Source organism: Hesperophylax consimilis, chromosome 20 (assembly GCF_061612785.1).
Source record: "Hesperophylax consimilis isolate HC1 chromosome 20, BYU_Hcon_1.0, whole genome shotgun sequence".
In the NCBI taxonomy this organism is placed as follows: Eukaryota; Metazoa; Arthropoda; class Insecta; order Trichoptera; family Limnephilidae; genus Hesperophylax; species Hesperophylax consimilis.
Window position 1 is genome coordinate 27,543,312 of NC_142855.1, and position 72,089 is coordinate 27,615,400.

The following is a 72,089-nucleotide window of genomic DNA, read 5'->3' on the forward strand; positions in this document are numbered from 1 at the left end:
AGAGTCGCAAAATTAATGACAATATTACACTATGACGTGCCATAGACAAAAATATTTAACATCAAAGGTGGCACAGACAGAAAAAGATATTATAAAAGGCTCTACACATCGAGATTATAATATGAAAAAGTGAAAGAGTTTAGGCTTGACTGAAGAATAAAACAGGACAATCACAAGATACGACACGCAACAGAATGTATTAAAATATATATAAATATTTTATGGAATGTAGTATTTTGAATATAAAATATATAGTGGACCGTGGAGTGTTAATATTTTTTTATATTTTTAATTTCGCTATTTCACTGTGGATCTGTGTTCTGCTATCATATTTTATTTTTAATATTTTTTATTATTAAAAAATATTTAAATATTTTTTTGTATGTAGTATTTTAGAAAATATAAGTATTTTGAATATAAAATATGTAGTGGACTGTGGAGTGTCAGTATTTTTTATATATTTTTAAAGTCGCTATTTCACTGTTGATCTGTGTTGTGGTATCATATATTTTTTACAGTGATCCAGCTTTACTAATGGTGAGAGAGGATCGCGCCAGGGCCCAAAAGGCAGCAATGGCCCAGTCTGCTTCCTTCCAACTGGAATTTGAATGCAGAAAGTTCCAGAAGCAGGCGGCGCGGATCCTTCTCCCCACTGCGCCACCAAGAAAAACAAAACAAAGTAAGTGAACGTGTTTAAATATGCATGATACAATATTATTTTCCTGAGTGTTCTGCAACAGTGAGAGTGAGTTTGATTAGCGTTGGTTATATGTGCACTGTACACGTGAGGTAGAACTGGAGCTGTCCATGACACTGATGTTGATTTTTTATTTATTTTACCTGGCTATTTAAAGATTCAGTTCACGCGTGAGTGAGAAAAATCCGTTAATGTGATTAATGTAAATATTTTCAGAATTCCATCTCTTTCAGAATTCCATCTCCGGAGAGAAAAGGGTGACCTTTTTCACTAGGGACACCAGCAACATTACCTTCGCCAGTTCCCCCAACATGGTTGACATCTCCCGCTACCTTCACTCCCTTACCTGGGACATCACGGGATGAACCGCGGTGGGGTGGTGATAGCGAGCTGTGGGTGGACGTCCCACTCTACAAAGAAGTGTCTGCGTTTGAAAACGTTGAGTTTATTTTTTTAAACATTCTACCGGGTGCGGACCGTAATTGAAAAATAGACGCATTAAATAAATTTTTGATTTCAGTTGTTTCAGAAACGGACATGGAGGATAGCCGCACGATTGACGTGGACGACGAAGCGAGCGACGTGGACGATGAAGCAAGCGTAGCCTTCCTCTTTCCCTTCCCCACTTACCTTCAGCCTCACAACATCCCCCAATTGGGGATGCCATAGTCTCACTGGCTCCAGACGGGAGCAGTTGGGACTCTTGTGAGGTATTCACTATAAAAAAATATTAAAAAAAGCGACGTCGACCACGGAGTGAGCAACGAGGATACTTTATGCATGTTACCAGAACCATCTCAAATTTTTAGCAATGCACTTCACCCCGCTTTGGCCATAGAACTTAGGAGACAAGACTAGGATGATAGGCAGGCAATGCGATCGATTCTGTCGCCTGATGGTTTTTTGTGTGATAGCATCTCCGATTGGGGGATGTTGTGAGACAGAAGTTATGGAAGGAGAAAGGGGAAGATGAAGTTGATGAAGTACTTGGCTATTCACTTGTGTTTAGTGAACAGATCTTTCCGCATTATTTCCAGGTTCTTTCCGCATATTTACGTCTTATTAAAATGTTGTTACGACAAAGCCCCCAACGGTTAACCCCCAAAGGCTCGATTTCGGGGTCCTTTGGAGAAGGTTTGGTGGAGGTTTAGATATGTATATTTCAATTCTGATCATTGATTCTCGTTTTTCCCTGTATATTGTACACATTACTTGTTTTGTTTTTGTCATTTTATTAATGTTTTTTCAATTTATCTATATATAGTAAAGTGGCTATTTTAGATCTAGTCACTATACATAATGAAACCATTTCAAGCAATGTTCAATTTTGAATGGTGGTCTGTCACCAGGGCGATAGCGAGAGTATCACTCTGGAACGAGGCATAATGATACTATATAGTGATTTTCCTAAATTATATGAAACCAATATAAAATTTAATTATTTTTATTGCAAGTAATAAATAAATAAATTGTTTGTTGCATAATTTATTTCCCTCCCAACTATTTTTTTACAAAATCCAACTTTTATGTATAAAAATCACTAAGATTTTAATAAAATAAAATAAAAATACTTTTTGTTTTAAAACCACGAGTTTTTGATAATTTTTAAAACCGACCGGTTTCGCTTTACTCAAACATTTTCAGGGTACAAATCATTACTTCTTGTGGTTTTAAAACTAAACGTATTTTATTAAATATATCAAACCACAAAGTGATTGCTTTCTACAAACTTTCGATTTTATGTCCGGGTTAAATCTTCCCCTTAGGAAATACTAAACCCTTCCACACACTTTTCCACAAATGATCATCTAGTCAATCAACATTATGCTATTGCATTATATAAGCAAAATAAATACAAAACAATACAAGAACAACACGTCATCTCACCAGAGATCAAATGGGAAAATAATTCACCGAATCCAGATATTTTCATATCAGAGGGTTCGGCTTGGTAAAACTCCTAACAGGGCATATAAATCCTACTGATCCCTCAACATAAATATTTAAAAAATCTTTCGTTATCCCACATGTATTCAAAATGACCGACTTTTGCATCCTTATATATAATTTTTGTTGATAGATCTAATACGCCTACATTTTTAATAAGAGAGCTCTAGGTAGCGGAAATAACAAATGGAAATATTTTTATAGTTTGAGAATGCCAAATTCTTTTAATCTCATTTCCTAGATCTGTGTATTCTCATATTTTTCATTAACAGGTTTTTGAAAATTAAATAAAGATTTTAATTACCGTTCTAAGCTCCTACAAGTTTGACATGAAAGGTTTCATAACCATCATCATAAACATTGCTGGGTTAATTCACCCGATGTGTACTGAGCAAACTCTGTCAAATCACGTATGCTTGAGGAAAAATGTCAAAATAACACGGAATTTAAGCAATTTACAAAGTATTTTCTGAAAGATAAGTAATATGTATTGATATGATATATATCTTATTAAGAACCTTGTTTCATGTTTTACAATCCAATATAAAAACATGGTCATAAAAATTCAGTATTAGAAATCAATTATATAAAAAGCGGCGCGGCGCTTCGATTTTTACATTGTAAAATAGACTGTCCGTATTATACTATTCAATTAGTTAAAAATTGAAATCATTGTTGTTGGTAATTGACGTTATTGTAGACAATGAAATTATCTTTCTAATTTAATACAATTTCAGTGTGTTAAATGTACTAAATGTAGTAATTTAGTTCATTACATTTGGACAGTCCGTGATCAAATTCTTTAAAATATTTTTTTCACCTGCGATTTCTGATATACTGTTTACGATTATAATCAAGTCGTTTGCCATAGACATGTATCTTTCATTATCAAGTATACCACAGACAACATACAGAAATATTTAATGTTGACTCGAAAAAGTAGCTGTCACGGCAGTTTCAAAGTAACAAACACGCAGGATTCGCGCGATTATAAACTTTACGATTTGTTCATAATTTTTCTATAAGTCCTACAAAAATGAAACAAACGGCAAAATACAAGTTAACTCATTGGCTATATAGCACCATAAGAAGTGTGTATTACTCCATGTAAAAATTCTAAGTTATGTTTTTTTTTAATGTGGGCAAAAAATTAAAAAAAATATCGTCTGGATATCTCGAGCAATCGAGGCAAAATTATTTATTTTGCGTGGTCGCTCCATTGGATAGTAAACAGAAGCGATTAACTATGAATATTAATATTTTTCAGAAAATAAATCGCTGATTTTGAGATGTGTATTGACTACACAGCACCGGAACGCGTGAATTTTTTTTAGAACAGTAAGGGAAAAGTTTAGAGTGATGTGCACTACGTGTGATGTTGACAATGTAGATATAGTCACGCATAATCCTACAATTTCATGTCCGATTGTGTTTTGCGTTTGCTGATCAGTTATGGTTAAGACAGCGCTTTGTCAGATGGGACTTTGTGGTCTTGGGTGAAATTTCACTTTTGTTTTAGGCTAATGAATTGAATTTTCGGTAGGTTCCGAAGCAGAATTATATTGTCTATAGTCGCGCCTTTTTTGAAATTTCTTCTATTCTTTGTCGATGGTGTGGTGGGCCGTCACCGATGCCAGGTTGTCTTAAAATTTGCCAGATCTAAGGTTAAAATCATGACCAAACCAATTCTATAGAAGGTCGAGTTGTCAATCTTTAAGAATTAATGCTTTTGTGCAAGGACCCGGGATCTCTGATTTACTTCAACTTATTGTATTGTATATAATATTATTAAATTTTATTTGCTTGGAATATTCTGTCAAAACAATGATATCTTATATGAAACTGATATTTGAAATAAGGGATACATATTCTGACTATCTTGACCTTGAAGTTGACACTTCATATCTGTTGATTAATCGATAATTAAAATGCTTTCGTGTGCTCATAGGATTACGTTACAACTAGGTTTGTTTCAGGTATATATTTTTGTTTGGGCGATTACCAATTATCAAACCCTGCGACAGCGGTGCCATGGATCTAGTAAATCCAGAAACTGTTTCCATCAAAACGGAACCAGGGCCCCAGGAAGAAGGCGAAGGTGAAATGCCGTACACTTATATGGATTTCGACCTCCCAGATGTAAAAAAGGAATGCTTGCGATATGCGGAAAGTACTCAGACAGCCAGTGAGTTTCATTGCCTATGTTAAATAAATTGTAATAGACCGGTCGGTGGCTGAGTTGACATCGCGCTTGGGTCCCACCCAGGCGTAGTGTGTTCAATACCTCGGCTGGCTAAGTCTTCCATCACAACACAAGCAACTTTTTCCGCTTACTGTGGTGATAGTTGGAGATTTTCAAATGTTCTCATGTTATTCGTAACCCGGGAATGTTTTTTTCTTTAATAAAAAAATAAAAATACAAGTCCATTTCGTATTGCCATGGCGACAGAACATTATATGTTTGTTAACGTTGTCCTCTTTAGTGGCAGTTATTTTAGTTTTTACCAGATTTTTTTTATCTTTGCCGGAAACAGCCAAAGTTTTGTGTGAAACGCATAGTTTTTATTATTTTATGTAATGAAATTTGATTAATATTACCTTTCAGGTCGTTTTCTGCGCGATTTCTAATGAATCGATAGCCCAGTTTGTTGCTCTTCTCCAAGCATTTATTCCATATTTTATAAATGATTGGCAACGTAACAAGTATATTGTTTTCCATTGTTTTATTTTATATATATTTCTTATGTTTACAAAAATATGTATTGTTTTGAAGAGTTTATTTGTGATTTGTTTGATGTGACCATACCCTACGATCACAGAAACCGCCAATGCCTACAATGAGTGCTCGATTCCTCAAGTTTCCACCTCATCCTCATTCGTTAAAAATACATATTGATGGAAGAAAACATCATTCTATTGAATTAAAACAACAACTCCATACTGAAGGTACTCAGGAGCAAATGCTTATTCCTTCTGAAGCGGACATTCGGGGTCGTTCGTATTAATTTTCTTAAATTAACCTTGAACTCTCTTCACTTATTTCTCACTTCTGCAGGGTTAATCAATGATTTATTTTATTGTTTCTATTTTAAGCTTTTTTAAAAGAGTTTAACATCGATGATCAATGTACGTACATGTTGTTTTATAGCTTGCATTAATGTGGAGACTATTACCGTCAAGGAGGAACACGGACGCCGAGAAGATAATGATGGGGGATTCTCTTGTATGGAAATTGACATAGACCTGCCGGATGTAAAAAAGGAATGCTTAGAACGCTTTGAAAGAATTGTCCAGTCCGGTAAAAACACTTTTTTTTCTGAAAATTAACAATTCTGCCATCGTATTTTGTTATCAATTTCTGTGCTTTCTTACGCCAAGTGTAGATATTAAGTCGTTTTAAGCCTTTATAATCGTATTTTTTTTTTCGATAGATCTCAAGAAGCATCCTTTGGAAAAACAATTATCTATTCCTCATTGTACCTACTCCCATTCTCATAAGTCGAATTTTAAAAGGCAATTACGCACCCATACTGGAAAAAAACATTTTTCATGTTCTGAGTGCAACTATTCATTTTCTCGAAGGGACACTTTGACGAGACACATGCTGACTCACAGTGGAGAAAAACCTTTTTCATGTTCTGTGTGCAATTATTCATGTTCTCGAAGGGGCAATCTTACGAGCCACGTGCTGACTCATAGTGGAGAAAAACCTTTTTCATGTTCTGAATGCAACCATTCATTTTCTCAAAGGGGCACGCTGAAGAAACACATGCTGACTCACAGTGGAGAAAAACCTTTTTCATGTTCCGACTGCAACTATTCATTTTCTCGGAAGGGCCATCTAAAGAGGCACATGCTGACTCATAGTGGAGAAAAACCTTTTTCGTGTTCTGAGTGCCACTATTTATTTTCTCGGAAGGGCCATCTAAAGAGGCACATGCTGACTCACAGTGGAGAAAAACCTTTTTCATGTTCCGAGTGCAATTATTCTTGTTCTGGAAGTGGCCAACTGAAGTGCCATATGCTGACTCACAGTGGAGAAAAAGCTTTTTCATGTTCCGACTGCAACTATTCATTTTCTCGGAAGGGCCATCTAAAGAGGCACATGCTGACTCATAGTGGAGAAAAATCTTTTTCGTGTTCTGAGTGCCACTATTTATTTTCTCGGAAGGGCCATCTAAAGAGGCACATGCTGACTCACAGTGGAGAAAAACCTTTTTCATGTTCCGAGTGCAATTATTCTTGTTCTGGAAGTGGCCAACTGAAGTGCCATATGCTGACTCACAGTGGCGAAAAAGCTTTTTCATGTTCCGAGTGCAACTATTCATGTTCTCGAAAGGACGCTCTGACAAGCCACATGCTAACTCACAGTGGAGAAAAACCTTTTTCATGTTCCGAGTGCAACAATTTATTTTTTCGAAAGAGCAATCTAAAGAGGCACACGCTGACTCACAGTGGAGAAAAACCTTTTTCATGTTCCGAGTGCAATTATTCATGTTCTCGAAGGGGCAATCTTACGAGCCACATGCTGATTCACATTGGAGAAAAACCTTTTTCATGTTCTGAATGCAACTCTTCATTTTCTCAAAGGGGCACGCTGAAGAAACACATGCTGACTCACAGTGGAGAATAACCTTTTTCATGTTCCGAGTGCAACTATTCATTTTATCGGAAGGGCCATCTAAAGGGGCACATGCTGACTCACAGTTGAGAAAAACCTTTTTTGTGTTCTGAGTGCAATTATTCTTCTTCTGGAAGTGGCCAACTGAAGTATCACATCCTGACTCACAGTGGAGGAAAAGATTTTTCATGTTCCGAGTGCAACTATTCATGTTCTCGAAAGTACGCTCTGACAAGCCACATGCTAACTCACAGTGGAGAAAAACCTTTTTCATGTTCCGAGTGCAATAATTCATGTTCTAGAAAGGGCAATCTTACGAGCCACATGCTGACTCACAGTGGAGAAAAATCTTTTTCATGTTCTGAATGCAACCATTCATTTTCTCAAAGGGGCACGCTGAAAAAAACACATGCTTACTCACAAGGGAGAAAAACCTTTTTCATGTTCTGAGTGCAACTATTTATTTTATCGAAAATGCGATTTTAAGAGGCACATGCTGACTCACAGTGGAGAAAAACCTTTTTCCTGTTCTGAGTGTAATTATTCATGCTCTCGAAGGGGCAATCTTACGAGCCACATGCTGACTCACAGTGGAGAAAAACCTTTTATCATGTTCTGAGTGCACCTATTCATCTTATCTAAGTGGCAGTCTGAAGAGCCACATGCTGACTCACAGTGGAGAAAAACCTTTTTCATATTCCGAGTGCAACAATTTATTTTTTCGAAAGGGCGATCTAACGAGGCACATGCTGACTCATTGTGGAGAAAAAGCTTTTTCATGTTCTGTGTGCAACTATTCATTTTCTCGAAGGGGCACCCTGAAGAACCACATGCTGGCTCACAGTGTAGAAAAACCTTTTTCATGTTGTAAGTGCAACTATTAATTTTGTTAAATGGTCTCTCTGACACAATCTTAAACACCATGGAGTAAAACGAACTACACACGAAATAATTTTCAATCGTTAGTAAAGCTAAGGTTAAGAAGCTTAATTTTATTTAATATTTTTTGGAAGCAGTTCTGACTCACACAGCTCGTTCATCTGAAAACGTTAAAAGTGTATCTCCATTTTGAAGAGAAAGTGAAAATACGGCCAACAAGAACGAAACTATGGATGTGTTGAAGAACCATAATGCCGGCTACAAATGACTGACATTTCGCAAAAAAGATTCTCAATATCCAGACCAAGCTATCCTGGTTTAATAGCCAGAAATGATAAAACTCTTCTACATCGCAATCAATTAGCTGACTCTCGCAGTGAACTCGAGCCGGGGATGTTGAACGATGAAACTGATCTTTCAAACAAATATATTTATTCATCATCAAAGTCTCGTTTAACGACAGCGGATGCACTGTAACCGAAGGTACATAAAACTGAAACATACCCATTATTCTCACTTAATATTATATTTATATTCGTTTTTTAAGACATCTTCTCAAATTAAAGCAAAATGTGTGAATTGTTATTAACATTGTTAATTTAATTTTTGGAATATGGTTATAATATTTCATTTGTGTTTGTTGTCTTAGATTTTTAATGCTTTATTCTTTGTACCTTTCAGATTATTACTGTGACAATAATATACTCCATTATTTTTCGATGATAGCCACGATATAACTATAAATTTTATAACTTATAAGTGCACATATTTCAACTCGATTATATAAACATTATAATTAAGACTATAAAATAGAAGAAGGTCGAGTGGCTCAGTTGTAGCATTGTGAACCATGTCATTTTACTAACTTCTTTATTAATTATAATAAATATAAATTTTAATTTGTTTATTTACATGTTTTTTTGTAATAATCATATTTCCTTAAATAATTATTGATTACAAACACTATATATTCTTCATCTTGAGGTTCACCACTTTTTTAATCACAAGCACTTGCTTCGATAGAAGAAAAACATTTAAAAAATGAAAAGCTGTGAAAAGTAAGTTGACGAAATATTTTAGTTAACATTTTATTAACTGTTTAAAGTATATTGTTTTCAGTATTGCCAACTTTAACTTTCTGGAAAAAAAATCGTACACTACTTAACCAGAAGTGAAATATTACTATCACAAAATCCTTGTTTTGTAATTCAACTAAACACTGCATGTAATTTCCTTACTAAAAAATATTAATCTTATATTCTTGATATTAACCCTAAGTGTCAAAAATTTGGAAAACAATAAATGAAATAATTGATCAAAAAAGAAAGACAAGCAAAATTTTAAAGCTACACATTAACAATAATATGATGAAAGTTTCTGATAACCCAAAACTATGTGCGAATGCTTTCAATATTTTTTTTTCAAATGTCGGAAAAAATCTCGCAAACGAAATAACTAACAACATAGATAATACCATCACATTAGAAATTCCAGTAGCTTCGTCAAATAAAACGGTAAGAACATTCGAAACGATAACTGAACAAGAAACTGGGGTTATAATAGAAAACCTAAAAACTAAGTCCGCACCAGGTTTTGATGGGATCACCGTTGAAATTCTGAAAAAAAATCTTAATTTTTTGAAAAAAACTTTTACACATATCATAAATGATAGTCTTAAAAAGGGAATCTTTCCATATGTATACCAAAAAACTATTATTTCACCGATTTTTAAATCAGGTGATGCTAAAGAAGTTAATAACTACCGACCTATTTCAATATTATCAAATATCTCTAAAATTTTTGAAAAGGTAGCAAAAAAGCAACTTCTAAAATTTATTGAAACTAATAATATATTGAGTGACCAACAATTTGGATTTCGCACAAAAATAACCACACAGGACGTAATTATAGATTTAACAACAAAAATACATCAAGCACTAGACAAAGGCAAAAAATCTCTTGCAATATTCATAGACCTAAAGAAAGCCTTCATCAGCATAAGTCACAAAAAATTACTGAACAAGCTTATCAAAATAGGAATTATAGATAATGCTAAAATGTGGATAGAAAGTTTCCTAAACTCTAGAAATCAAAATGAAAAAATAAATAACACTCTCAGTGAACTCAACACTAGTGACTTTGGAATACCACAAGGCACCATTTTGGGTCCTCTTCTATTCATATTATATGTTAATAATATCTTTAAATTACCATTAACAGGAAAACTCATTTCATATGCAGATGATACTGCAATTATATTTCAAGCGAATTCATTGAATGAACTTGAAATAATTGCTAACAATGATATCAATACGTTAAAAGAATGGTTTGATAAAAACTTATTGACATTAAATATTGAAAAAACAAATTATATAATTTAGTATAAACAAAAAAAACCCTTTTGTTACCTTAAATATTAAAATACATTAAAAAAAAGCATATTAAAAAAATTTACTTGCCAAAACAATTCCTGTTTATGCATAACAAATAAAAATGAAATTAAATATTTAGGTGTAACAATAGATAGTAACCTTAAGTGGAAAACTCACATAAACAATATCATTAATATATTAAGAAAACTCATTTACATATTTATTAGTCTAAGAAAAATACTAAAACAACGGACGGCGAACGAAAACTTGATTCAGGTAGAGGGGAACGGACCCGTGACGGAACCACGGATCTACCGGGGACGGCGTGGAATCCAGGGAAGCCAGGTCATCCTTCACTTAGGGGAGGTATAAATATACACAGATTATTGTACGAAAGATTGCGAAGGTTAAAGATGTGTTCGGTGTTAACCCTTTAAATATTAGGAAACCAAATTCATAGATGTTTAGGACCAAATTTGATCTCCTAATAATTAACGGGTTGAAATTAAACTATGTAACATTTTGTAATAGATTCATTCTGTTGCCGGGATAAAACTGTTGTGAATAAATTTTGACAATACTTTATATATATCACAAAAGTAATTAATCATAACAGACACAAGCAAGCATTACTTAATTAATCGCGGGGCGAAAGGATTAAGTTGTTTTGATTAGCTCATTAAAGATAAGTATGTAGTAGACTGCCTGAGTTATATCGGTGCGAATGCATCGAAAATCATCCAGGGGGTAGGTAGATGGGCAGTACCTACGGTATGTTCTAGTACATTCCCATGCTATTCAATTTGCACCAAAGAACGTTTCCGAACATTTTAGTTACTATCGCTACAATATGTTGCCGAGTACAAATGGGGATCTCCGACCAGACACGTGCTGACTCACTCACATTGGAGAAAAACCGTTTTTATGTGTTTAGTACAACTATTCTAAGGATGTAAGGAATAACGAGGGTTAGGCTGATGTAAGAGTAATGAGTAAGATCTAGAAAGTCACGCTTAGATGGTTTGGGCATGTAGAGCGAATGAACGAAGAAAGGAATGTAAGTAGAATTTATATACAAATGTGAATGGTAGCAGAATTCGGGGACGCCCGAGGAAGACACGACACGACCAAGTGAATCAGGTACCTACTTGAGTCGGGCCATGTCAAGAGTCAGAATTATACAATAATATCTATGAGACGATGTATGAATATGAGTGTGTGGCCAAGACTGAGTTGTTTGGCGGTCCGTCCTCTCTGCTTCCCCCTGCGAAGAAAAATCTTGATGGTTAGTTAGTTAGTTAGTTATGTTTTACGAAACACAGGTTGTGACACAGTGGATAAAAACCGTGTTCATGTTCTGAGTGCAACTATTCATGTTTTTCGAAGGGATGTTGAAACGAAGGTTATTGCCACGTTGGGCGGTATTGAAACGAGATTATAAAGGTAAAGGGCATGAGTACCTCAGGAATGGATGTACCAAAAGTGTATTAAATAAAAGCAAGGAGAAAATGAATCCCAAAATACAACATTTATTTCTACATCTTATAATTAACCTTTAAATAACATGAGAACTCTTTTGATTGATGACAAATAACTCAGGCGTGTGCAACAACCGAAGGTTGAATGCACGATTGGTAATTTAAAAATTGCATTGAGAGCGACAAATGGATGGTGACATTTAATGTAAAACTAACCTGATGATAAGTAATAATGGGCGCCAAGCGATGCGGTAAGCAAAGCTGTTATTTAAATGCAGAACGAAGGATGACCAAAGGTAAAAACACTAACTGCGGCGTCATCCTCGATCGTAAATGGAGTTGGCTCATCGGCGAGGTTCGTGTCTCCCCTCTGTTCACGACATCCCGGAAGCGCAGCCAAATGAATACTGAATTGTCGAGCTGCTTGTCCTGACCGCGAGCCCGTCCCTCGTTGTCGCAGAGTTGCCATAGCTAGCAGCTGTAAATTAGAGATGGGCACTGAATGTTGCTAAAACACTGTAGCGGGCAGGAAATGACTGCTACAATGTTTGACAAAACACATTATGACTCATAGTGGAGAAAAACCATTTTCATGTTCTGAGTGCATGTTCTCAAAAGGGTAATCTGACAAATCACATGCTGACTAACCGTGAAGGTACACCTTTGTCACGGTACGAATGAAACAAATACAATTTCGAAAGGTTTTTTGACACAAGTTGTAATTCACAGAAGAGTGGGGAAAAGAGTTTTCATGATCTTATTGCAATTATTTATAGCCTCAAAAAAGTTTTCTGACGAACAACATGCTGACTTGCAATAAAAAAATTTCGGAAAACATTTGTAATTAAAGATTTCAACCACATAGTTATTCACAAAATTCTCAATGAGATGCACGGTAATGGTAAACATGAAAATAGTAAAAAAGACAGTAATAATATTCTCAATGAGATGCACGGTAATGGTAAACATGAAAAAAGTAAAAAAGACAGTAATAATATTCTCAATGAGATGCACGGTAATGGTAAACATGAAAATAGTAAAAAAGACACTAATTATATTCTCAATGAGATGCACGGTAATGGTAAACATGAAAATAGTAACAAAGACAGTAATAATATTCTCAATGAGATGCACGGTAATGGTAAACATGAAAATAGTAAAAAAGACAGTTATTATATTCTCAATGAGATGCACGGTAAGTGTAAAGATGAAAATAGTAAAAAAGACAGTAATAATATTCTCGGAAGCAGCTCCTACTCTCTCACAGCTCGGACATCTGAGGACGTTAAAAGTTGATCTAAATTTTGAAGAAAAAATAATAATAATGTTGAAGAACAATGGTACCGGCCAATTGGCAGCCGAAATCCAGTCCAAGCTATCCTGAAACGAGCAAACCTTACTACATCGCAAGCAACGAACGATGCATTCGAAAATCATCTCAGATACTCTTTCATAATTACATATTTTATCATGATCCTTTACAGTACATACGCCTTAGGGATCTCATTTTCAATTCAAGTTTAATTTCGTCCTACTCTCAGAAACATACCTCACTATTTTTCATTTATTTCAATTCATTTATTTGATTTCAATTAATTCAATGACTGCGCGATTAAATTTTAGTTAAAAACGATATTTTACCATAATTTAGAAATTGGCATGTTTTACAAAATGTTACATAAAAAAACATTCGAAATACCCAAATCTTATTATGACCACCTATGAGTTTGTTGTAACGGACGATAAGTTGATACAATTTTCTGATAAATGATTGAAATATTATTTATCTGTTGCATTTTCCAAGAAAAAATTGTATCGTTCTCTACAGTGTACATCTATAGGCACTGTGTGTGGTGGAATCTCCCGGAAAGACACTAAAATAACTTTGTAAAAAGCAAAATCATAAGTGAAGATATTTACTTTTGTTGCGCTAACGAACCAATGTATGGTATAAAAGCAATCACGTGGTCATCCCGCTGTGCTGCCATTGGCTGTTTGGTCTGTTAGAGTAATACGCCCGTAACGGAGAGTTAGCATTTCACACATAGGCTAAGATATGGCTTCGATGTTGGATACATTTATATGAAATGTAATTTAACGGCCGGTTTAAAAATGAGGGTCATTTTGGCCAACGTGCGGATGTTGGATAAACACGCTCGAAGTATTGTTTAATTTTGGTGGACTTAAGACAAAAACACATTAAAAATGCATATTGATTTTATTCACTTGTATCGTATAAATTAATGCTTTCTGAGTACAACTGTATACAACTTAATTTCGCCAAAAATGGTCTGTTGCATAAAAACGAACTAGAGCGACGTTTTCACTATCATTTAGAGAATTTCTTCCGGAAAATGTATGTACATAAAACATGCATATTATATTGCGCCCCTGAGGTGATAGCTCACAAAAGCGGCGCTATAAAAATTGTCCAATATTTTTATTATTATTATTTGTAGAAAGTAGAGAAAACTCGATGTTTTTTAATCAAGTCGTAAAAATCTATATTTTCAGGCGCTACATTGCTAACTCTGGCTAAACCTTATGAGTAGAGATGGCAAAATTTAGCATTAATATTCAGATTTTTTAGCATTAACAATTGGAAATTTAGCGTTTTATATCATTTTGAGGCATAATTTAGCGTTTTGTAGCAAAATAGAAAAAAATGTATTTCCTGAATGTTTTTAGCGCATATTGAGTTTTTGGTAAAATATATTATGTTTAACCTTCATTTGCAAGTATTTCCATGTGAAAGATTGTAAAAAATTAATTCTAATATTAAATTAATAAGGAAGGAAACTCTAAGTACGGGTCGAACAAAAACACAACTTAACATCAATAGGCGTAATTTATTTCGCACAATTTGTGTAATGTCAAAAAGCAATTTTAGCCTACAGTACAAAAATATTAAATATTTACACATAAAATAGTAACAAAATTATAAAAAATCGTAATGTAAATATCGATTTTTTGAAAATTCTCACATATTATTTTAATACCCGGTATTTTCGGGAAATTCGTGCCTATTTCGCTAAATAGAATAATTAAGCTGAAATACGGACAAAATCACGTTTTTCGCGTTAATTCGCGAAATAGAAATCACTGGAAACACTTTCAAATGCCTTGAAACGCAAAGAAAACTTATAAATGCCCCATTTTCGAATCATAAATATTTTTTCGCGTTTTTAGTTAAAACGAAATTTTGCCATCTCTACTTATGAGATACATCAAAATAATGTACTACGGAATTGTATATCTTAAAAAGGTCTGGAAGTCCGCGATGGCATGTGTCTATCTCCAAAAGTTAACCCCCAGAACGCCGGGTACAAGTCAGAGAGTAAAAATTAAAGTAAAAACAATCAGATCCTTGTACAAGAAGGAATCAGGATTAGTAATGAAATCTCCCTTTGCCAGATCTGATATCTCAATATAATCGTGTAGGTGGAACCAATGAATGAGAAAACATTATTTTCTAAATGTTTCCAAAGTTAGGTAAAGTCTGCTAGTAGCCATAAAGTAGAAAACGTTTTTTTAAGTAAATTATGGTTTTCTTTATTCAAAATTAAATAAGTGATGACGTTTTAAGTCCAATAATTTTCCCAAAATTGACAGTTGTACAGAGGATAGTTTCTATCTAAATTATTTAAATCGCAATATTTGAAAGCAAAATTAACTAAGTATAATATTTTGTTGTGAATTCAAAAAATATCATTTGTAATAAGACAAAGACAAATACAAAATTAAACTAAATATTAAAATAACAAGTGATTTTTAGCAAAAAATTTAAATGAAAAAAGAAAATTGGTTATCAATAGAAAAAATCAGAAACTTGTAGTGACATTTGAAAATTATCCATTCATTAATTAAAATCAGAAATTAAATTAAAAATTGGTAAACTTTAACAAAATGTGGCCGAGGAGTATTTTGATTTTGGTATGTTTATTGGCATTTCTGGTATCGGTGAGAACATACGATGTGCCAGAAATTGTCAGGTCCTTGGAGCTGGAAGGAGTTCCCTTCGAGAACCTTCCGACACCCGAAGAACAGATGTTTCGCTTGTCAGAGGAGGAATTTCAAGACTATTTCGAGTTTTGGATGCACCTCAAAAGGCAGAGCACGACGGGTTTGCCACACGTTCGAGGTTGGTAGCAATAACGTAATTGATAAGTTGGTTTTTCAGGAGATCCTGAAGAAAATAATTTCACTCAGGGGCTACGTCATCTTTGAGGGTGGTCTGTGGAGGGTCTTTTAATGAAAGGAAAAAGGGGTGGGTAAGAATCTAGGGATCAGTGCGTCCAAGAGTGACGAACATTTAAATCAATCCCCCCCGCTGCGGTGTAAGACAAGGGTCTCCGTGAACCAGCCTCTCCCGATCCCAGGCGCATCCGCCGCCAAGACCTAAACACACCTCGTCAAATCACTAAACGCAACGAACCACTTGGTGTGGACCTACGGCAAAGGTTTAGAGTGATTTGTTTTTGGGGTATTGTGCCGTGTTGCGCTACTTCCTTATTTAGTAATCTTGTAATCTGATTAAACATCTGCCCTTATGATGAACACTGCAATTCTGTCCGAAACGTTGGCTAAATAAGGAGGTAGCGCAACACGCCATAATAACCGGGCACTTTACACCTTATGATAACTAGATGGAGCCCCCGTGGCTGAGTTGATCACTTGACATTATATGTTTATATTTTCCTTCTCAGAAGCTCCACTCCTTCTTTCTTTGAAAGACCCTCCAGACAAAAATATTCTTACCGCATGAGGTAACCCTGTCAAGTGCCCCCACTGTTGAATTTAGCATCCACCTCTGGTCTGGAGCTCCAAAATACCTATAAAAAACCCTTGACTCTGTGCAGAAACGGGCGGTCCGTAGATTAGGTCATAGATTCAAATATCTTAAAAAACGGATCGCAATCTTTAGAGCAAAGGCGTCAAGTAGGCATGCTGACCTCGTTCTACCGGAATTACAATGGAAGATGCTCTGGGGAACTAGCGCTGATGATTACTTCAGCATGCGCGGCCAACACATTGACATTTGTCACATGAGAACGGGTCGCTTCTACGACTCGTTCTTGAGTTCAACAACTTGGCTGTGGAACGATTTGCCTGCTTCTGTGTTTCCTCCCTCCTACAACATGGATCTTTTCAAGAACCACGTTCGCTCCTTCCTCTCCTCCAAAAAACCCTCCACACAGCATCGATGACATAGGCCCTGAGGAATAAATTTCTCTCAGTGTGTTCCTATTTAATTTTTTGTGCCTTTCGAAAACCATAATTTGTTGACGGTTCCAGCCCGATGCTCCGTCCCACTTCATAGCTTCAATCCGTCCCGGCCGCAACCTGCTTACGTCTCCAACGGTTCTCTGCTAACTACCAAAGGCAACGAGTATTTGGTGTTCCCGTACGGTGGTGCAGTCACCGTTGCTTGTCCAGGAAGCTACCTAGTGCACCCCAGTGCCACCGTGCTAATGACGGAGGCGGTGAGACACTCAATCCAACCTAACCAAAATTAATATTACATAATCTAACATAAGCTAAACTATCCTAGCTTCACTTTACCTTAAGATAAGCAAGTCTCCAGCGGTTTCCTGATGCACCCATTGCTAAAGACGGAATACAAACATTCATAAGAATCTCAGAAACCCATGTGAACACTTCTAATATCAGTGAAGCAGTGTATAAACCACTTCGGTGGAACATTCAACACAAAAAACAGTGTTTATTTTTTAAATAAGACATATGATTACCCCACCATGAGATTATTTATAGAATTTAAATCCCCTAATCACTTAAAAAAACATCGCTTTTACAATTTCATAAAGATTCTTTCAACAACAAAAACCAAACACTTTTTTCAAACAGCAACATACCAAATGTGCAAGGTTCTATAACCTCCCCGTGCTGCAAAACCACCACAGCCCAAACATTTTATAAATTTAATGGAGTGAAATGGTTTAACGAATTACCTCTAGATGTAAGATTACAAAAAAAAATGTTGAAATTCAAAAACACAATTAAAAATATAATTCAGCAGTATTCCTTTAATTATTACACTTTTAAAATAATATCATAATTCTCTAAAATAATTTAGATAGACATTTTTTTCTGCTTTCTTCTTTTTTTCTCTCCTCCTTTTTTTCTATTTATTTTTTTACAACAATTGTCTGACGACTGTATTTTATTTTTCTTTGTTTAAAATAATAACATTGTTAAAATGGTAATTGATTACGTTTCCTCACCTTTTAACACGAGCTTTTGCTCAAAGAAAAGGTGTGTTACTTTACTCTTCCTGATATTTAAAAAAAAACAACTTTGTAATATTACATTATAACTGTACCTATTTGTACATTATAACTGTACCTATTTAAAACAATAAAAAAATAAATAAAATAGAATAAAAAATAAAAAAAAACAGTAAAAAAAAAACAGCCTAGCCTTGGGCGGAGGTTTTAATTGCCTTTGGGTCGCTGGCTTAACGTTTCCCATTTCAGATTTACGACTTGATGAGGGTCTAGAGCTAAATCTGCCGACTAATGGGTGAATTTCTAAGTTGGCTTTCTAAATTTTTATTGCGGTTGCCGGCCAAGCTATTCACTAAATATTTTAGGTCTAATAATGCGAACTGCCGCCTCAATCTGCGTGTAAAATCACAGAGACATATGCGGGCGCACGTGTTCAATTTGGTCTTTCTGTGAATTCAAATCACGTAGATATCTAGGGACATATCAAGTACCTACAGTAAAGGCCCGTTTATAATAGGAATAAGCGGTAAGAATAAGCCGGTGCCGTAATCCGTAATCCGTAATATTTAAGATCGTCGTTTATAATTGAAATAGGAATAGAATAGAATACGTCCATAGAAGTGACTATGCCGCTGTCACTTGTCTATGTCAACTGTCAACCGAGAGTATATTCTTCCTCCATCTTATAAAAGTAATATTGTTTTATATAAATAAATATTGAAACGATGGATTCATCAGATATTGTTGCATGCGGAATGTTTTTGTCAATTCTGGGACTAGCATACGCTGCAATAGGAGACACACAGTTGACGAAAAAAATAAGGAAAAAACGGCGTTGGAGTGTGCGTCCCATTAATCATAAAAGGAAGAAAACAGGACATTTCCATAATTTGTTTAAAGACATGGCGACAGTAGACAACGATCAATTTAAGAAATATACAAGAATGTCGCAGACCAATTTCTATAAATTGTTAGGACTTCTACAACACAAATTAGTAAAGCGAAGCAGACGTGAGCCTTTAAGTCCGGAACATAGACTAGTTATCACATTATTGTAAGTGATAATATCTTTTAATATTTATAATGTTGAGAATTATATTTATTCATTTTGATGTAAAAAATAATGTACTTATATTATTTTAGCCATTTGTCCCAAGGCTGCAGTCTGCAAGTAGTTGCATGGTCCTTTATGATTGGAAAAACCACTGCACATGTAATAATAAAGGAAACTTGCGAGGCAATATGGGATGTTCTTAGTCCCATATATTGCAAACAACCGACAGTCGAAGAATGGAGAGAAAAAGCCAACGAATTTTATAAGCAATGGAATCTCCCTAACTGCTGCGGTGCAATCGATGGTAAACATATTACAATTCAGGCACCTAAAAATTCAGGAACTGCTTTTTTTAATTATAAAAAAACATTCAGCATAGTCCTCTTGGCTGTTTGTGATGCTGACTACATATTCACACTTTTAGACATCGGAGCATATGGCTCGCAAAGTGATGGTGGAGTATTCTCGGAGTCAGCCTTCGGCCGAGGTTTGGACTCCGGTAAAATAAAATTACCAGCAGGTACACCATTACCGAACACAAATATTGATTTTCCGTATTACTTTGTTGGAGACGAGGCTTTTCCTCTAAAACCATACATTTTAAGACCTTTTCCGGGAAGGAATTTAAATCAAGAAAAACGAATCTTTAATTACCGATTATCAAGAGCAAGGAGAACAATAGAAAATTCTTTTGGCATTTTAGCATCTAGGTGGAGAATCTTGAGAAATAGTATCATTGCCGAAGTTGATAATGTAGAAAGGATTACCGCTGCCACAATATGTTTACACAATTTTCTGCGAATCTCTGAAAAAAATGCCGAACAACTAGTGTATTGCCCTTCAAATTTTTGTGACACTGTTAGAGATAATGGTCAAATTTCAGAAGGCTTATTTCGAGAAGAACAAAGTGATAGTGGTTTTCAAAGGATAGGACGGATGGGTGCGAATAATCCATCAAGATCAATGATCGCTCTACGTGACAGCATGGCACATTATCTTTTGCATGAAGGGGCAGTTCCTTGGCAGTGGGCACATATTTCAAGAGGATCCAGACCAGAGTGATATCGAGATTTAGTAAGTTTTTAATGCGTTTACACTCTAGTAAACTGAAGTCTCAATAAATGAAAACTCAATGTATCCTTAATGTAAGACAGATCAGACATCGCCTTTGTAATTATTATTTTTTTTTTAATAATAAATGTTGATTAAAAAAAAATAGCAATTTTTATTGTCTTTTATTTTATTTTATTTTTTTTTCACTTGAAGAAAAATTGTACAGATCGTGTTTAGAAAAAAAATACAATTTATGTAAAATTATATATATATAAATTTCCAATTATTCTGAGTAATACATATTATGCAATATGTATTACTCAGAATATTTGGAAATTACTTGCATAATTTCTATTTTGCACTTTATCAAATTAGTTTTTTCTATATTTTTCATATCAGCATATAGTGAATTGCAAAAGTTTTGCAATGAATTTTCTTCTACACTCAAAGTGTTTTTGTCCGTTACAAATTTTTTGAAAACTTCTACGGCTTCATCCATTTTGGCTTGGACGGATGCTATGTTGGGATTTTGTTCATTTAATGGTGTGGATCTGGAGCGCGGGCGTTTTGTTGCTCTCGGAGTGCAGCCTACAGATTCTATGGTCTCGTCCATTGGTATGACACCAAAACCCTCAAGCGTAACTGAAAATTTAATTAGTATTATTACTATGTTTATAATCGAGACAAATCATTATAGATGGAAGAATCACTCATCAGCTGTATAAAATCATTCTCAATTTTACTTTATACATTCAAACATAAACATAATTGCTACAACCGAAAGTGTCTGATGATAGTATCTATAAAGCCATATTATAAAATTTTTAAATAAAATCACAAACCAGTTTGTTCGTCCAGATTTTCCACATATTCTTTTGATGTTCCATCAAGGAACTGAATGTCATCGTATGTAAGTGATTCATCACAAAAATCTGGAGAATCATTTTCAGTATCATTGTTTGGTAACTCGACGTTACCAAATGTTTTCCGTCGTTTTACATATTCGTATAAAAATGATAAATTTTTCATTAGTGGCCATTCTTTGTGACCTGATGCTCCTGATCCAGATCGTTCAAATTTGCATCGTTCTTTTGCAAATCGACTCCGCAAGGCAATCCATCGCAATCTACATTCAGAACCTAGAAGCAATAATTATAATTGTTTGTACAACTGTATTCCATCCAGATTATTTTATATAAAATTGTATGTGACGTGTATTCAGCGCACTTAAACTAATTGAAACTTATACGTTAAAGTATCAATTGATTCACATTTAAAAAGATAAGGAGCTAGAGAGCCTTCCCTAACAAAATAACCTAACTTTTTATGTGCGCATACAAAACGATAAAAAATGTGTAAATCTCTGATGTTAGTAATAATATATAGAAGTATTAATATTTATCAAACATATTGTATTACACTCACTTGATGCTTTCAATTTGTTACCAATAAATAACCAGGAGTTTTCAACGACATTTCGGTCTTTATAATCTTTTTCTTTCTTGTCATATAAATGACGAAATTGCTCGACCCAAGAAATCAATTCTGCGTCATTTATATCCATTATTTTTATCACTTTCGTCTTCAGCAAATTTATATATAAAATTCGGTAAAATATCTAACTCCGCGTAAATACTTGTTCACAAAATTATTGTTCGATTCGATTGTCAAATACATGAATAAACCTGAATTTAACCACTCTTGTCAAATAGTAGATCCATAGAGTATCGATCGAAAATACATAAATCTCGGTATATATCTCAGCTTTCTGTAATCCGTAACCGCAAAAGTTAAAGTTGGACCATCTTTTCGGTTATGGAAAAAAATAAGAGATTATTGCCATCTATTATAAACGGATACACAGGTTTCCTATCTTCCAACTTCTACGGCCTAGGGCCTTACGGCTTATTCTTACCGCTTATTCCTATTATAAACGGGCCTTTAGTTGCAGGTAAAGAATTGCCATCAGTTTAAATAAAATTAACACCTCTAAATTTAACCAACTGCTAATTTTATCGCACAATTACTCTCTTTTTATTCATGAATGTGAATTGTTTCTCTAAATAGTCAATTAACCGCCCCATTAGATGATAAACTCTGTGTTGTACTAACCTGCAACTAGAGTTACTCACCTTGTTGTGAGTCTTCTTTGGACCACTTCCAATGGGTCTAAGTCTGTTTTATATTATCCTCCCCAGACTATCTACTTGTTGGTTTTAATGTTACATAATATGTTTTATATGAACCTGCCCGGACTGTCTGTCTGTTTGGGTAAATATTATGTAATAAGTTTTGCCCGAGTTTAATGTTAAGTAATTGGCAACGAACCATTTATTCAATTGTTGAACATAGCCTGAAGAACAAAAAACTGTTATTTACTGTTCTACAAGCTATGGCTGGAGATATCCACCTTTACCAAAATCCAAAATAAATGCGTATTTTGGCCGCCAAGAGGAACAATTATTTTACTGTAACTTTTGCATCGTTTTTAAATCAAATTAAATATTCAAGCATTACTGATGGTGGCATAAAACTTGTCTATGACTCCATTATTGTCTGTGTAAAACTAACCTAATTTGATGACTCATCCTTTTTTCATCGCCAGTTGGCCAGTCGCATCACCCGGTTTTTACTCTTTAATTCTACTTTATATCGCTAAAACTGTTGAACCCACGAAGTTAAATTTATTTTCCCGTGCTTGTGATATTTATTAGTAAGTACTAATGCTTTTATGAATCACGCTAATCATTTTGGTAGCGGCCGTTATCGGTACACCTAATTTAACAAATCTATTGGCGTTTTGTTTGCGGAACGTTCAACCTGTCAATTAAACGTCTGTTTATTTTAGTAAAAATATTTTGAAAATATTTTAAAAATTAGTTTTAAATATTCTGTTAAAAGCGCATTAGCGGACTTAATAAAAGCTTTACCGGTCTTTACATTACTTATGGTTATAGTTATATTGAGTTATCCGACGAATCTTTCAACAGATTTCAAATGTCAACTCCAAGGTCAAGATATTCACAATATGTATATCCCTATTTTCCAATATAAGTTTCGCATAAGATATCATTGTTTTGACAAAATATTTAACCAAACAAAATGAAAAGCTCATTTAAAATAGGGTTCCGTCACAATTATGTTCTGTTTCAGGTATACATAATTGTTTGGGCTTGAACCAATTACCGCAGCCTATAACAGCGGTGCCATGGATCTAGTAAATCCAGAAACTGTTTCCATCAAGACGGAACCAGGGCCCCAGGAAGAAGGCGGAGGTGAAATGGATTTAGATCTCCCAGATGTAAAGAAGGAATGTTTGCAATATGCGGAGAGTTCTCAGACAGCCAGTTAGTTGCATTTCTTTTTTAAAATAAATTATATGTTATTAATCCAAGTCCATTTTGGATTGCCATGGCGACAGAACATAATATGTTTTTTAACGCTGCCCTCTTTTGCCGTAGTTATATTAGTTTTTATCTTTGCCAGAAACAGCCAATCTACAACATTAGTTAAACTAAATCATTTTTATTTAGTTTTGTGAATACTCCACGCGTGTTCCAACTGCTCTCAAGCTCTTGGAGTAATAGTATGTTGTGTGGCTAGAAGTCAAAAGGAGGGAATGGATATAGAGTGGTGGAAGGTGGCAAGTACCTGTCTATTCGTATCTTATCATTTCAATCAATGTTTAAATGGAAAAATTGTTAACATTACACCAAGGCGATACCGATAGTATCTCTTACTCTGGAAGGTGTCACAAGAATATATTGTGAAATATCATATATCAATCAAAAAAATTGCTTGCGCACGCTTGGATTTTATCCCGGAACCTCCTGATTATAAGTCGTGAGCCATACCCTTTGATTACAGAAGCCGCCAATGCTCACAATAAGCTCTCGATTCCTCAAATTTTCCATTTTTTCCTCATGAGTTAAAAATACATATTTATTTATTTGTTTGTACACGCCCAATTAGGGCTCTTACTATTATTGGAAGGAAACAACAATTCGTCGACTTATAACCACTCCATAATGCAGGTGCTCTAAAGCAAATGTTTATTCCTTCCTGTAATTTGAAAACTTGTCTTGCTTAACATCAATTATCAATCTATGTACATGTTATTTTATAGCTTGCATTAATGTGGAGACTGTTACCGTTAAGGCGGAACTCGGATGCCGAGAAGATAGTTATGGGGGACTTCCTTGTATGGAAATTGACATAGACCTGCCGGATGTCAAAAAGGAATGCTTAGAACGCTTAGAAAGAATCTACCAGTCCGGTAAAAACAATTTCCTTGCTAAAATTTTACAATTTCTGCCATAGTAATTTGTTAATTTTTTTATTAATTTTAGTGCTTTATTATGGTTAGTGTAGATATTATGTCGAATAAAGCCTTTATAATCGTATTATTTTTTTTTCGACAGATATCAAGACCCATCCTGTGGAAAAACAATTATTTGGTCCTAATTCTATCTTCTCCCTTTCTAATAAGTCGAATTTAAATAGTCACCTATGCAACCCTACAGGAAAAAAACATTTTTCATGTTTGGAGTGCAACTATTCATTTTCTCGGAAGTTTTATCTAGAGAGGCACATGCTGACTCACAGTGGTGAAAAACTTTATTCATGTTCCGAGTGCAACTATTCATGTTCTCGAAAGGGCCATCTGACGATACATATGCTGACTCACAGTGGAGAAAAACCTTTTTCATGTTCCGAGTGCAAATACTCATGTTCTCAAAAGGGCTCTCTGACGATCCACATGCTGACTCACAGTGGTAAAAAATCTTTTTCATGTTCCGAGTGCAACTATTCATGTTCTCAAAAGGGCCATCTGACGGGACACATGTTGACTCACAGTGGAGAAAAACCTTTTTCATGTTCCAAATGCAATTACTCATGTTCGCTAAAGTGTAATCTGAAGAGGCACATGCTGACTCACAGTGGAGAAAAACCTTTTTCATGTTCCCAGTGCAACTATTCAGTTTCTCAAAAGGGCCATCTGACTAGACACATGTTGACTCACAGTGGAGAAATACCTTTTCATGTTCCAAATGCAATTACTTATATTTTTTTATTTTTTTTATTAAATATCAAAATAATATACAAAAATCAAAAAGTCCCAATAAACTACTTTAAAGTAGTTTGTCATTGGGTGCTTTTAACTTAAACAGATTATATCAAATGTATACATTCATATCATGAGAGGTGTAATACAATAAAAATAAAAACAAAAAACAATTAAAGCGTATGCAGTTAGAAATAGTTTGTATTAGAGTCTAGTACAAACTATTTCTTTCAGCTAGCCAATTTTTCAACAAAAATTTTCTTTTTATATTTGTACATTTTTTGATTTCTGCAGGTAACATATTTAAACAATTTGGTATCATGTAGTCTAGCGTTCTTTGTCCATATTTGTTTACATGCTTTGGTACGATTAGTCCTTCATTTAATGTAAAACGAGTATTGTAAGTGTGTTCCAGTCTATTTATGTACATAGGGCTATTTATGTGCTGAAAAATTATTTTATACCACATAATTGCTCTTACCGAGAGGATTTTCAGATTTTGATAAAGGTATGGAACATTATGCCTTTGTTCATATAAACTTTTATGAGCTAATAATTTAACAAGAGAATTTTGAACTGATTGAACATGATTTATATTTGTTTTAGAGGAAAATCCCCAAGCTGTAATTCCATACCTTATGATAGATTCAGCTAGTGATAAATAAATTATTCGAAGTGTGCATATTGGAACATAAAATTTTAATTTATATAATCTACTAATAATAGATCTCAGTCGTTCACAGACTTTATTTATCTGTAAATCCCATTTGAAAAAACAATCAATAATAACACCTAAATAAACATATTTTTTAACCAGTTCAATATTTTCACATGTACACAACGCAGGGATACCAACATGTAGGCAATCTGAATTGTGTGTTTTAATTTCGGGTATAATAGTATTTACCTTGGCATTTGGTGATCTAATGTGTATCAATTTAGTTTTTTTTGCATTTATGATTAGGCCAGAGTCGTGAGACCATTTTAAAAGTTCAATGTAATCTTTTTGTAAAAGTTCAATACATAATTGCAAATCACTGCAAGAAAACACCAATGCAGTATCATCCGCGTACACAAAGTGTTTTACATGTTTAAAAATAAATTTAATAAAAGATACATAAATTATATATAAAATAGGACCTAATATGGAACCTTGAGGAACACCTGCTAAGATTTTTCTTTTTTTACTTAATGTGTTCAAAAGCTTTATTTGCATGCACCTGTTGTTCAAATAATTTTCAAATAGTTTTAGAAGTTTCCCTCTTATTCCTATGATTTCTAGTATTTTCAACAATTTTTTATGGTTAATAGTGTCAAATGCCTTGGAATAATCTATAAATAAGACTAATACATGATGCTTATTATTTAAATTATTATTTATCAAGCTGGCAAACTTTTGAAGTAGCACTTCAGTGCCCTTTTTTTTTTGGAATCCATATTGGTTAGTATCAATAATAGAAAAATCTTCCAAATATTTTATTAATTTAATTTAAATGTATTTTTCAAGAATTTTTTCAAGTGATGGCAAAATACTGATTGGTCTATAATTACCCAAAATGGTGTGATCACCTCCTTTATAAATGGGTCTGATAATACTATATTTTAAATCATCTGGAATTTTTGCTTCAAATAAGATTCTGTTTACAAAATGGGTTATAATTGGACCTAATGTTAATATATGTTTTTTAATATCGCTCATTCTGATATTATCGATTCCAGGAGAAGAGCTTTTAAGTTGTTTCACAATGTTTTCTATATCAGCAATTTTAGCCCTAGGTAGGTACATGCTTTGAGGCATCTCCTCTGGTTCAAACCCAGTTGTCCTGTGATTACATTTATGTAACATATTGCAAACATTGTCAGAGAAATAATCAACAAAGTCATTTGTTACGCTTTCTTCGGTCCGATCTTTCATCAAATATTTGGATGCAACTTGGTCACAATCATTTTTACATTTCTTTCCTAAAATTTGATTACATTCGTCCCATGTTTTTTTTGAGTCTTGAAATATATTTTTGAATTTATCATTATAGTATGAGGTTTTTAATTTTATTAACAATTTATTTAAAATATTTCGAAAACACTTATATTCTTTTTCATAGTATTTGTTCGTTGGAGCATTTCTCCAACGTTTGTATAAAAAATCTCTTTTTTTAATTTTATAAAGTGCATCAGTAGATATCCATTCATTTATGGCATGCGGTCGGTTTTTTGATTTTTTGCTTATTTCAATTGTGCTTTTTTTATACAAGTCATCAAAATAATTTTTAATTTTCAAATAAATAACAGATCATTCGGTTTCCTTTAGAAGCGATTTCCAATCATAATTACAAATATGTTTATCAACCAGTTTTTGCGAAAGAATTTTAACTTTATTATAATCATTTGAGTTTAAATTATCTACCGAGTTATAGCGTATACTTATAGCTGTTGTGTTGTGATCGGCAATGTTATAGTCACATACACATGCGAAGATTGTACTGGTTAATCCAGCGGGCAGTTTACCGCTTATTCGCACGTAGAAATGATCGATACATGAACTATTTATTTTCTGTTTAACAATTACTTCCCTAGTGACGCCATCTATACATTTTTTCAAATAGTTATTTGTAAGAATATTTTCGTAATTTATTATGATAGGATCATTTTTGTTTAATAAATTTAAATTTATGTCGCCGAAAAATATTACACTTTCATTTGATTTAATATTGTTTTCAAACACAGAGGATATTTCTGACAAAAATGATAGCTTATTTAGATTCGGAGGTCGGTATATTGCTAAGACATTTAAAGTGCTCTTATTTGGAAGTGTCAATATTCCAAAAACGTTCTCAAAAAATTTGGTGTCCAGAAATATTTGCGAAAAGGAAAGGTTATTCTTTATATATAACAAGATGCCTCCACCGGATTTTTGTTTTCTACAATAGTGATACGAATTGTATCCGGGAATATCATAAAGATTAACAAGTTCCGAACGAATTGCCGTTTCGCAAAGCATGAGTACGTCAACGTGATTTAAACAGTCTTTAAAATAAACATGAAATAGGTCGAAATATTTACATATTGACCTAATGTTTAGTTGAACAAAATTAAGTTTACTTGTATCACATTTCCTTGAATCTTGCTTTTGAAACCATTCACGCAGGTTATTTACTTTACAAAAATTAATATCATTGTCATCATCTATGAAACTAAAAGACATAATGATTTAAATAAAATATTTCCAAAACATTCATGGTTAGATTATAGTATTGTTCAGTATAAGGTAAGTTTAATAATTTGCACCAGTAAATACATACTGTACATTTTCTACATGGAATATATTTGTTTCGTTCATTGAATTTTAATTGATAACTAATTGATAATTGATAATTAATTGATAACATGATAATTAATGGATAACAATAATTTATTTGTTTCATTCTCCATTTGGTAACGATTTGTAAGTAAGATAGTGTGCGTGAGTTTACGCCGCTAAAACAAGTATTGAAACAGTAGTGCAGATTTAAATGGGAATATTGGTATTGCGGTGTATATATACTATTATACTCTTTATATAAAATATAATAAAATATTACACTTATAACATTCCGTATAAAAGTAAAAAGTTGAAATACAGTATTTATTAATAGATAATTTAGATGCAAGGCAATGGACATAATAGTATATGTAGAGTAGGTGTATAGAACGTATTTAAATAGTGTAGGCCTATAAACAATGATTATAAAATGTATTTTAATATTCTGGATCTGGTAAAGAAAAGTGTGTAACTTTTGATGTGTTAATTTAATATTAACAAGCATCTTAAAAAAAGAAAACTTACATATCACATACGCATGTAAATAAAATTGATTTTCTTCATTAATTATCAAAATACTACAATATAACAAAAGATTCTTATTTAAAATATATTGTTGCATTTTTTTTGATAAGTAAAAATTAATATTCAATATTTTGTTCAGCAATTGCGAGCATTTTTTTATATACCTTACAGTTGTTTTTGTCATTTGCCCTATGATTAACTGGAAATGTCATTTTATATTTTTCATTTTGAGTGCAACAGTTTCTGCAGTTTGGTTGTTTGTCCTTGTTCCCGCATTCGCTGTATGTGTGATCGAGACCGCAGTAACTGCAAACAGGCTTTTCGTCCTTCTCTCTCTGCAGACATCTTGCAGCACCGTGTCCGAAGCGTAAACAGTGGTAACATTGCATAACTGGATTTGCGTCTTCAACAAAGATTCTTTGGTATCCGATTTTAATTTTATCTTTGTTTAAGAGTATTTTCCGGGTTTCACTCTCTACTTCAACCACATAGTTAGATGTATCATTAAATTTATTTTTAATTATTTTCTTGACGTTGAACACAGGTTTATGTTCCTTATTTTCCGACATAATTTTAATTTCTTCATTTTGTTCGATGATGTCACAAGTGAAATCTTCTTTATCATAATCATTAAATATTCCCTTGAAAATTAAAGTAGGTTCTCAAAAGGGCTCTCTGATGATCCACATGATGACTCACATTGGTGAAAAATCTTTTTCACGTTCCGAGTGCAACTATTTATATTCTCGAAAGGGCACTCTAACGAGGCATATGCTAACTCACAGTAGAGAAAAACCTTTTTCATGTTCCGAGTGCAACTATTCATGTTCTCGAAAGGGCCATCTGACGATACATATGCTGACTCACAGTGGAGAAAAACCTTTTTCATGTTCCGAGTGCAAATACTCATGTTCTCAAAAGGGCTCTCTGACGATCCACATGCTGACTCACAGTGGTAAAAAATATTTTTCATGTTCCGAGTGCAACTATTCATGTTCTCAAAAGGGCCATCTGACGGGACACATGTTGACTCACAGTGGAGAAAAACCTTTTTCATGTTCCCAGTGCAACTATTCAGGTTCTCAAAAGGGCCATCTGACGAGACACATGTTGACTCACAGTGGAGAAATACCTTTTCATGTTCCAAATGCAATTACTTATGTTCTCAAAAGGGCTCTCTGATGATCCACATGATGACTCACATTGGTGAAAAATCTTTTTCACGTTCCGAGTGCAACTATTTATATTCTCGAAAGGGCACTCTAACGAGGCATATGCTAACTCACAGTAGAGAAAAACCTTTTTCATGTTCCGAGTTCAACTATGCGTTTTCTCAAAGGGGCACTCTGAAGAACCATTTGCTGACTCACAGTGAAGAAAAACCTTTTTCATGTTCTGATTGCAAATATTCATTTTCTCGGAAGAGCTATCTGACAAGACACATGCTGACCCACAGTTAAAGAAAACCTTTGTCTCGTTTTGAGTGAATATAATAATTATATTTTGTGACGAGCCAAATGCTGACTTACAATTAAAAGTTTACGGAAAACATTTTGAATTTAAATATTCAACCACACTGCTATTCACATACTTTTTTATGAATTGCATGTTATGTTCACACGAAAAAAGTTACAATCGTTGGTAAAGTTAAGAAGCTTCATTTTATTTAATATTTTTTGGAAGCAGCTCCGACTCACACAGCTCGTGCATCTGAGAACGTTAAACGTGTATCTCAATTTTTAATAAAAAAATAAATACGGCCAACGAGATCGAATTTTTGGATGTGTTGAAGAACGATAATGCCGGCTTATTGTCAGTTTTCGTAATAATACAAAATATCCAATTATTTATAAATTAATAACATTATTCCACGTACCCACCTCCATATATTTGTTACTCCTATGATAAGCGCCAGCGAAAAATAATATAATAACTTTATAAGTGTACATATTTCAACTCTTTTTTATAAACATTATAATTAACACTATAAAATAACACTATAAAATAGAAGTAGGCCGAGTGGCCCAGTTGTAGCATTGTGAACCATGTCATTTTACTTACTTCATTATTAATTCTCTTTTTCTTAATAAATATAAATTTTAATTTGTTTATTTCCATGTATTTTTGTAATTATCATATTTCCTTAAATCATAATTGATAACAAACATATATTATATTCTTCATCTTGATGCTCACAACTCTTTTAAACTCAAGCAAAAACATTTAAAAAAAATGAAATGCGGTGAAAAGTAAGTTGACGAATTATTTTAGTTAACATAAATGATTAAACTCTGTAAATTGATTAATTATTTAATTTAAGAATAAAAATTGTTTGAGAAAAATATTCATCTTATAATATCTTGTTGTATGCACCTATAATCTTTTAGTTTTTAATGTAAATATTTTGAAAATAATAGCGAATCCATCAGTATTAATCAAACTTTTTAATCAATAATAATAGTTATATATTTTTTTATATACAAAAAAGCAACATAATTTTTAAAATTCAAATTTTTATATCAGATTTTTAAAAAATCACAATTTAGCCCAAATTAACACCCGAAAGATCAATGGAAATTAATAACAATGCAAAAAGTTTTAAATTGCCAACAAAAACACTTTAAAAATAAAGCGTATTTTTAATTCATCAAAATAGATGTTATGGATTATGCTTTAAGGCCAAGTTTAATAGTGTAATGTTCTATGTTTTACCACTTTGATGTTCTGTGTCGGTAATTACTATTTGCTTCCAGGACTTTATAATATTGAAACTCTCTAGGTTCGTTACAGATTTATTTACAATAAATGATTACTACAACCGGGCTTGTACAATAGAGAATGATAACGTCAGATCGCTAGTCGGGTAATTTCTCGTCTGGCCGCGGGCCGAGCTCTACTGCCGTCCGCGTAAGCCGATCGGAAATGCTCGGCGTTCCCGAGCAGTTCCGAGCGCTTCGTCAGTCTTACCAACACTACATCTTCCCCCCTGTAATCGAACGTTACCATTACAATGATAAATATATTTACAATTCTAGACTCTATACATTTACATGTTTACAATTATTTTCAAATATAATTTTTTTTTTTTTATAGTGATAAATATTACATTATTCCATTATTTCTTAAATATCAATATTCCATTATTCCATTATTACACTGTTTCATTTACACTATTCACATAAGACCATTTGTATCTTTCTTGGGAAGGATTCATCTCGGTCGAAGTCTTCTCGACCATGGTTCTGGATGTACAACATCTGTACTGGGTCCTGGTTCCGAACGTACCCACGAAGTACTGGGCATCGGTTCGGCGTCATCCAGCATCGCTTCCTCTCCCTCTGTCAACCTGGAATCAGGTTGACAGAGATGATCACAGGCTGGACAATTCCTTCTCAGACAGCCCAGTCCTCGTGTCATTAGACGCGGAATCTGGCAAATCTAAGATTTCTTTGCTCCAGCTGACAGACAAGCTCCTTATCTGATCAACATGTCGCTTCCATACTAAATGTGAATCACAAGTTTCAATCAAATACAATTTTTTTCCAATTCTACGTGTAATAATTCCCTTTACCCATGTAAATTTATTATTCTGTCTGAAGTCTTTCACTAGACATTTCTGTCCTACACTGAAATTTCTGGTTTTCACACCACCATAATTTCTAGTCTGTCTACGCTGATTAGCTAGAATGTTTTCATTTACCCACTCCAGCTGTTTAGATCCCCTTTGCTCGGTCTTTGTTGGAATCAAGCTGTCAAATGTAGATCTTAGTTTCCTACCAAACAGTAATACTGCTGGTTCGACTCCAGTGGTACAATGTGGAGTATTCCTATAATCGGACAGAAAATGTAACAATTTATCCCTATAATTCCCCTGAAATTTATTCCCTACCATAAGTTTTTTTAGGAACCCCTTGGTAGTTTTTACTGAGTTCTCAGCGAGACCATTACTCTTGGGGTGCATCACAGGTGATGTCATGAATTTAATATTGTTTTCCTGTAGGAAATGTTTAAAACTTTCACTCGTAAAAGTTGTTCCGTTATCTGAAACTATTAGTTCAGGGTTACCAAAATTAGCAAATAACTTTCTCAATTCATATATTGTACTAGCTGAGTCTGCCCTTTGAACCTCTATACAGTCGATCCATTTTGAAAATGAATCGCAGACGACCAAAAACATTTTCCCTGCCAATGGCCCACAATAATCTAAGTGTAACCTACTCCAGGCCTTCCCTGAACTAGGTCACATAGATAAATGGCTTTTATCTCTAATTGCATATGGTACTGGCTTTGCATTACAGAAAGAAGGATTCGCATCTTCTTTCACTTTAAAATTCACTTTAAATTTATTAAAACTTCCTAATTTCCGGGCGAAAACATCTGGAAATTTCTCTTTAATTTTATCTAAACCTTCCTTTCCTGATGAAACCGAATTAATAAAACCTTGTCCTGGAATAATATTTAAGTTGTAAGCTTCCATGAAATCTCTACCAACTATTAGTTCTGACCCATTCGATACGACAATAAACATTACAATTTTAACAATATTATTGTATTCGACCTCGAATTTTAAATTACCGACAACACGCAAATTATTTCCGTCATACCCCGAAATGTTCCGTGACTCGGGAGATAATTTTACATTCATTCCATTTCTGGAATCATAAGGTTGGCCGTTCTATCTTTACACACAGATAATACTACTATTTATTTGTATTTTTTTTACATACTTCATATTGTGGCGCAAGGTGCGATTTTTTTTTTTAAATCCTAAAGTGGAAAAAAAATATTTTTTTTGTTGATGATTCATTTTAATGCTTAAATTAGAGGTGGGCAAAATTGATTGAATTAATTCCATGAATTAATTCAATCTTGTAACACAATCGATCTTATTCTCATTTTCAAAAGGAATTGAATCTTAATTCGTTATCGTTGGCATTTTTTTCTAAACATTTTACAATTAAATTATTTCATGATAATAAGGTAATAATTAATAATGATGTGCACTTTAAATGATTTAAATATTATAGTGTTTCATAGAAATCTAATTAAATATTATTACGGTACTATGGCGGCGCGCCGCGAAGTTTATATGTACTGTGCCCTGTCGCACTAAATCGCGTATCTAGTATCCCGCGTCCCGCGCCGTAATCCAAAAGACTCTTTTCATCGAGTCCCCAGTCAAGGAATTAACGAATTTATTCCGTTTTCAGTTGTGACGTCACGCGTCGTGACACAAATCCTATGTCCCATGTACCGAGTCTGTCCGGACAAGCGGTCAATCTCAGGGAATAAGTGAAACAGGACAGAGACAGTGACACTCGAGACAGAGTTCCCAATTCCCTATTCGTAATCGAGTCCCTTTCCTTACTAGTTACAGGTCCGTCCGCACCGTCTGCAAGAACGCAATTCATTAATGTCGCAGATAGACACAACACACTTACTAGTCAGAAGTTCCTAATTCATTGCGCTATGTCAGCTGTCAATCGGTTCGTCGTTAGTTCCCGCGTGGCTAAACCTTCGATTTAGTACCTAGTCAGGTGAAAACTTTCTACTTCGGAATCTGAATTCTAGTAAAAAAGCGAAAGTATCTCCTGTATTCTTCTCCCCTTCCACATGCGAAAATAATGCAATACGCTTAGAAACAAAACGATATTTACGTTATTGTTCTTATAAGTATGTTTTTTATGTACCTGCCTACTTGTAGACGTAAAACGAGATCGGTTGACTGTCGAATTATGGGTGATGATAACAAGTAATTTGTTTTGATTTCTGTATTTTTGTACTGAATTGTATGCCACTCAATTTCAGACGTTCAATCAGTTTTTATTTGGCGCATGGATTTAAAATTACCATTGAGGTAAGTACCTGCAAACATTAAAATAAATAAATATAATATATATGTGGTTGAAGCTTATTCCAGGTGAACCGATCGGTTAAACAAAAGTGGGATAGTAATAATATAGTTCTTATAATTGCTTTAAGAACGTATCTCATTGCCCCTAAAATAATATATTTTTTATGTAAAGGTTATACTACGTACCTACTTTTTGTAGTAAATATATAGATAGTTTTACGAAGAAAGATAATAATAATTTTTATTCTGGGATTCAGTTTGCCAGCAAAAATTTTCTATGCAAAAAAAGAAAAATCGAGTGGAACTTTTTATTTTTGGTATCGTTTAATGATGTTTTACCTTCGTTTTTTATAGGAAAAAGCAACATATTGAATAGCCAAGATGTATTCCAGAAAAAGGATCGAACTTTGGTGTTACTTTTCTGAAGTAGATGGAGGGATGCATTGCTCCACAATTTAGAAATGGCAGTTAAAAAATAAACATCCGACTATTCCTCTCCAGGTCCAGCGCCCTGCGCCTTCCGTTTCCTTTGCGGCACCCATTTTAACGATTTTATTAGTAGCTTGTAAAATTACTTTTAATTTTTGTTTGTAAAATAACATATTTATTAAAAAGTTTGTAACATGTTTATTTTGTGGAACGACATATCTTTTTTTACTTAAGTTACTCCAAAGCTCTCCTCGCTTTAAGAACTCTGTGCTATAAAGTGTAAAGCTTACAAATACAGGTTTTCTAAGTAAAGTTATAAATGTACTTCTGCAATGTACATAATAAATCCCTATATTTGATATTTTTTGTGTGTTTATTTAAAATGTTTTTTTCAAAACGAACACATTTATGTGAATGCGAAAAAATGGTTCATTATTGTTTTCTTTAAGTTTCCTAAATGTGAGCAATCTAGGTACAAAACCAAAATGAAGTGTCGAATGAAGGAATTAAATGAATGAATTTAATGAATTAGTTCACTTGACCAGGTGAATAAGACTGAATTGATTCATTATTGTGAATGAATCTGCCCATGTCTAGCTTAAATGCTTTACATATGAGTATGCTTTGTCTAGTTTATAATATTTTATTTACACTTCAAGCCAAAACACTGCACAGTGGGCTGAAAATCGCCTTTCATAGACATAGAAACTTGAATTTTCAAGTGTATTTTTTTTTGTCTAGAAATGGATTCTGCTGATCATTAATATGCTATAAAATTTTGAATGAAGCAATTGCGTGTACAAATGAAGGAGTCATCATTTTTTTTAAGAAAAATTTGTATGGAACCGATAAAAATGAGGCTATCTCTGGAATCATAAGGTTGACCATTATATCCTTACACTCAAATATACTACTATTTATTTGTATTTTTTTGACATACTTCGTATTGTGGCGAAACTTGTGATTTTTTTTTTTAAATCCTCAAAGTTGAAAAAAAAACTTTTTTATGTTGAAGATTCATTTTAATGCTTAAATGCTTTACATATGAGTATGCTTTGTCTAGTTTACAATATTTTATTTACACTGCCTTACATTTTATTTACAAGCCTAAAAGCATTTAAGCATTAAAATGAATCATCAACATTAAAAAGGGTTTTTTTCAACTTTGAGGATTTAAAAAAAAAAATCGCACCTTGCCCCACAATATGAAGTATGTCAAAAAAATACAAATAAATAGTAGTATTATCTGTGTGTAAGGATAGAACGGCCAACCTTATGATTCCAGAGATAGCTTCATTTTTAATGTCAGCGCCATACAAATTTTTCTTATAAAAATTATAACTCCTTAATTTGTACACGCAATTGCTTCGTACGACATTTTATAGCATAGTAATGATCAGCAGAATCCATTTCTAGCCAAAAAAAATACCCTTGAAAATTCAAGTCTCTATGTCTATTGTTAAATAACTGTTAGATGGTTATTTACAGACTTTGTGGAACACAATAATTATAACGCGTGTTCCAATATAATGATTTATTAACAATCAATTGCGGATTGTCTACGTCTTATCTCTGAGCTGTCGGTTTGGTAAAGGAGAGCGAGCAGATGCATCCGTCATCTTTTATACCCCTATCAGTCATCTCGCTCTTACGCATTCAACAAGCAGGCGTACCACCAAAAACCTTTCTTACATCCTCCCCTACTAAAATTGAATGCCCCTATCTATATATATCATACCCTATTACTACATATTTCATTTACAATTTTATTTTATATATTTCATTTACTAAACAATTAACACAACATATTTTTTTTTTATAAAATTAACTATCATATGCCGCGTTTCTTTCTGCTTCCCTTCTCTTGTCTCGTCGCCCGTCCACTCCTCCTCCTGGACTGCGAGGTCCTCATCTTGGCCGAAGTCTTCCCCGCCATGGGTTAGACCTGAAACATGGAGAAACAGTATTAGAGTCACTTCTATTACGTAACATACCTGAGAGATTAACTTCATCCGTCGACAGTTCCATAGTGTCAGACGTACCGACTTCCGGCTTATCTCCCTCCTGCCATGAAACATGTAATTCCTTTATCTGGTCTAAATGTCTTTTCCACACCATATTAGACTTGTTAATTTTTATGATATATATTTTTCTACCTTTTTTTTCCACAATAACCCCAGGGACCCATAACCTATTACCCTGAGCTCTGAAATCTCTAGTCATCACTTTCTGACCTATATTCAAATCTGACTTATTTCTACCCTTATATTGTCTTTTCTGATTGACTTGACTCTGAATAACCTTTCTTATTACTTTTTGTTGACGAGTAGAACTTGAAGTATTCGTTCTTTCCTCAACCTTCCTAGGAATCAGAGAGTCAAATACTGTTCTAATTTTTCTTCCCATTAATAATACAGATGGTTCACACCCTGTTGTTGCATGAACGGTATTTCTATAGTCAGTTAAAAAGTTACCTAACTTTTCTTTATAATCTGAAGGAAATCTATTATTTTTACAAATTTTTTTAAGAAAATTTTTACAGGTTTTAACAGCATTCTCAGCTTGCCCATTGCTACTCGGGTGGTTAACTGGACTAGTAATATGTTTCATACCATTTTTCTTACAAAAATTTTCAAAATCCTCAGAACAAAAACACGTACCATTATCACTAACTAAAGTTGCTGGAAAACCAAATTGTGAAAATAATCTATGAAGTACTTCAACATTTTCTTTTGAAGACAGACTGTTCACTTCCAGACACTCGATCCACTTCGAAGAAGAGTCTATCACAATTAAAAAGTTTTTATTATGTAAGCTACCATGATCAATATGCACCCTGAACCATACTTCAGGTTCATAAGGCCATACTGCTAATGAACTCTTTTGTGATTCTGGTTTAATTTCTAAACAATCTCTACAATTTTCTGTTATTTTCTCCAAATCTAGATTAATTTTTGGCCACCAGACAAAGCTTTTCGCAATGCCTTTAGTCTTAAAAACCCCTAAATGAGATCTGTGTAACATCTTTAAAACTTCTTGTCTTAAAGACTCAGGAATAACAACTCTATGTTGATATAAAATACACCCATTTATCAATGACAATTCCAACCTTTTTTCCCAAAAAACTCTAATAAAATTAACATTTTGTGCCTTTTTTACTGATGCTGGCCAACCCTCGATAAGAAATTGTTTTACTTGACTTAAAATTTCGTCCTTTTCGGTCTCACTTCTTATCACGTCTAAAGACAAATTAAACCCGTTATTTTCAAAATAATTAATGTAACCAGACTCTATATTATCTTCACAGCTAACCTTTTCAATTGGACACCTGCTCAGAAAGTCTGAACAATTATTTTTCGACTTTACGTATTCAATCGTAAAATTGAACGATCCTAACATAACTGCATAACGCTGTAATCTTGACAGTGTTAAATAACTGTTAGACTGTTATTTACAGACTTGGTGGAACACAATAATTATAACGCGTGTTCCAATATAATGATTTATTAACAATTAAGTGCGGATTGTCTACGTCTTATCTCTGAGCTGTCGGTTTGGGTAAAGAGCGCGAGCAGATGCATCCGTCATCTTTTATACCCCTATCAGTCATCTCGCTCTTACGCATTCAACAAGCAGGCGTACCACCAAAAACCTTTCTTACATCCTCCCCTACTAAAATTGAATGCCCCTATCTATATATATCATACCCTATTACTACATATTTCATTTACAATTTTATTTTATATATTTCATTTACTAAACAATTAACACAACATATTTTTTTTTTATAAAATTAACTATCATATGCCGCGTTTCTTTCTGCTTCCCTTCTCTTGTCTCGTCGCCCGTCCACTCCTCCTCCTGGACTGCGAGGTCCTCATCTTGGCCGAAGTCTTCCCTGCCATGGGTTAGACCTGAAACATGGAGAAACAGTATTAGAGTCACTTCTATTACGTAACATACCTGAGAGATTAATTTCATCCGTCGACAGTTCCCTAGTGTCAGACGTACCGACTTCCGGCTTATCTCCCTCCTGCCATGAAACATGTAATTTCTTTATCTGGTCTAAATGTCTTTTCCACACCATATTAGACTTGTTAATTTTTATGATATATATTTTTCTACCTTTTTTTTCAACAATAACCCCAGGGACCCATAACCTATTACCCTGAGCTCTGAAATCTCTAGTCATCACTTTCTGACCTATATTCAAATCTGACTTATTTCTACCCTTATATTGTCTTTTCTGATTGACTTGACTCTGAATAACCTTTCTTATTACTTTTTGTTGACGAGTAGAACTTGAAGTATTCGTTCTTTCCTCAACCTTCCTAGGAATCAGAGAGTCAAATACTGTTCTAATTTTTCTTCCCATTAATAATACAGATGGTTCACACCCCATCTCGTTAAAAATCTCGTTCGTAAGTCTCCCGTTATACAAAATAAATAACAGACTCTTACATACAATCATAGAACTCACTAAAGCGTCCCAAGTACACTAACACTTTGAATGACAATACGATAACATACATTCAAAAATACAAGACAATATAGCACATAGATAACACACATTCAAAGTAAGACATATACGATAACACAATGTAATAGAATTAACATTCTAGTTAACTAAGTGAAAAATGTTTTTTTTCTGTAAATAAAAAGCTTGCTAGTTTTTTTTTTTTTTTTTTTTATTATTTATTGAGTTAGTTTATACATTTGAATATAAACTAATATAAACAAGATCATATTTCATTTTGTAATTTTACATATTTTTACAGTAAATATAACATTTATTTTTAAATACATTCATTCTTCCTTCATTCTTCAGACTTTCAGGCATTTCATCATACATTTTTAGTCCTTTGTACATTAGGCAGTTCTGTGATTTTGTTTTTTTCATATGTGGCAATCTAATCCTATTTACATTTCTGGTTTCGTAATTATGAACATCTCTATTAAAAACAATTTCATCCTTAAAATATTTTGGCATTTGGTTGTTCATGATTTTATGTACAAAAATTAACACATTATATAATAGTCTCTTTTTTATAGAAATCCAATTTAGCTGTTCTCTCATTTGATCTATGCTTGCGTATTTTCCTTTTCCTAGTATACATCTCATAGCTCTATTCTGTATAACATCTAGCTTGTTCAAGTTTCCTTCATTGGCCAAATACAACATAGTAGAGCAATAATCTAAATGTGGAGCAACTATAGTTTTATAAATCAGCTCTGTAGTGTTTCCATTTAGTTTATTTCTTAATCTTCTAAGAAAATTGACTTTTTTAGATACCTTCTTTAGCACATATTCAAAATTTGCTGCGAAAGTTAGTTTTGAATCTAGTATCACACCTAGGTACTTAATTTCATTTACTTTTTCAATTTTTTCGTCATTAATTGTCAATTTTAACTCTGTGTTATGCGTTTTGTTGCCTATTTCCATATATTTTGTTTTGTTGACATTCAGTTTTAATTTGTTTAATTTCAGCCATTTCGCTATATTTTGTAGGTCTTCATTTAATTTATTGATTGCATCTATGTACTCTTTACATGAAATATAGATTAAATATAGCTAGTGAAGAAAAAAAAAATACATTCATTTATATTAGAATTTAAACTTTCAAATAATGTATTTCCTTTTCTTATTTGTTTGCTTTATTTTTTATTGATATACAGATTTTTCATTTATAAGCCACATCTTTACAGTTTTCATGCTTAAACTCTTATTTTCTAAAAAAACAAATTTATTTTTGAGCTTATTAAAAATCACTGGTACACAGTACTCCAGCGTTCGGCTTCCATACTTATTTGTTATTTTAGGTATTTTCAGCCCTTTGTTTTCTGTAAGACGTGTGCTGTGACTATGTACCAGTGGTTTTTTATAAGTACTATCGCCCCAGTTATCTTTAATGGTAATTTAGAAAACCGAGTTCCACCTTCTGGCGACAGATTGAATTAGTCGCTTTGGCCTGGTAACATTTGATTGCAGTATCAACTGGAAAAATTTCTCTGAGGAAATTGTGCTTTTATAAAAAGTGCATTACTAATATCTTGTCTTTTTCAATTACAGGCTCAAATAACTTTAGAGCATCGGTAACAACCAAAATGTGGAATTTTGATTTGATTGTGAAATACATTTTTGATGTTGGAAGCATTACCCGAAATTGCAAGTCTGACACGGTCAGACAGTTGCCAATCTGACAAAATGCGTTTATTTCCCGTGTGTGATCTGGTTAATGGTGTACAATCAAGTACAATGGATTTGAACTCCAAATCATTCGTTAGAAAATGTATCGTTTCAGCTATATAAGACTCTGTATGACGAGAAGTCCAGCAGTCTGTTGAAAGGCATACATTTTTAGCCTCGTGTTTTACAAATAATTGGGTTTTGTCAAAACATTTTTGGAAATCTACGGGCAACATAGCATTGAAAATAGTTTTCCTAGATGGTAATACATATGATGGGTTCAACATTTTTACCAATTCTCGAAATCCAGCATCTTCAACTAAGCTAAATGGTTGCAGATCAACAAAACATAGTTTTAAAATACAGTCGTCAATCGTTTGTTTGTCTTCTCTAGCCAATTTTCGAGAAATAAATGTAATGATATTTCGTTGTTTTCTTTTTATTCCAACAACTGAAATACTGGTGGTTGCAATTATAGACGGTGCAGGATTATTAGGCTTAGAACATCCAGTTGCATCCTGAATTATAGGAGCTTCTGCGTATCCAACATTAGAAACCATTCTGAGTTGGCCAATTTCGTTAGATATAGCAGCAAGCGAAGAAAAATCAATCGAGTGCATGTGTTTTAAATTGTTGATTTGTATCAGAGTGCACGCTTACAAACATAACATTTTGCAATTTTCGTCTTGTAGTCAAATGGAAATTATTCCATAAATCACTCCGATTATTACTCGACATTGTGCTATTTATTTAGGAAGGCACTTCAACTATTTATTCACAGTTTGAAATTCCAACACAAAGCCACTACCTAACTCTATTAATTTATTTATTTATTCATTTTCGGGAAATCGACAGTTTACATTTATTCAGTTTGTACATAAGTATTATAAAGTAAAATAAAACCAATTATGGATTTCCTCGGAAGAGGTACAATCAAACCAAACGTTCAAGAGATTGAAGCGACACAAACTTACAAAAACAAACAAAAAATAGATCATAATAGTACTAAGGAATCCCCTTACCGTGTGATTCCCGGAACATTATGTCTCCTACGCCCCGCGCCCCACACATGTTACAACAATCCCGTAATAACGTCGGAAGTTTGGCTCGTTGGTGTTGAAAATATAATTTTTCATATTGAAAAAATAATATCGTTATTTTGCTTGTCACCGATAAATTTACTTGACATTTGGCGGCCCTGTCGAATGGGAACATTTAAAAGACGTTTAGTAGTTAGGTACAAAACCGAAAGATCATTTCAAATAAGCACAATATCGTTCATGAAGTGTAATCTCTTCACCCTTTTCATATATCGGGCGTCAACCGCCAATACTGTTGAAATATTAGGTACATTATAACACAAATAATAACCAACGAGCGGCGTTGGTAATTTACTTGCCATTGATAGATTTGATTGTCCGTTGGCGCTATACATCGGCCGTTTCGGATGGGAAAATCCAAAAAAAAACGTCTAGTATGAGTTGCATAACCAAAATACCATGTAAAATTTCGCTTACGAAGCGTAAACACTTCACCGTTTTTATTTACTAGGCGTCAATTGTATCAATACATATATTAAACGATAGGTCGAATCGTCGACTCGTTGAGTAATATTCGTATTTAGGTATCATATTTAAACCTCTTCACGTAGATCTTTTCAATAGCGTTGGTCGTTGAATGAATATAACTATTAATTCCAACGGCTAGTTATATTTTGATACAGTACTAATACACTGATCCCTATATTCCAACCCACCCCTTATACCCTTTTCCATTCCAGAACTAGCTCTCCTTATTTTCAATAAAAAAAAGTCATTAAAAGCGTTCTCAAAGACTACATAGGCCGTGAGGAAAATTAGTTTTCTCAGAGCGTGTGGGATTAATGTTTAATTAAACAAAATGTATTTAAAATGTGTATATTATACCAACAAAGACTTAAAACAATAATTGCGAATATCGTGCATAAGTCCTAATTCCTCGACAACATCTGTTTTTGGAAAAAAATTCTGGGTCGAAGGATAAACCAATAAATGTGGCGATTTTTATTTTTCAGATATCCCGTATCCCAAAAATATTGAGACGAAAATCCATTGCTATTTTGTTAAACGGTAATATTTTTGTATGTTTATAATGGAAAACTTTAGAAATCAATAAAGGTTTAGCCGACAAGTACTGTTAGCTAATTTTTTCATCGTTTCACAAGGAATACTTTGCGTTTTCATACAAAATTGTGATTTGAGTCTTGTGTCATCATGTATACAATCTTTATAGCATACCCAAAGATGACGAGTTATTACGTCTTATTTCCTATCGGGGACTTTGGTGTGGAGGTAATACTAAAAATATTAAATACGGACCCCGGCCTGAGCCTCTAGGGCCTAGGCGGAAAAACTCTGTTTTAAATGTATTTGGGTGACTGAATGGATAATATTGTTACGCCGCCTGCACAGCAAATTTCGCAATTTCACTATTTTTGTACAGGGAATTAATAATTCCTTGATGGTCTATATGATTTACAAAACCAAATCATCACCAATGTCATTTTTTGAAAACAATAATATATACAGTGAGGATATTAAAAGAGTTTTTCTCCACCGTGAGTAAGCATGTGCTTTTTTAGAGCTAACTTTCTAAAACACGAAAAGTTGCAATCGATGCAGGTAAGAGATTTTACTTGACTGTGAATCAAGTGTCTTTTTAGATCTTCCTTTCTAGAAAATGAATATTTGCAGTCAGAACATGAAAAAACTTTTTTTCCACTGTGGGCAAACATGTGAACTTCTAGTTGTCGCTTTGTTGAAAAATAATAGCTGCAGTCAGAACATGAAAAAGGTTTTTCTCCACTGTGCTTAAGCATGTGAATTTTTAGTTGGGCTGTTGTTGACATGAATAGTCGCAGCCGGAACAAGAAAAAGGTTTTTCTGCACTGTGAGTAAACATGTGATTTTTAAGATGTTGCTTTGTTGAAAAAAGATGGTTGCAGTCGGGACATGAAAAAGGTATTTCTCAACTGTGGGTAAACTTGTGACTTTTTAGTTGTCTATTTGTTGAACATGAATAGTTGCAGTCGGGACATGAAAAAGGTTTTTCTCCACTGTGGATAAACTTGTGACTTTTTAGTTGTCTATTTGTTGAACATGAATAGTTGCAGTCGGTACATGTAAAAGGTTTTTCTCCACTGTGGGTAAGCACGTGAATTTTTAAATCCCACTTTCTAGAACATTGATAGTTGCAGTCGGGACATGAAAAAGGTTTTTCTCCACTGTGGGTAAGCACGTGAATTTTTAAATCCCACTTTCTAGAACATTGATAGTTGCAGTCGGTACATGTAAAAGGTTTTTCTCCACTGTGGGTAAGCACGTGAATTTTTAAATCCCACTTTCTAGAACATTGATAGTTGCAGTCGGGACATGAAAAAGGGTTTTTCTCCTGTGTGGGTAAGCATATGCATTTTTAGTTGTCCCGTTGTTGAAGATGAGTAGTTGCAGTCGGGACAGGAAAAAGGTTTTTCGCCACTATGCGTAAACATGTGATATTTTAGATGTTGCTTTGTTGAACATGAAAAGTTGCAGTCGGGACATGGAAACGGTTTTTTACTACCGTGGGTAAACATGTGAATTTTTAGTTGTCCCTTAGTAGAACTCGAATAAATGCAGTAGGAACATGAAAAGGGTTTTTCTCCACCGTGTGAAAACAAGTGAATTTTTAAATCACTTTTTCGAAAACATGAATAACGACATTCGGAACATGAAAAGGGTTTTTCTTCAGTATGGATGCGCAAGTGCTGTTTTAACGATGAATTTCGAATGCAAGAATAGTTACAATGGGAACAAGAGTGTCGTTTTTCCCCAGGATGTGTCTTCAGGTTCACCAATAAGTCTGAAAAGAATTGGCATTTAGCTTAATTAGTAAATAACAACAAAAAAATAGATGAGAATAAATAGTTAACTTTAAAAAATAAAATCCGCTTTAAAAAATGGGATATATTGTGAGAATGATTTATTAAAAGTATGCTTTTTTTGACAGTTAAAATAAGTTTTAAAGAAAATAACAGAATAACCGATGAAAGGCAAGGACGTCATTAACAAGAATTGTTAAAAGTCTTCGAAACAGGAAAGAATTCCGAACATCTGAAACCAACATACCTTTGTTACCTAACTTGTAGATTGTCGGAGTACTCTCCGCATACTGCAAACACTCAGTCTTCACGTCCGGAAGGTAGATATCTATATCTGTATACGGCATTTCACCTCCGTCCTCATCCTGCGACCCTGGTTCCACCTTGATGGAAATACTCTCTGTGTCGGGAAGATCCATGGCCTTCTGGTAAATGGTCAAAGCTCAAAATATATTAGACCTGAAACGGAAAATTAATGAATAAATCTAATTTACGAGGGTTATAATTAGTTTAAAGTGATCACATTCAGTTGGATCGAAATATTCAAAAGCTTGAAGGTTAACTGGACCACATACAATAAATAATATAGACGGTTTTGTGACTTCGTGCATCAAAGATGTCAAATATCAATACAGAGCAGATGTGTAAAAAATGGAGGAGCTAGCCAAGGAATTGAACACACTACGCCTGGGTGGGACCCAAACGCGATGTCAACTCGGCCACCGACCTTCTTAATTCCAGTATTGGTTACATTATAGGCTCCTCCATCACAACACAAGCAACATTTTCAGCTTACTGTGGTGGTAGAATTGACTAAATAGAATAAGTTTAAGTTTTCCACTCAGTGTAAAGATATAAACATCCCCATGTACCGTCTGTCACGAGTTAACATGGTCGGTGTTGGGTAGCTCAATATATTATAAAGTCAATGATGTAAAACTGATATATTCTTCTAATAAACATCCTCCAATTAAGTTGCTCAGGCAAAATAAATAAATATTAAATATAAATAAGTAAAAGGTATAAATACTTAGTCAATTTAACATGAACCTACTAACGCGAGTACAAGGCAACAGTTCGAATTTGTTGAAGAAACGTCACTAGAAAATTAGAAGTGCAAGAATGTGATTAACTTCGGAAAAGAAATTTGATATTCACTAAAGTGATGCAAAACTGTTTAAACGGAACACAAATATAAAGCAAAATAAAATACTTCTTCAGAAAAAAGCAACAACAATGGTATTGTGTTACTATAGAGATCGTTTTATTAAGAGGAAACTTTGTCAGTGGAAAGTAGTTAATCTGAGACAAAAAACCGAAAAAAAACAAAAATTTGAAAAAATGAAAAACGAAAAGAACTGAGGAAAATTTGCAAAACATGATTGTGCTTATCTATGAGTCAATTTTTTTTTCTGCTTATCATTGAAAAATTGGTACACTCAAAGTGACATGTTTAAAAAAAATTAATTTCACCAAAACAATAAGATTAAATAGGATAATCATTGATCAATAACAGCGCCCTTGAGGTGATTTTAGGTGACTTGATAAAAATATTATTATTTTATTTTAAATAAGTAAGTCGATGTAATTAACGTAAAATTTATACGCCGTAAAGGTAGACATTAGGTAGACATGTAGGTAAGAAGCACTTTTAACGAGCCGTTTAACGTATTTTGCGATTGCGAAAACCTGACGCGTAATTTACTTTGGAATAACCTAAGAACTGTCAATTCACTTTAAACTTTAACTTACGTAGGGAGCACATTTAGGTTAAGTTGAATATATATTTGTTTCTCGCTAACACTACACTGGCTTTATATTTTTATCAAGAAGAACTTTAACAAGCAATATTTAAGACACGAAATGATATTATTTCACGGCATCACACAACTGCGTCATGTCACGCGTGGCCTCGAGCGAGATGTCAAACTCTAAGCCAATGAGATCTGAGCTTTCTACCACAATGTTTTTTCTATAAGAAAACGGAGTTAGGCGTGTCGGTTTCAAATGGGTTTCAAGGACAGGCCGGAGTTTTATGCCCCTGCACGAAGAAATGGAAACATCACTAGAAGTGGTCAATGTTTGAATCCCGGTTATAAGGAACCAGGAGGGCGATTTTCGTTCTACTTAACGACATTAAAATTGTCATTTCCTTGAAATTAACGATTTTTTTCGGATTTTTCGTACTAAGCGATTCCGTGTCTCTCGATGACAGATGGAATCCATAGATAATAAATATACCACTCTCCCTTAGATATTCGATTGCGCGCCAAAACTCATAGCCTTCCGCGAAGAGTACCCCGTGAGCTGTACCAAATGTAAGTATTGACTGTAAACATGATAAGTGACTTATTTGTGGCACACTAATGCAATTAAATGAATAGAATATTGTAATTGCGATGAATGATAATTATAGGAATTGGATGGGGCGCAGATTTCATCCTTAATATTTGTGAAGCATATGGAAAACAGCACGATATGATGTACAACCTGAAGAATACAGAATCGATTGCGTTCCACCACGGAAACAATCCAGATACAAGTAAGATGCTCCCCGTACACCTTAACGAGGCAAGAATACATGTTCGAACGTAAAATACTTGGAACGTATTATTAATCAAGACCTATCGGACGATGGCGATATTGAACGACAAATGAAAAGCCTAAGCATAGTATCTAATATGATTGCCCGCAGATTTTGTTAAAAAAACACAAGGTGTACCTAAATACCGATCTTGATCGATGGAATGACCCCGAAGTCAATATAATGTTAACAAGTATATACATGCTCCTGATGATGTCAACATTGTTCATGAAACATATAGAGGTTATATTATATTAAAGTGATGTAAACAAAGTTATTTGTGTATTATTCTAATAACAATAGCTGTGAAAATTGCCATCTCAACACATGCGTATCACACCTAGAGAGATGGGAAATACGTCATTATTGTAATTAAATGTAATATTAATAATAAAACATAAATAAATACGGTTATCAATTTGGTATTTTTTCTCCGAGTTTCGTTTACGCGGCATTTTAAGTGCTCCGAGATACGTACTCCTAAATACCCCTTAACACAGAGCGATTTAAGTTGATCAAGTCAGAGTTGAATGATACTTGAAAGCTCATCGACAAGTGTTCAAAAGAGTTGATCAAGTTTGTAGTTTAACGACAAAAGTTGAAAGCCCGTCTAATTTTGTTGCTCAAGTATGAGTCATCGTTCGATTTTCCCGCTGAATCGAAACGTGTGAACATATGTTTCAAGTTGCTTGCGACTTTTAAATCCTTGATGTTGAAAGTAGACGTTAGACGTCCCTACTGAGTGTTTTTAATTAAAATCAAATTTAATAATATAATTATTAAGTTCTGCAACTATTTTTTTGGTTTTTGTTATTGTTACAGCCGTTTCGGTTTCAAGGTCATTTTCAAACTGTGGTTTTAGCCACGTTTAGACGACTTATTAATATGATTCTATTTTACCCCTTCACAATTCAAAATGATTTATTACCGGTTAAACCGATTTACTGATCAAATAATTGTGACAATAGATTTCATATTCTTTGGGGCTATTTTGAAGTCTGTTTTATGTTATCTTAATTGTTTAATAATGATGTAGCAGTGTGTTATATTGTTTGGGTTTTGTGAACATTCTTAGAAGCAGGGAATAAATCATTTTTCTTACTATATATTATGTAATATTAGGGTCATTGGTTCTTTTATTGATTTCTAATTGTTCAAGTAAATTTAATCTAAAGCTCTTTCTTTCTATATTATGTAAGGGCTTAAGTTCATTGTTGTCAAGCGGACGTGATTATTTACTGATTGAATAATATTATGATGATTAGTTTTATGGATCTATACCAAAGCCATCCTTGTCTTTGGGATCAGAAGAAAGAGGTTTAAAAAAATAAGAATGCCTGTGACACTGCAATCAATAATATTATTTTGAAATGTTACTCTAACTTAGTAGTTATTTTTATTAAATAACACGTCTCTGAATGTTTCAAAAAATAATTATTTTTTATCTCCATAACAAATTTTATGGCATCAACTATCGCAACGAATACTTCTTTTATAAACAATTAAATTGTATTTTTTGTAACTCTCTGCATATAAGCTAGACTCGAAAAAGATCCCCCGTTGCCAGGTATCTTAGCGTAATTTGTAACTTAGTTTTTGCCGGGACAGCCGCGCGTATAACTATGTCCTTGTTTTGGATTTTTCTTGAATCTTAGACAACAGTACATCAAATTGTTCTTCCGAAATTCGCAAATGATTGCTATAGCCTTCGGTATTTTCTAACGCCTTATAATTATATCCTTATAATCCATGTTTTAGTCCACATACGAAGTTTTTTGTGCTTTTTCATATTCTAAAGTTCGTTCCGTGAAAGGTCAGAAATCATAGGGACGCACGCAGCGATAACTTCACTTGACGCCATCTTGATTAACAAAATCGTTTCGAGTTAAATTGAAACGTCTGAACGACATCTTGTTCAATTTTTGTCGTTCAAATAAAATCGCTCTGTCAGAACGGGGCAGGAGCGACTGTCCTACGTCTTGTTGTTGTACGTATTGTTCCTACGTGTTCTTCAAGCGCGTTTACACGTGACAAATGCGGCCGGGAGCGATGCAGTGGTGGGGCTATTTCATTGTCCTGAACTTGTACAATTGACTGCAACTTGGCTGCTTAAGTCAATTCTCAATGTCATCTTAATATTTCTGTTATAATTCTTGTAACTTTTTTCTCTTTATCTAAAAAAAATATGACAGTTTTTATATCAAGTTAATTTATACGCCTAAAAAGGCTTTTACATAAAAGTGATACATGATACAGTGTACATAGGTGAATATCTGTATTATACAGGAGATAGGTACTAATAGTAAATAGATTTAATCCATGGTAAAGTAGATACAAAATACACAGTTGTAAAATTTTGATTACAAGTATGATGAGAAAATATTAAGAAATGATTTTAAAATAAATTAAATAAAAACTAAATATCAATCAATATTTGTAAAACGCAAGAGTAACATAAAGTAAAAAAGAAATTACAAGAAAACTACAAATAAGACAAATCATTATAACTAATTTACAACGCTACTCTAATTTGTAGGATTCGACAAAGTGTTGGTATAGATTATGCTTAATTCTATAAATGGCGTCAATAAATAAATCAATAGAACCCCCACACATGTTGCCCAGATCATGCATCCTATTGGTCAGTGAGTGTGTCTGATAGTTGGTCTTGTATGTATTGCAGAAGAATGTTTTATTTTGGTTGTTTGTTTTTGGGGTGTTATGCCGTGTTGCGCTAACTCCTTCTTTAGCCGACGTTTCGGACAGCGTTGCAGTGTCCATCATCAGGGCAGATCCGGTAGATCCGAAGATGTGTACCGGATCTGCCCTGATGATGGACACTGCAACGCTGTCCGAAACGTCGGCTAAAGAAGGAGTTAGCGCAACACGGCATAACACCCCAAAAACAAACATCAAAAATGCTTTTGGCCGTGAGAATCTAAAAACTTACCTGTTTTATTTTGTCTTGTATTCCTAGTCGGCACATGTAGTTTAATAGTGGCAAGGGTGGCAGGACTATCAATTAAGTTGTTAATGACTCTGTGTAACACAACCAGGTCTGAAATAATTCTCCTGTCAGACAGTGTTATTAGATGCAATTGATTCATCAAACTGACATAATTAATGTAATCAATAGGAATTCCGAGCTTAAAATTTACGTACTTAAGAAATGTGTGCTGAACTCTTTGTATATTATTGGAGTGAACTTTATATAAAGGGGACCAAATAGGTGAATTATACTCCAATTGACTTCTGACTAATGAAATATAGAAGGTTCTCATACAATCTATGGACTTAAAATCAGTTAAAGTTCTGCAAAGGAAGCCAAGCATCTTTAAAGCTTTATTAGTTATATAGTTGATGTGTGCAATAAATGACAAGTTAATGAAAAAAAGGTGTCTATTATACATTTTTCTTTCTGTTAATTTTCTTTTTTTTTTATAACGCCAATTTGCGGAGATGAGATGTAATCCATTTATGTAACTAACAACACATACGCACTCGCATACTGCCTACTAAAATTGTAAATGGTAGTGTAGAAAGCTTTGATTTAATTAACCTCATTGAATTTCATGTGCCCATAAGAGCTACTCGCTCTAAAACCCTCTTTAATTGTAACAATTCTAAGACTGAACATTTCAAACACTCACTTGTACCTGGATTACATGAAATTAGTAATAGGTACGCAGATGTAGCGGATCTGTTTAACTGCACAGAAGCTAGGTATAAAGAGGCTTTAATATCGTATCTTTTAAATCATGACCAACAAAATGTAAGTCTACTCATACTTACGTAAAAAGTCAAATAAATATGTATATAAAATGAACTGTCTGGGGCAACTGAGGAAACATGGGTCAAAAATAATAGTCAATACGGTGAACCAACAGCTTGATTGGCACTTACCTACTTTCAACCAAAACCTGAAAATAAATGCATACATTTTAGCTTTAATTGTAATATATTATATCATGCATCTATACTATCATATATTTAAATCAATATTAATCTAACCTAGTTTACCTATAAGTTTTGCATGTACTTGTATCTCTAACTTTTTATATCCATCTAGAATTTCTGTGAATTGTATATTGTCTGATGTCACTGTTTATAATTTACTGTAAATGGTATATTTTATACCGTTGATATTAAAAAATAAATAAAAAAATACTAACACTGTATGAATGGACATTGGGGGTCTAGAATATTTTTTATAAAATGTAGCTTCCTTTATAAATAAAACACTTCTTGACGTGTAAGGTGAAGGAGAAAACCATATGTTTCCTTATAACGCCTTGATGAGCAAACTCCCGGGCTCGTCTATCTCTATGACAATGTCTTGGCTCATTATCCTGTCCTCCACACTTCTATGACAATGGATCCGGAGCTGGGACAGTACAATGTTGTCCTCGCGTGAACTAGGCTTACGCGAAACCAAACATTGCGCATTTTTGTAATCGGTGCGCGGCGAGGTCAACGAACTAAATACAACATTCGCCTTATCTGTTTAGTTGACATGTGACATATTTATTATCAACTTAACTTATGAACTGTCCGGTACCGAACTGTGTGTCAATTCCATACGTAATGTTTGCCCATGGGAGTATTCTGAACCGGGCGGTTAGTGAAGTAGGAATTTAATTCCATTTTTAACTATTTTATATAGCAATACAATTTTACATTTTAAATTTATATTTTTGCATTTACATTTGGGAACGCTGCGGAGAGTATATTAAAGGAAACGAAGGAGAGGAAATTCTGTTAATGAAAAGGGTATGAGGGGTGGGTAGGGATTAAGAGGAAGCTACAAGTCAAAAATGTGTATATTCTTGGTATACCTTATATTGCAGGCAATAGGCTTTAAAATCTCTCGACAAACGGAGTCTAGAAACGTTCGATTTAAAACACAAAACTGGTTTTTATTTATTTTGTAAAAAATTTTGTAATAAAGAAAAAAATTTATCAAGTGAAACTGTCACAGATAATCTTAGGTATAATACTATATTTTTTAAAAGCTGTTTCCTTTACGCGTTCATACATTTCTGTTGAAAAATATTTTTTTTAGTAGTTTACAATTATATTTTTAATTGAGTAATTTTTTATTTTATTTGTATTCTACTCAAGCAAAACGATAGGAAAACCTTCAATTTATCTAAAGAATATTTTTTGGTATTCATAATGTACACCAATTCGTTATAAAGATCAATCAAAATAGTGATTTGGCATTAAGCTTCGCCTTAATGTGTCCAGGAGTGACTATGAGGTCTGACACGCCACGCAGCTGGTGGGCAGATGCATCCTGAACACGCCTCACCCTTTGAACCCTGCTAAGTCACCTTAAGTCGCGAACCACTTGGGTGACCTATGGGAGAATTGTTAATTATCCAATAAATGGTTCCCGAGGCGGCGGTACCCAAGCCCTCCTCCCAAATTTATTAATTATTTACGAAAAACAATCTCCTCAGGCCTCTGGCATATTATGTCAGAAGGTCGGAATATTTCCTATTTACAATAAAATCCAAATTAATGGAATATTTCTGAACGTATCCGAAAACTAAAAACTGATTTTGAAATGCGATGAATTATTTTCCAGTATTTGACAAAACCATTTCACAAACTTGATAATGTATTTGTTGTTTGCTCGGTAAATGAACCACGAAACCTACTTTTTGATTTCAATATTTATCAAAATACAAATTAGAAAACGAAAAAGGCCGCCAAAAAGTATTAAATAAATTCAGTTTGCCGCCATTGAAAGGAATGTCAAAGTCAATATACTACACTAGCGCCTCTTGCGGCCAGAGTTGTTGTATTTGACTGCACCTCTTTTGAAAATAATTTTCAACAAGCTCCAAGAAGTACTGGTTTACAAAACGTATACTAAATCAACTGTACAATAAAAGTTTTTTTTATCAATAAAACACAAGTTATAAGAATGGAAATAATTCAGAACAAAGGCGTGAGGTATATATTGTGCTGTAGCAGATATACTACCTTTCCCTTACTGTGCTAAAAAAACCCACGCGTTCCGGTGCTGTGTAGTCAATACACATTTCAAAATAAGCGATTTACTATCGGAAAAATATGAATATTCATAGCTAAAAAGTGATAATAATTGTAATTTAATTGCTGAAAACATGAAAAAACCATCGGTAGATGCTAAAAAACGTGCGAGGGGTCTACATATAACGACGGTCCGCGACCGACTGGCTGTCGGCTGGCATACACATGCGGTCATAGGTATCGATGGTCTAAATCAAAATACAACTGCGGACGTGTGGATTTCTCATATTCCCGCATAGCGAACTAAAGCGAAACATCAATAGCGTGTCATTTCCTCGCACACTCTTCGCGTAGCAGTGTCAAACGGTTGATTGTATTGGTGTATTTGTTTCCGATTTTTAACAAAAATCTCTGATTTTTAATTGAATTTGAAAACTATGTAAAATATTATTTTTTAATTCAGTGCATAAATGTATAATGGAGGAATACCTAAAATCTGAACCCAGAATTTATTATATTTATAGAGTTATTACAGTTATTATAAGCAATGTGTGGTAAATACACAAAGCAGATAAGGAAAGGTTAAAAAAACACTCCCCACGGAATTCCCAAAGAATGTATAGGAAAATAATTTCCTAGTACCAACATATATTTCACGTTAATGTCAAAGAATGTCACTATCTATAATACATTTTTATTTTTGTTAATTTTTTTTTATTTTTTCGCACTACACCCCTGTACTTACACAATGCAGGCAAGCGATTGGTTCACAAACTTGCAATTATAAAATGAACTATTTATATTTAGTGCAATTATTACAGTGGTCATTGCAGATAAACAGATACTAATACACTGAAAGTTGGATAACGCAGCCATGTTATCAGTATACCACCTCGAGTTACTTGTTTTACCGGTGATGCTAATCGTCGTACAAAACACAAGTGGATTTGCAGTTATATCAACGAACAAGATATCTTCTGAAAAAGTAAGGCCTTTTTAAATTTGAATGGATTAATGCAAATCTCGGAAGTGGAAATTAACCCACTTCCCTATGTCTGATCGAATTGAAACACGGCTTATAGACTCGTTGTAGATGATAATGTATTTTACTTCATTTTTTTATGGCAGTCACGCACACAAACGCGGACATATGTGCATTTCTCTTGAATTGGATGACATTACAGCTGTTAATTTATGATGTAAATGATGATCATACCCGATCGGGATTTGGCTCAGTTGTTGCCCTGGGGAGGACGGTTCAATCCTCAGTCAAACCATTTTTATTTTATTATTTATTTTGACATTTTTTATAATGTTTTATCATGATAAAACATTATAAAAAATGTCAAAATAAATAATAAAATAGTTCTAAGTTCATGAACTTAGAAGTCATTGCGACTCCTAAAATGGTTGTAATTGTGGTTCCAGTTACCGGATACCGATGTGAAACTGGTCTCTTATACATTTACTTTTGGAACCGGTTACTAAAAAAAAACTTTGGGGGTAAAATTCCATAATATTTCAATGAATTTTATCATTTTTTACAAATATTCCAAAAGAAACAGGTTCCAAAAATAACCGAGTTCAAAAATAAAAGTGGGTGTCAGTCTCACTGACCCGACAAAACAGAACAGAGAAGGAAAGTTAAAAAAGAGAGCACACAAACAACAAACAAATAAACCATAACCTTACGTATTATGTAACCATGCTTCGTTTTATCACTTCATCATCTCAGTTGGACAAGGTTCTGCATTTCCAATTTCTGCCGATTTATAACAAGTTTCTATTTAACTCTTTAAGTTCCAAAAATATATATATGTTATAATATCTATACATATGTTATGTGCCCAAAACGTTAAAAATATGAAATATCCCTCGATAGAAAAAAAATCGCAAAGTTGGCTCCGAAAAATATTAAAAACAGATTTGTTCTGTTATTTAATATGTTATAGGCATGTAAAAATTCACAGTGGATCTTTAAATGCAACTTAATCTTTTGTCGAGAGATTTTGCTGTATTTTAAACGATTAATGTCTTATTAAATATTTTCGCCATTTTCGCTTAATTATAATCGGTTTTTAATATAAGCGCACTAAATTAACATTCATATTTATAAATCTACCTTTCATACCATGTTTAAACGCTTACTACGGAGCCTTCAATACCCAAAAGAACTTTCAGAACCATCTGTATTGTATTTACATATGTAGATATTTTAAAGATAAAGTTCAATCATCAAGTTTTTAAGGTTTTTTTTCTTATCTACATGTTATTAGGTGTCAAAGCTTGCAAAGACGAATTCTTATAATCCATTTAACATTTTCTGATGCTGTGTTTCAATCTTTTGTATTTTATTAATATATATTTTAATTCCTCCAGCGTTTGAAGGTCATATGTGACCTAAATATTTTCTTATTTTGAGGTTCAATCTTGTGTTAAGTATTTTACTAAAACATATTTTAACTCCTCCAGCGTTTTAAGGTCATATATGACCTTTATATTTTCTAATTTTGTGGTTCAATCTGGTGAAAAGTATTTTACTACAATCTATTTTAACTCCACCAGCGTTTAAAGGTCATATATGACCTTAATATTTTCTTATTTTGAGGTTCAATCTTGTGTAGAGTATTTGACTATAACATATTTTAACTCCTCCAACGTTTTAAGGTCATATTTTATAAGATTATTTTTATCTTTTTTTCTATCATGCAGAAATACGAAATACGTTAGAAAGAGAAATAATCATTCTATCGAGATTGCCTCAAATATTTATACAAGATTCATATTTCGCGAATCTATTAAAAAAATATTTTTTATTTTGTTAACGACATAAAAGTGAAGTTACGGTTTTCTTCCAAATTCCTAAAACAATTTTTTTTTTTTGAAATATCGATATCTCCCAATTTTTCTACGATTAGAGTAAAAACTTAAGTACAGGGTTTTCCAATAAGAGGTGTTATTTTGAATAGCCCGCTATTTCGGTAGATGTTACTTTTGAAGCTGTCATTTTTTGACATTTGAGAAGTAGAAACTACGCCATTAATAAAAATGGAACGATACATGCTTCAACAATGCATTGAAATTGTCGCATCTGGGGTTCGGAAAATCCAATTTTAAACCCAATCCGAGTTATTGTTGAAAAGCCTCTCTATCCTCAACGTGTGACTGTTTAGTGCGGTTTATGGTCCGGCGTAGTCATTGGACCTTACTTCTTCGAAAATGAGGCTGGAGCCAATAGTTACGGTGAATGGGTTGCGCTATCGAGAGATGATTAATGATTTTTTATGGCCGGAATTGGATGGTATTGATCTGGACAACGTTTACTTTCAACAAGATGGCACGTAGCGCCCCTCGCAAGCAACGAAACCATTGATCTTTTACGATTGAATATCAAAATAACACCTCTTATTGGATAACCCTGTATAAAAGCGTTTTTGACAACATTGTTTCACGTTTGATAATTTTATTATTTATAAAAAGTAATGTGTATTTTAAATAAATACAGCGCCCAGATAATTTTATATAGTTTCTAAATCAGTATTTATTTTTACTCGCATATATAGCGCATTTGAAATACACAGAAAACATTGCAAACTAAGCTAAAGGGAAATATACTTAGAACCATATGCAACAAATTATGATGCCATAGCTGGTTGGATATGGTTCTATCTTCGCGTTTAAGTGTGTTCTGGTAAGTATACGTCCCATTTCAATATTTGACATTACAGCAGGTATATTAAACTAAAATAAATTACACAAAATTCAACCTCAAATTCAGAAATCGGTAAATAGATAGTAAATATTGACACCTCATATCTCAGAAAAAGGTACAGTGAAGTTAGAACCCTGTCCAACTAAAGTGACGACTGTTATCCTGTTAAGTTTAATATTGACTTTGAATGTATCTCTGTAAAACCACTTTCTTCAAATAATTTCACATTTTCAGGGTCAACAGTCAATTGACAACAATGGCGCTGTTGTCACGAGTCAAATAATGGAAAAACTGAAGCTGCTTTCAAATATGACATCAATTCAACTCGACAAAAGAAATCAACTTTTATTCCAAGATACTTCGTTCAATAAATCTCGACCCGACGAAAAAGAAGATCAACAGATGATGAAAATCGACTATTTCTACAAAAAGTTCGAGAAAATAGAAAGATTTCTCAAGAAGATGGCATCGGAGAGAAATGATAACCTAATTGGTCTAACACCAATACAGCGTGCAGAAAGAGAAGATTTTTCAAGCAATAGAAGAAAAAGGAGTGACATTTACAATACGTCCTCCGATTCGTGGAATATTTTAGACGATCTGCTTAATATTGTAAGAAAAGTCGTCTCCATTGTCGGGTTAGCAGACTTCAGTTGTAATTGGTGTTCTGGAGACAAAAGAAACAACACAAAAATCCGAAAATGATGGTCACAATTTAACCCTCTCCAACACGAACCAATAACATTTAGTAAGGGAGAAGACGTATGAAAAATGCCAAAACCTACTTAAATTTTTTAATCACATCTCATTCCTTGTTTCTTCAAACACACAAAAAATCATAAGCCGTTATATCTGCATTGACAACACAAAAATAAAATTATAGTAAAGGGTTTTCCAATAAGAGGTGTTATTTTAAATAGCCCGCTATTTCGGTAGATGTTACTTTTGAAGCTGTCATTTTTTGACATTTGACAAGTAGAAACTACGCCATTAATAAAAATGGAACGATACACGCTTCAACAACGCATTGAAATGATTAAAATTCACTTGAGTGAATCAAATGTAAATCATCTTGAGTGATGAGGCCCATTTCCACCTCGGTGGCTTCGTTAACAAGCAAAATTGTCGCATCTGGGGCTCGGAAAACCCAAAAGTTATTGTTGAAAAGCCTCTCTATCCTCAACGTGTGACTGTTTGGTGCGGTTTATGGTCCGTCGGAGTCCTTTTTCGAAAATGAGGCTGGAGCAACAGTTACGGTGAATGGATTGCACTATCGAGAGATGATTAATGATTTTTTTATGGCTGGAATTGGATGGTATTGATCTGGACAACGTTTACTTTCAACAAGACGGCGCTACGTGCCACACAAGCTACGAAACCATTGATCTTTTACGGTTGAATAACAAAATAACAACTATTATTGGAAAACCTTGTAGTACACCATGCACGACATTGCATACAAATCATTTCAAAATTTATCGTACATGATGGCTGTCAGGCAATTTCTCTTCACCCTAGATTTGGCTTCAAGGCAATTCATACAAAATCACACTAATGCTCCGTCCAGGGCTTTTTAGGTTATGATAATGACAAATTAAATTTGAATTCGGAAATGCATTTTTCAATCTGTAAGCACATCATCAATGATTTGTAAGAAAAAGTATTTCAACAACTTCGGTTCGTGGAATGTCAATAACAAATAATACAAAAGATACATCTCTCATTAAAGTGTGAAGCTACTAATTCAGTTTGGTGATTAACCAAAGATTTCAACGCGCGGGAACTTTTAAAATAATTCCAATAAATGTTTTAAAATTGGCCACATTCTGGCCAGCGGGCGCTCGCGGGTGTTTGCAAATTGGCCAAAACGTGGACAAAAACGCTCCAGTGTTAAGGCGATGCACTACGTCGTGTAATATTTTAAATTGAGCCGCTATCAATAACAACCCTTACGTAGATGGCGATAAGGTTTAAATTCCCGCTTAACACCATCCGCCTGTTTTTATTTATGCAAGAAAGAGACATGGCCAAAAAGTGCCTTTTATTTTATTTTGTGGATGTTCAGGCATAAATATTTTTTTTTTTCGATCGTTTTATAAATAACTTAATTTGCCACATTATACAATAAAATCATAACCGAAAATGGGTTCGTAAGTAGGAGATTTGGAACTTTAAAGATGTTTTCATAGGCTTATAAAAAGACTTATCTAAAAAATACTCGATTATTTCAAAGGCCAAGATGTATTATACTCGCAGTGTTTAATTAAAGCATCTGAAACATTTCGAGGCGACGAAATTTTCAAACCAAAAACAGATGATTTTGCATTACTACGTATGGCATCGCCTTAAGGATGTTTTTCTTTATGTTGTGCCCTGCCCATCTCACTCTTTCTTTGTCATTGCTTTATTTTATAATTCACTTTTTAAATAAACCTATTTGAATTTCCATTTTGTTTTCTTGACCCGCTTCCCGGCATACGATCTAGCTAAAACTCGGCAAATAGAATAGTTGTCGATGACCATACATTCTTTCATATGTTTGTGGCATATACACGCAAACATATACACATTTCTCTGAAATTGGATGACATCACAGTACCCACCCTATCGGCATTTGGCGAGGTTACTAGCGCAGTTGAGTCCCATCCCTGGGAAGAAATCAATCAATCCTCAATCAAACCAATTAATTATTTTAGGTTTCAGAAAAATTTTTAAAAATTCACTGCAGTTTAAGAGCCAGTCCCTGGGGATAAAGATTCACTGCAGTTTAAGAGCCAGTCCCTGGGGATAAAGATTCACGGCAGTTTAAGAGCCAGTCCCTGGGGATAAAGATTCAATCCAAATTTAAACTGGAAAAAAGTATATTTTTTCTTTGAAATCGGCTACTAGCCAGCCTAAGAGATGGCGCAGGTCGAACATTGAAAACAGATGTATTACAGTAATAAAACCATTACTTTGTTTAATAGTTGATTTTTTTATATCCATATAGTTTTTGGAAGCATTTAAGAAGCATGGGATGATTTTAGTATTCATACGCCAGTAAATAGAACTAGCTCTTGAGTTTGGTATAGGATTTAAAAATGATAATTTGTAACAAGTACATTTTTTTAAATACATGCACATGACAGATTTACAGAAGAAAAACATATGGTTCTAAAAACTAATTACAATAAAATGTTTTCTTTTTAACGTAACTACCCAATTCAATAGAGAAAAAAACGTTTCTGGTGTTTGAGTTGGGGAGTAGTGCCATTATTATATACATAAGACAAAGAAAAGAAATAAAGTTTTGTTTTTAAATTAAGAAAACAAACAAATTTATATACCTAGCATGATAACAAAAGTATAGATAATGAAATAGTCTAATATGGCAGTTACTAAATTAGATACACAGTAAATGTAAATAAATTAAGAATATGGATGCAGTAAAATACAAATAATATTATTCCATTTCTATTAATAAGTAGATGGTACGTGGTAAGTACATTGAGTTATAGTTATCTATCTATTTAGTTGGAATAAAGCAGAGCTGATATTGCAAGAGTATGAACATAATAAATTGCGACAATAAGCTATTAGTTATTTCCAATGATGAAATAATATTTCAAGAGGATGTGTTAAAAAAAAAGAAAAAATATATATATATAACCGGATAACTTTCAAAATGATAATTCATCACATCTTTAAAAAGTTACATAAAGTCATGAAAAGTGATGAAACATAAACTTTATTATCTGGGTTAAGAAGGTTAGGTTAGGTTAAGTTTAATTTTTAATTTTTTTCATTGATTCTAATGACTTTATATCACTTTTCAAAAGTGTTTTGAATTGTCACTGTGTTAAGTTATCCTGAAAGCATATATTTGATATAAATGATATCCTCACTGAGATCTCCCGTGCTGAGGATGTCATTTCCATATTACAAAAAAATTGGTAGTATGGATAAAATAAAGTAATGATAAATATATTAAATAGTGTTCTTGTGAAATAATTGTAATTATATTACATGTTTTTTTCAGTCGAGCGGTTTCAGACTGTATCTGGTGTCAGTAGATTATCTATTTCTGATCTCCCAATGTTTGGGATCCAGCTATTATATGAGATTTAAATGATAAAATACTGTTGAGTTTTGAATAATAATTTTATCTACCTACAGACTTGACGTTTCATCCTTGCTCATACTAATTTAAAGAAATAAACGCAAATAAAGCTATATTTAAGCAGTAAAAAAGTGCAGAATACATTGATTTCACGATCGTGTGTTGTTTGTGTGTTTTCAAACTTTAAAAAAGTGAATCTGTGCTCTATTTCATTGTTTGTGAAAAAAGGACAATAAGACACAACAATTTAGTGAATTAAGCAATTAACAAACAGTGAAACATAACGAAATTTAAAGTTTATCCTAAATATCTAGAACCTATTAAGGTTTTTATTAAAAAACGGTGTTTTTTACTTTAAAAAAATATGAATCCACATCAATTCATGGATTCTGCGAAGGAGGCAATTGATGATTTATTGAATTGTGTTCAAGATAAAGTGAATAAATTTAATAAAGAACAAATTAACTTAATTACAACAAAAACAAGTGCTATATTTAACTGGATGGGACATCTAACTCTTCAGTTATCTGAAGCAAAGGGAAAAATAGTCGAACCAACATTTGGATACGGCAAAGTAGCTGAAAACCAAAATAAAACATTGGAAAGTGATTACAAATTAATAGTTTCATCGAACAATGCTGACGAATCTTCAGAAAATATACAAAATAAAATCAGGAAGAAAATTAACTTAAGTAAGATTGGTGCAAAAGTGATTGGTGTTAATGCGATATCTAAAAATAGAATACTTATAAAATGTTCGACAAAGTACGATGCGGAAAAAATGAGTAAAGCTATTGGAGACGAGTTCAATGACATCAGCGCTACAGAAATTAAAAAGAAAAGACCAACTATAATACTTAAGGGCATTGCTAATGACTATAATAAGGATGATATTATACAAGATATAATCGAACAGAATGAAGATATCAAGGATGTGATGATAGATAAACCAGAAATTGAGATGACGTTAAAAAAGATCTTGAAAAACAAATATAATAACACATCTAATTACATAATAGAAGTTAGTACTGAAATAAGAAGAAGGCTAGTATATACCGGTAAAATCTATGTGGGATACCAGAGAATACAAGTAGAGGATGCCCATCCTCTAGTGCAATGCTATCACTGCCTGGGCTTTGGACATACTTCTGTCAGGTGTCTTCATAAAGAAAAGGACAAACCATTGTGTACACACTGTGCTGGTGATCATTCCTACAAAGATTGTGCTAACAAAGATAAAGAACCTAAATGTAAAAATTGTGATAAAAAAAATAAAAAAATGAACTGGAATATTGACATCAGGCATTCTGCAAACGATAAAACGAAATGTATTGTGTATAAAAAATGAGCTTTTTAGCAAAAGAAAAAATAGAATATTGACTAGAAATAAGATTAAACCTGTCTCAAAATAGATTTAGTGTTATTACATTTTATTACATAAATATCGTTATAAAAATTATAAAAAATCACAAATTAACTAACAAAAATAACATTATTATATTACATTATTTTTTTAATAGTAATATCATAACGTCACCTTCAAAAACATTTTTTTGTTTACTTAAACATGCATTTTTTCTCTGTGTACTATATTTCACATTCATAATTATAAAAACAGCTTTTAAATTTTTTTTTAAATATGAAAAATATTCTGAAATAACACTAGATGTGAACATACAGTTTATTTTATATTTATTAAGCCTTTATCAAAAAGTACTTGTACAAATTAGCTTCAAATACAATCACTTTTATTTTGTTAAATATTTAACATTAAATTCTTCAATTTATACTCAAAATATGTCTGTTAAACAAAACAAGAAAACAATTAATTACCATCACGAATTAAATGGCGCAGAATAATTTTTCTTATATAGATAATGATAATGAAATAGAAAGTAGTACAGTAAATAATTTAGAAGATTGGATAAAAAAACAAAACATAAATTCGTCTGATAATCTTGTTTGTATTCAATTAAATATTAGATCTATACAAAAATATTGGGATGTATTGCATATATATTTAATTAATTGTTTGAAGCATATTGACATTCTGATGCTATGTGAAACATCTATTCAAACTGAAAGTATGTGTATTTACAATATTCCTGGATATAATGCATATAACTACTGCAGGACTGATAAGTCAGGAGGAGGAATTATATTGTATATAAGAAACAAATTTGAATTTAGACTAAAAACATTAAAATCAATACATTTTGAAAATATATCAGGAAAGCTCATACTCCAGGACAAAACTAAAGTCAATATAATAGCTATCTATAGACCTCCTAATTTCAGTAAATCTTCATTTCTGACGGAATTATCATCATATCTTGAGACAATTAATAGTAAGGAAAATATTATCTTACTTGGAGATATAAACCTTAATTTGCTTGATGAACAAGATAATATTGTAACTTCGTAAGAAAACTTACTTACTAACCATTATTTAACTAAATGCATCAATGTAGTAACCAGAGAAGCTGTATCAAATGGACAAATTACTCGCACGTGTATTGACCATATATTTGCCAAATTTAGAGGCAAGAAAATAACAGCTTGCGTCTGTGAAAATAATATTGCCGATCATTTTATCACTGCTATTAATATAAAATGTCATAAACGTCAGGTAGACTTTGCAAATAAGTATATTCAAATCATCTCACAAAAGGATATTGATAGACATATCAGAGATTATAACTGGAGTAAACTTATAGAGGATAAGGATTGTATTTCATTATATGAAAAAATAAAATCTTTATGTAATAAATTTTACAAAAGTAGTTCTAAAACGATAGTGCAAAACCCGAAAACACGACCTTATGCAATAAATGAATGGGTAAGCAGTGAATTATTATGTCAAATAAATAAAAGGGATAAACAATATAAAAAATGGAAAAGTACACCAACAAACAAAACATATGAAACAGAATACAAAAAATCACGAAACCTTGTCAATAAAATTATAAATAAAGATAAAACTAACTACTATAATAATAAATTTAAAAACTGTTTTAATGATACAAAAAAAACCTGGGATGTGATAAATATTATTTTAGGACGTAAACCCAAAAACGATTGTGATGAAACAATAACACGATATATGTTAAAAGATAGAACTGAGGATTCTGTGTCAAATGATTTTGTGAATTACTTCTCGGATAGCATCAGCAACATGTTACATAAATGCAATCACAAAGCTACTAATATTGTACTGGAAGAACTGCCTCACAGTTTATTTATACCAAGAGCTACTATAACTGATATTGAAAACATTGTTAAAAAAATGAAAAACTCTAAAAGCACAGGTATTGACAATATAAGAATGTTTGATTTAAAAAGAAATATAAAAACTCTTGGGCCAATAATTACTCATTTAATCAATACGATAATAAAGCAAGCAAAAATTCCACAAGAATTTAAATGTAGCATTACTAGACCAATATTTAAAGGTGGAAAACACATTGAACTGGGAAATTATAGGCCTATTAGTATACTACCTGCGTTAGAAAAAATTCTCGAAAAATTTTTATCAAATAAATTAAATAATTACATTGAAAAATTCGCTATCATAGATCCAAATCAATATGGCTTTCAAAGAAAAAAAAATACTGAAAAATTACTGCAAGATTTTTCCAATTACATAAATAATCAATTAAATAATAAATTACATGTTATTGTGTTATTTATCGATAACTCTAAAGCTTTTGACACAATTAACTCTAAAAAACTGCTAGAAACCTTACAAAAAATTGGAATAAGAAGAAATGTGTTAAATTTATTTAAAGATTATCTTAGAAATAGAAAAATATGTACCAAAATAAATAATACTTTTAGTAAAACAAAGAATGTATCTGGAGGAGTTCCACAAGGTTCCATATTGGGACCTATACTATATATAATTTATGTAACTATAATGAAAAAACTTTTCTCTTTTGTTAAACATTTTGTATTTGCAGATGATACGGCATTGGTCATATCACATAAAGATCTAAAAATTGCAATTGAACTCATGCAAATTGACTTTAATCAACTTTGTAAATGGTCACATGATGCAGGACTATTAATAAATGCTAAAAAAACCAAAGTTATGCATATAAGATCACCTAATGCCAGATTTCAATTTAATCCTAATATTATTTCTCATAGTTTTAATTGCATCCATAAAAATATCCCGACTAATTGTAAATGTGAAAGCTTAGAATTAGTTACAGAATATGTCTATCTTGGTGTTACAGTAGATTGCTTTTTCAAATGGGACAAACATATTAAAAAAACCTGTAAAAGACTCAGATCAATTGCTGGCAGAATGTACACATTAAATTTTTTCCTATCAATTGAAACACTTAAAATAATTTATATGTCAATGGCAGAATCTATTATAAGATATGGATTAACCATATGGGGAAATACTAGTATAACCAATCTGAAACAAGTCCAAGTTGTACAAAACGCAATTGTAAAATTACTAGTCGTCCCTAATATTTTTAAACAGAGACATAATACACCGTTGCTGTTTCAGAGTGCCAAAATTTTACCTGTTAAGGCTATACTATGGCAAAAAATCATAATTCAGTATATATTTACCCCGCAGCATAAAGAAAAATTAGAACATAAATACAGTACTAGATTCACGCGCAATGACGGGTTAATAGTTCCGAAATTTAATAATAAATACGGACAGAGAACGTTTGAATACAACATACCGAAGATATTTAATTTATTACCTGACACTATAAAGCAATGTAAATCTATGAATAAGGTTAAATATATGGTGAAAAATTGGCTATCGGAAAAAAAATATTTATTTTAATATGTATGAAATATTGTATGAAAAAATTGTTAATTCTGTAGATATGATGTAAATTATAACTTTAAAAAATGTATTTGAAACTAACTTTAAGCACCTGTTGACAAGCCAATTCAATTGGCTTAGCAGGACTTGTTTTTGATATTATGTATTAACTATTTATTCAATAAAAATAAAAAAAAAAAAAAAAAAAAAAAAAATGGGAGTGGGATTTTGTTGAAGAGTCTAGAATGTGGTAGTATCAAGAAATATAAAATAGGTTTGAATTGATGATGTTACTGCTTTTTTGTTGATGCTACATATTGTTTTGTAAAATATTTTTAATATTGAGTGTGTTTTAAAGATGTCTCAAATTTTCGGAAGTTGGAATATTTGAGCAGTGTTACTCAATGGGAATGTTTTAGTTTTTTTTTTCAAAATGACTTTAATATTGAGTATCTGTACCAATTTGTTTTATATGCACCTCAACATCGAATAATTCCAAACTGAATTAATTATTGAACTAGCGCGTAACATTTTTTTTAATTACATAACATAAAAATATGCAGGATGTGTGTCTCCATTTTTTTTTCTTTAGGAACATGAAGATTTGGAGTCGAGACAAAAAAATTATAATCCACTGTGGGTCAGCATGTGACGATTCAAACCTACCTTACGGGAACATGAATAGTTACAGTAGGAACATAAAAAAGATTTTTCTCCACTGTGAGTCAGCATGTGACTTCTCAAACCTCCCTTCCGTGAACTCGAATAGCTACAGTTGGTACATGAAAAAGGTTTATCTCCTCCGTGAGTCATCCTGTGTTTCTTCAAGTTTCCTTTTTGAGAACACGAAAAGTTGCAGTCGGGACAAGAAAAGGGCTTTTCTCCATTGAAAGTAAGCATGTGACTCCTTAAATCTCCCTTTCGTGAACTTGAATAGTTAAAGTCGGAACATGAAAATGGTTTTTCTTGAGTGTGAGTCAGCATGTGTATCTTCAAATTTCCCTTAAGTGAACATGAATAGTTACAGTTGGAACATGAAAAGGGTTTTTCTCCACTGTGAGTCGGCATGTAAAGTTTCAAATCTCCCCTTTGAGAATACGAATAGTTGCAGTTAAGACAAGAACAGGGGTTTTCTCCACTGTGAGTCAGCATATGTGACTTTAAATGTCCCTTGTGAGAACTCGAACAGTCGGAGTCCGAACATGATAAAGATTTTTCCATACTATGGGAACAAGATAATGTGTTTTCCCCAGGATGCGTCTTCATGTCTGTGAATAAGTCTGAAAAATACTGCGAATTAAAATAATAGTACAGTTAAATAACGCGAAAGTTAGAAAAAACGAATTGTGAATATTAACAACAAAAATATCAGTTTTACCTCCTCTCTTTTTAATTTTTCCAGAGTGCTCTTAGCATTCGTTTTTAACGTCGAGGGGATCAATGCCAATCACCGGATAAGGAACTCCAGTTCCATATTCTTCTAGCGGTCCTGGTTCTGACTTAATTAAAACAGTCTCCACATTAATGCTACCTGGAATGAGAAATGAACAGATATACCAAATAGCGCATGCAGAAAAATGGTCGACCCTTTCCCAAACAGACAACTAGAACAATAGAAGTTCCTTCAACGTTTTTATTTTATTTACTGGTTCTATGAATTACAAATCACATTTGAAGCAATGTTAAAATAATGATAAAAAGGGCTGAGGAATCAACCATTGGGATAGAGTTTACAAGCGGATTTCATATTCTAGAGCATGGGATAGCATCACATAATCATTTCTTAGTCACTGGAAAAATAATACATTTTGAATAAGCATGACAAATAAAATATATCACTTTGAGAAAATACATATTGTTAGAATTTGTGCACCCGCTAGAAAAATAGTATCATTACAAACTTAAGAGTATTTATGACTATTAAAGTTGCGGTATCACAAAATTTTCGGTTATTATTACGACTATATCGTCGGCGTATGAAGTAATTTGTCCATGTAATGATTGAAAGAAAATTCCGCTAACATATCCGGTGAAAAGAATTGGTCCGAGCAATGTAGCTTGTGGGATTCCATAGTCTAATATTTCTTTATCTATATTTTAGTTGGAAATCTATTTAATCGCGTTGACTTTTATAACAATACTATTCAAATTTTCTCGGTAGAATCTCATGGGATATGCTATCAAAATCATTTCTGAGATCAATAAATATACCTGCATATTTTTACACTCATCTAATGTTTCGTAAATGTATAAAGTTTTTTAGCAATAGCATCACATGTTTGAACTGGTTTTTGTATAGAATTTTATTACTTTCTAGGAAATTGACTAATTATTATTCATATATTTTTTAAAATCTTTCCTATATTTTAAATAAGACTATAAAACTTTTTTTAACTTTGAGAGGGGGCGCCATAAAAATGTATTTACCTGAGTTGTGAATCATTTCAAAGGGGACATTTTCTAACATCTGAATTTAATCATACATTTTTAACTTACTGGCTGTCGCAGACTCCTTGAAAGATTGCATACATTCCTTCTTTATACCCGGAAGCTCTATATATAAATCCGTATCAGCCATTTCACTCCCGCCTTCTTCCTGGGACCCTGGTTCCGTCTTAATGGAGACAGGAACCCTCTCCGGGTGTGGAAGATCCATGGTGGTACAGTGGTAGCGTTACAATACTTGGTCCAAACTCAGTAGACCTGAAAGAAAGCAATGTTTTTTGTCTAATTTGTGGACAGTTGTTCGAATATATGAAACATTTGTAAATAAGAATATAATTTGGACTGCATCTTGAACTTGAAGTTATGGCATTTAAAGAATGGGTGAATTTAGAGAAAAGTTTCATACGCACATATTATATCTTACAAATAATTAGATAATAATTAGACGTATATTTCAGTTACGGTAAATGGTAAATAATGCATTTCAATAATTATTCCGTTAAAATTAAAATCGATTCTTTCTTGACGGCCATTGTTATTGATGTCAATGTTTTAAGGTAAGTTTTTTTTTATTTTCTTATTTAAAACACATTGCTTCTAATAACATTAAAAACTCTATAAATATAATAAATTCTGGGTTCAGATTTTAGGTATTTGTCCGCTATACATTTATGCACTGAATTAAAAAATAATATTTTACATAGTTTTCAAATTCAATTAAAAATCAAAGATTTTTGTTAAAAATCGGGAACAAATAGACCGATACAATCAACCGTGTGACACTGCTTCTCGAAGAGTGTGCGAGAAAATGACACGCTATTGATGTCCCGCTTTAGCTCGCTATGTGGGAACATGAGAAATCCACACATCCGCAGTTGTATTTTTATTTAGACCATCGATACATAGCAGTGTGTGTGCAGTCCTGCGCCTGTTGTGCCAGCTGGCCGTTAGTTGGTCGCAGACCGTCGTTATATGTGGCCCCTCGCACGTTTATTTAGCATTTTCCGATGGTTTTTTCAGGTTTTCAGCAATTAAATTACAATTATTATCACTTTTGATATAAAATAAAATAAACATAAGCGATTAGCTATGAATATTCACATTTTTCCGAAATGAAATCGCTTATTTAGAGATATGTATTGACTACACAGCACCAGAACGCGTGGATTTTTTTAGCACAGTAATGGAGAGGTTAACGAAATTGATTTAAAAACATATGAATTTCCGAAACTGAAAGACTTTCTTCTCATTGTTATTGAAGTAAAACATATTGGATTTTCTATTAAAAGTGCGTAAACAGATTCACTAACTTTGCACTAGTTAACTTGATGATGCGTTGAACATAGTAAAATTGTACATTAAAGCATGGATTAACCTTAAGTAAAGCATAACGAAGACTCTTTTTGATTTGGAACAGCAGTCGTTATAATTGAGTTGCCACCAATTTTATATAATCTTCGGGGAAAAAATATCAGATTACAGAAATGGGACGATTAATTAAAGTAAATTGTGTAGAAGAATTTGGAAACTGGATGAAACGATCGGGGCTAACTGTGGCTGACATAAGTATACGTCATCAAAACAAAGGTTTAACACACAGACAATAATGAAGTCATAGACTAAAAAAAATGTTATAGCTGTAAAGTAGGTACTGAACATCTGATTAGGCGTGAATATCATTTTTTTTAATTTTTTTGTAACACTTGGAACTACAAAGTTTCATTTTACATTTATAAGAAATTTAGATTTTAATCTCTAAAAATTCAAAAAAAATATTTTCATACAAAAGTAAATATTAAAAAGTTCATATTAGGCTTTTTGCTCGTTTTTTTGGACGAACGACTATTATCCTTAAATTTAATTTGTTTGTTTTTCGGAACAGCTCACATGGGATCATAAAAATCATTGAGCCTCCCTTACATTTATAGTGAGAAATATGGACAAAACGTTGTTATAAAGAAAAAATACCAAGATTTACATTCAAATGTAGAAGAATCAGAGAATTATTAAAATTTACACTTTTTTCAAACCCAAAATTCCGACAGCAATTTTAAAAAAATATATGTAAAACTTTGTGATTTTTTTATGAATAGTTTTTTTCGTGAAACGACAAAAAAGTGAGGTGACTGTAATGTTTATAATACATTTGTCTAATAAAAAATGTGTTACTTTTTCGTATCAGTTATTATAGTTCAGTGTATAGACAAAAAATGTAAAGTGGGCTATTTTTAAAACTTTCAAAATTCAAAATTTAAATATTTAAAAAATTGTTTGTTTTAATTATAATCTGAAAATATGAATGCGTATTTCATCACCTTAGAAAACAGGTATTAGTTTTCAGATAGTTTGAAATTGACCAATGTACTCGCATATTGGTTTTTATTGGAAAGCGGAAATACACACAAATTCTCTGATTATGTGACAGCATCTATATTAAATTTAACTGTCAATATAGCACAGGTTTGAAGAGTTAATTAAATTTATTTGTCTTCACGAAAACAATAGTTAAAAAAACAAGTGGCATTACTCTAAAAAATATTTGTAAAATAAAAAACTGTTTTGATTTTAAAATTACTTAAAATATTTTTATACATAATAATATTCTGTTCAGATAAAATATTCTCTGTTATTATAACATTTTATACATTAATAGAATTCACTATATATTAGTTACTATATTTTAGCATAAATACCTCATACCTCGATTTATGTCAGGTCTTATACAAACCTAGTATTCATTCAACTATAAATCCACTAGTAGATATTTATTTTAATTATATATTGTCTCATTGCACTTCTATTAACAATTGTATCAATTGCAATAATATTTTGTGAACACATTACTTGTTCTG

At 32.9% G+C, this 72,089-nt stretch overlaps 1 protein-coding gene and 2 long non-coding RNA genes across 3 annotated transcripts; 2 read left to right on the forward strand and 1 right to left on the reverse strand.

Moving 5' to 3' along the window:
* The first annotated feature begins 4,352 nt into the window (after positions 1-4,352).
* LOC149414476 (uncharacterized) lies at positions 4,353-18,512 on the forward strand. The gene is made up of 7 exons (XM_089644190.1): positions 4,353-4,419; positions 4,621-4,829; positions 5,793-5,942; positions 6,076-6,258; positions 15,977-16,135; positions 17,290-17,477; positions 18,489-18,512. Exons 2-7 carry the CDS (start codon positions 4,676-4,678, stop codon positions 18,510-18,512), a joined length of 858 nt encoding a protein of 285 aa, XP_089500316.1. The 5' UTR covers positions 4,353-4,419; positions 4,621-4,675.
* Positions 18,513-20,649: 2,137 nt separating this feature from the next.
* Positions 20,650-22,219, reverse strand: LOC149414477 (uncharacterized). Its single transcript, XR_016304016.1, has 3 exons — positions 21,772-22,219; positions 21,189-21,485; positions 20,650-20,988 (listed from the first exon to the last, which is right to left on the reverse strand). It is a non-coding gene; the product is annotated as an uncharacterized LOC149414477 (long non-coding RNA).
* A 1,333-nt stretch (positions 22,220-23,552) lies between these two features.
* Positions 23,553-25,163, forward strand: LOC149414478 (uncharacterized). Its single transcript, XR_016304136.1, has 3 exons — positions 23,553-23,693; positions 24,473-24,622; positions 24,768-25,163. It is a non-coding gene; the product is annotated as an uncharacterized LOC149414478 (long non-coding RNA).
* The last annotated feature ends 46,926 nt before the right edge of the window (positions 25,164-72,089 follow it).

Excerpts from the sequence above, each read along its gene's own strand:
- LOC149414476 (XM_089644190.1), top strand. The coding sequence starts at position 4,676 with ATGGATCTAGTAAATCCAGAAACTGTTTCCATCAAAACGGAACCAGGG. Across the intron at positions 4,830-5,792 it reads GGAAAGTACTCAGACAGCCA|CTTGCATTAATGTGGAGACT; the intron begins GTGAGTTTCATT and ends GTTGTTTTATAG. Across the intron at positions 6,259-15,976 it reads GAGACACATGCTGACTCACA|AAATTGTCAGGTCCTTGGAG; the intron begins GTGGAGAAAAAC and ends ACGATGTGCCAG.